The sequence below is a fragment of the Martes martes genome, assembly GCF_963455335.1.
Source record: "Martes martes genome assembly, chromosome: 7".
Lineage (NCBI taxonomy): Eukaryota > Metazoa > Chordata > Mammalia > Carnivora > Mustelidae > Martes > Martes martes.
Genome location: NC_137894.1, coordinates 40423982 through 40496070, shown reverse-complemented (window position 1 = coordinate 40496070; position 72089 = coordinate 40423982). Strand labels below are relative to the sequence as shown.

Here is a 72089-nt window from a genome sequence, read left to right as displayed (position 1 = left end):
GGAGTGATCACCTACACAATTACATTCATAAATTAATATTTTTACTTTGCAGTTATTTACACACAGGAAGAAACAGTACAAATAATTTTAAGGCTGTGTCTACACTTACATAATGAAGTGGTTAATTAAAGTAATGAGCTAGTTAATGACAGGCCTAGAAATTTTTCATGAAATATCCATATAAGGGAGGAAGAAATGTCTTTGCCTGAATAATTCTCCTAATTGCCTCAACATTTGATTTCACTTTCTACGCACAGAGACAAGCCCTAAATGACACTTTGGTTATGAATCTGAATTATCCTTTGATTTCTCGTGGGCGGTGTAGATGCCGAGGCTACCTGCCAGGGTAACGGGACTAAACCAGAGGTGCCCCCAGAAAAGGGCCCCACCCAGGAGCTTTGAACCCAGGCTGATGCAGGCAAGCACATGGTGTCCTGGATGTTCAGAAACGGAAGCGTAGGGGTGCCTGCGTGGCTCAGTGGGTTAAAGCCTCTGCCTTCGGCTCAGGTCACGATCCCAGGGTCCTGCGATCGAGCCCTGCATCGGGCTCTCTGCTCAGCGGGGAGCCTGCTTCCTCCTTCCTCTCTCTCTGCCTGCCTCTCTGCCTGTCAAATAAATAAATAAATAAAAATAAAATAAATAAAATCTTTAAAACAAAAACGAAACGGAAGCGTAGGCTGGGTCTAGAGGAAATCAGTCCTCAACTATCAATACCAAGGGATCACTTTATCACTCCCAACCCAGCGTGAGCCACTCCAATGTTAGAGGGACCCATCCTTACTTGGGAGCTCTGATCCTTTGGTCCAGTAGACCTCTAACCTCAGGACTTGGATATGATTAACAGAAAATACTCTGTATGGCACCACAAGGAATAACTAAGCTGTAAATTTCATCTGTTTGCCAAATGAGAAACACCTTTTCTTAAAAAAAAAAAAAAAAGAAAAAAGAAACCTAACCTCATTACTGGAGGCTAAATTACCACTGAATGCTTGCTTCACATGTGCAGTTCGGTGCCTGCAACAAACCCTAATGACCTGGGTTTGGACAAGTGCCTCACTCCCTGGGAAAAAGAGGTAGCTTTTCTCCACTTGAGTGAACGGCAGCCCATCCACCCAGCTGCTCAAGCAGAACTCTAGCAGTCATCCTTGATTCTCTGCTTTTCCTCCTGGTGATCTAAGCCACCATCATCTCTGACTTGGGTCAGTACAGCAGCCTCCTCACTGATCTCCTTGCCTCCCTCTGCTTCCCTTGGCTGCACCACGATCACCAAAGCCTATTCCCAAAGCAGCAGTGAGAATGGTTCTCTAGAATGTACATTGAATCATGTCAGTCCTCTGCTCAAAACCTTGCAATGACGAGAGCTTACACTACGGAGGGCACTCTGGGTCTGAAAGCATATAGAAGAGCTCAGTAGTTCGGCTTCTATGGAATACCAAAGAGTAAAGTACCCAAGAAGAAGTGGGGGACTGGAGCCCTTCTCACTGTGTGAAACCATGACTGGGGTGGATCTCCTCCCCACTCCTCAAGCTCAAGAAGGCGTTGGCCCAGGGATATAATTTAGAGGAAAATGAGACTCTAGGAAGGAGAAAGGACACAGACAAAATTTCTCTACCTAAACCTAATCCAATATTGTAATTTGTTAGTATTCCCCTTCCCTGGTGTATACACCTTGTCTAATAATTCCTACACTTGAGTGTTGATGGGATATCACAATCATAATTAGGTTTTGTTTTATGGAAGAGTTTCCTCTAAGAAAAGTGGGTTATTTTGGGTGGACATGACCTAATCTGGTAGACCCTTAAATGGGATTGGGCTCTGTTTAGAAAGAAAGATTTGAGACAATGAGAAGGATTTGATGACAGGGAGACTTTCCATTGTTGCATTTGAAGATGAAAAGGCCACCTGTCAAGGAATGAGAGTGGCCCTGAGGAACTGAAAACATCTCCCAGTTGACAGCCAGTAAGAAATGGAAACCTGAGTCCTACAGCCACAAGGAATTGAACTGTGCCACATAAGCTCGGAAGAAGGCCCCAGATGGGAAAGCAGCTCAGCCAAAACCTTGATTTTCACTTTGTGAGACCCTAAGCTGAGAACCCAATCATACTGTGTCTAGACTCCTGACCTACAGAACTGTCTGCTAATAAGAGAGTATTGTTTTAAGCCACTAAATTTGTGGTAATTTGTTATGTAACAACAGAATACTGTTTTATGTAGATTAGTTTAATGGCCATAAGTAGGTCTGATCGTAGTAGAAAGAATCCAGAGGACACCACACCAGTTAGAAATTGCTACAGTAATCTAGGATGAGATGATAAGGCCTGGACTGAAGTGTTCACAGTCAAAATGAGGAAGAAGAAACTAGTAACAGATTGTGAAGGAAGAGTCCAGTAGACCTGGTATCCACAAAAAACATCCAGGAATGGTAAACTGCTATATCAATGATTAGCTGAGTAATTCATTGGAAATCAATCATGAATCTCCTTCTGATATCTTGTGACTCTGTTGGATTACTATTGAAGTATTCCATTTGATTTGTGTGTGTGTTTGTATTAGGTTTTCAACTAGGAGACAGGATCCTTGTGGACAGAATCATTTGAACTTCACTGAACTGACCCATAGGATCCAATGTTAAAAATAAGAAAAGATTTCATTAAATTATAAGGCACTTCACTGCATACCTGTCAGATTGGCTCAAATCAGAGCAGACTGACAGTACCAAGAAGGGTGCAGAGCAACTGTAACTGACATGCATCGCAGGGGGAATGAAAGGTGGTGTAGCTACTTTGGAAAACAGCTTGGCAGTTTCTCATAAAGTTAAAAATAGACTTACCATACAACCCAGAAACCATTCTTGGGTATTTAACTCCTCCAAAATAAAGACATATATACACACAAAGCCCTGTACTTAAATGTTAGTAGCAGCTTTATTCAAAATCACCAAAAAATGGAAACAACTCAAGTACCCATCAATTAATGGGTAAATTATCGTATATCCATACAATGGAATACTACTCAGCAATAAAATAGAACCAACTACTGATACATACAACAACATGGGTAGATCTCAAAAAGCATTGTGCTAGAAGAAAGAAGCCATACTCGAAAGACAACATGCTGTCTGCTACCATTTATATGACATTCTCAAATGGCAAAACTGTTGGGACAAGATGTAGTAGGTCAGTGGTTGCCAGGTGGTAGGGTAAGGTCAGGGAAAAGGGAACTTCTCAGGATAATACAAATATTCTATGTCTTGTTTGTGGTGGTATTTTGTTTTTCTTTCTTTCTTTTCTTTCTTTTTTTAAAGATGTATGTATTTATTTTAGGGGCAGGGGGCAGAGAGAGGGAGAGAGAGAATCCCAAGCAGACTTGCCACTGAGTGCAGAGTCCAATGTGGGGCTCAATCTCATGACCCTGAGATCATGACCAGACACTTAACTAACTGCACCACCCAGGTGCCCCTGTGGTGGTATTTTCAAGTCTATATACATTTTTCGAAATGTATGGATCTATACATCTAAATGGGGTAAATTCTAATATATGTAAGTTATACCTTGATAAGTCTGACTTAAGGGAAAAAAGCAAGTGAAAATTACAATACACCAACAAGCACTCTATAATAGCTTTATTATCTGTCTCCTGAAATAGGACCAGAGCTTTAGAGCAATTTAAGGTCAGAGGCAAGGCACAGTATGTAATATCCTTTCTCTGAACTCTCACCCCCAAATTTAGCAAGAAATGCATATCTATTAAATTAAGAAAAATAAGTGATTTGTACACAAAAATCTGACCAAAACAGCAACAATGGTGGTACTACTGAGGAAAATAAGAGAATAAAATACTTCAACAGCCCATGTTCTGTAAGGGCCTACTTAGCCAGAGCAATTTCATCTTGGTTAAACAGTAATTTTGTTGTTCATGCAGTAAAACTTAAGCTGACCCTGTCCCCCCCACCCCCAGAGGAACTTACTTAAAAGCAAGTCTGGGAAACCAGTAAAATATGGTTGACCAGTCCCTGATAACAGAGCTCAGAATACAAGGACGAGTGAGGCCAGGTGGAGACATCCAATCGGTAAACTGTACACACTATCTCCCTAACTACCAAAGAATGTGGGCCCCGCCTTTTGGGCGCCTTTTGGGCACCCATTCTGACCAAGGTGATAGTTCAAATAGCTACTATGCGGTGAATTGTAATTCAGTTGGCCACCCGTGTGTGACCTAGCATGACTATGCAACTTTCTCTGTGTGTTACAATCTCATTGGCCACCTGTGTGTAGCCAGGCTCAACCACATGGCCGTTGCTCTATAAAAGTGAGTCTGTGAGGCTGGGAGGGGTCGCTCTCTCCATAAGGGACGGCCCCGACCGGTCAGTTTGATTCTCGGTGCTGACAAGAAATAAAGCTTTGCTTGACCTTCGCTTTGTATCAGTCTCGCTCCTTTGATCACGGACCCTAACAGTTCAGGCTGATAAAGAGGTCTACAAACAAGGAGGACCTGCCAAACCCAGAGAGCATATTTATGCAAATGTACACCAGGGCTTCCAATCTGTTTTTAGCACCAACTGGTAGCATTCCTCCCTCCTCTACTCTCCCTGGTGCCATGTAGCAACAGCTGCTTAAACCCAGAAAGAGTTCAGGACTACTCCAAATACAGGACCCTGGGCGATGTTACCTCAACTTTCCATAACTCAGAGAGGTTTCTTTCTGCCTATAGGCATACACGGGTATCTGTGACAGGTCAAGTCTTAGGAAGGTCCGTGTAGCTTTCCCATGTTCATACTCCTACTGATGTAAATGCAAACACAACTGGTAATTTCCTATCTTATTTGCCCTGACTTGAATGTAATTTCTGTATAAAGAGAGAGAGTGGACTATTCTAAAGTTTGTCTCTAATCTTAGGGAAAAGAAGGACGATTTACCTTGTTCTCTTCTTAACATTTCATACTCAAGCACACAAAACTTCTCCAGGTACCCAAGTGACACAGTGGAGGAAAGCATGTCAAATGAGATTGGGGTCAGGTTGGAGCAGAAAGGAACAATAGTACTAGTCTTAGCAAAAACATCAAAGCTAACAGGTTATTAGAAATGAAAGCAGGGGAGCCTGGCTGCTTCTCGGTAGAACATGTGACCCTTGATCTTGGGGTTGTGAGTTTGAGCCCCTACGCTGGGTGTAGAGACGACTTTAAAAATATGTATTTTTTAAGAAAATAAAAGCAAGGGGCACCTGGGTGGCTCAGTGGGTTAAAACCTCTGCCTTCGGTGCAGGTCATGATCCCAGGGTCCTGGGATTGAGCCCCGCATAGGGCTCCCTGCTCAGCGGGGAGCCTGCTTCCCCCTCTCTCTCTCTCTGCCTCCCTCTCTGCCTAATTGTGATCTCTGTCTGTCAAATAAATAAATAAATAAAATTTTAAAAAATCAAAAAGAAAGAAAATAAAAGCAAAAGAGTTCTATTTGAACATGTGGCAACTTACATGTTCAGAGAGAGGCAGGCATTTCCCTTCTGCTACGTTGGTTGTCTTGGGTTTCATCTTTAAATTTAAGACAGGGGTATAATTTTTTTAAATGATTATACACTGTTCCCTTTGAGAATAAGAAATTTGAATTTAAAATTAACAATATTTCCAATACGTTAAAAATTAACTACTTCCCATGTTCAATATTTTCTTAAATAACGATTGTATATAACAGGCCATTCTGAAGTGTAATAAACGATGTCTTCTAAATTCTACTAATGGCACGCATTACTTATGACCCTTTCTGTAGCAATAGCCAATAAAAAAGATCATATTTTCAGTATATACATATCATTTTGAAGACTCTAACATTCAGAAGTGAGTCAATTTATTTAATTTATGGGAAGATGAAAACCATTCTAGGAATAACATTTTATGAGTCTACTCTCATCAATATCTGATACTTTAAATTTTCTTTTTAAACATCTCCATTTCCATTGTCATGTTTGAATTACTTTTATTATTGTATTTTACCTATTTCAGTGTCTACTTCTTTTCTTCTATAAATGAATTCACCAGTTGAAGTCAAAATGAGCTTAGAAACCCTTGAGATTTAGAATACCCTTGAATTACCATAAATCATGCCATTAAGAAAAATCAGATACTGCTCTCTCTGGTAAGAATTATGGTTACATTTTTCTCATCATTATATTTGACTTACTAAAAATAATCTTTTAACAGCAATAAAAATGGAAGTAACATACTAAAAATGGGCTATTCTTATTTTATCAATTAAAAATTTCTAAACAATTTGAATGCTGGTGCGACTGTATTTCCACCATTCCCTCTGCTTGTTTTGCTTGAGAAAAAATATGCCCATTGGAAATATACATGGAACAGAATCTATACATAAATATATATAAAATGAAAATATATACATATATGCATATCAGCAGGCAGAACTGTAAAATGACTCTGTAAGACTTATAGTACTGGAGATGCTTCAAATACCAGTGATTAGAAATTTACCAGAGTTTTTTTTTTTTAATTTAGAGAACAGCGTAATTAATTTCAGATAAGTCTTTATCTGAAGGCTGGTCAATTAGTCTGGTCAATTAGTCCATGAAAACTTTCTTCTGGTTTTTCATTCATCAGTTATGCTGCCCCTTTTGGCATTTTATAACAAATTAGAAGAATAAATCCCATTTGTTATGATCCAAGCATTGTATTTACAGTGTCTGATTTAAACCCCAGATTGAAAGACCCACACATTTGCCTTCTATTTGAATGGATGTTGAGAAAAAATGAGAGAGAAAAAGAAATATGACTTTGTTTCATAAAAACTAAATATCATCTAAAAAGTTAGTTTATTATCTATGGTTAAGTATTTGACCCTTGTAAAGAAATTTCATGATATGCTTTTGAATCACTTTATATCATTAATTGCATTAAACCTTCAAGCTTTCACTCTCATAATTCTTTTCAATTCCCACTCATCCCTTCAATGAATTTTTCCCTTTAACTAGTTCAGTTTAATTATCATGTTCACTTTTCCCAAACTGAATTGTGTATTCTTCATTATAAATTTTGTATTTCCATAGAATAAATAAAATTATTCTTGCCCTAATAACCTAAATATGTTACAAGAGTAGATATTAAATGTGTTGCAGAATTTTTAGGATTAGATATCAAAGACAGAAATTGATACCAAGTTTTAAGAATTTTATGGTAAAGTTTTGTGACGCTATACTCTGGTCCCAATTCATAGCTGAGAAACTTAGAGCAAAATAACCCGATATACAGATCAACAAATAAGTAACCAAGCCTGACATAAATGCCTTGTTTCTTATGAACATGTCTCACCTCATCTATAAGATGATCAGCTTTTCTGGGACAGAGCCAAATTAACTCGCCCCACATCTAGCATATACCTAGTAAATATTAGGGAATAAATGTTTGAGTTGGTTTTTTAAAACCAATGAATCTGGGGCGCCTGGGTGGCTCAGTGGGTTAAGCCACTGCCTTCGGCTCAGGTCATGGTCTCTGGGTCCTGGGATCGAGTCCCGCATCCGGCTCTCTGCTCGGCGGGGAGCCTGCTTCCCTCTCTCTCTCTCTGCCTGCCTGTCTACTTGTGATCTCTCTCTGTCAAATAAATAAATAAAATCTTTAAAAAAAACAAAACAAAACAAAAAAAAAAACCAATGAATCTTTGCCACATATGTTTATTTAGCCCAGAATGTAGTGCTCTGCCATTAAAGATGTACCCCTACTAAGTTATGTGCACATCTTATGACTTCTCCACAAGTCTCACTAATCAATTAACTTCAGGGGTGCCTCATTGGCTCAGTTGGTAGGGCATATGACTCTTGATCTTGGGGTCATGGGTTTGAGCCCCATGGTGGGGATAGAGCCTATTTTAAAAAATCAAAAAATAAAATCTTTAAAAACAAACCAATTAATTTCATTTTCTATTAAGCCCCTGAGTTTGTTTTTTTTCAATATACCTATCATGGGGGACTGGGAATGCTTTTGCTGCCCTTTTCTTAGATTTTATGTCAATCTTCACAATACAGTACAAAACAGAACATTTCTTTTAGAAAAATTTTGTGCCTGACTTACTCTTTTTGCTTTGACACGAAATTTCACGTTTTGTGCTAGTAGAAAGAAATAAAAATTATTTTAAATGTGCGAATGAAATGAAGACCAACAAAAACTGTTCTCTGCATTGGATAATAGAGTTTTAATGTATTTCTCCTGTCGGTTTGGTGTATTTGTGTGATAATTTTATGTGACAGTGTAATTAAATTGTAAAACAATTCCCATTTCCTATGTATTTTATCTATTTATCATCATTTATTTCTTTACCTTCTTTTTCTGCAATAAATATTATTGTAAGGAGAGTTAAATAAGTTAAACCAATGCAATTACTTTTACAGATTGAAATTAACTTCATATATCAATTTGTACACATTTATACAAAGTACCTACAACTTGCCCGATATAAATAAATGTGTTTATTGCAGTATATTTATGATGTCACTGTGGTTTCCATGTTTGCCTTCCTTTTGAGTGATGATCTATATGTTTAAACTTGACATTTTAACAGTATTTTCAAACAATTTCATTCATTATCAAATAACCATTTATTACACTATGGCAATTTCATACAATTTACTGAACCCTTTAGACACTCCTAAACAATGATTTATCAACCAATATACAGATTTTAATGCTTATCACAGCAAATATAGAAAGTAACATTAAGTAGTGACTTGACAAGAGGTAACTAAATTATCTTTTTAAAAAAATCTTGATGAGTCATGTTTAGTAATAGCCTGTATGCTTTTATAACTATACTAGAAATTAAGAGAGGTATATTAGACTGTTCTATTCTTCATGCAGTAAGATGGTTAATTATAAAACCTGTATAGATGTCAATCATACAACTTCATATGTTGATTTTAAAGGCAAGAAAGAAGGATATTTTAGATATTTTGGTTGCTGACCTGGCTGGTAACTTCCTATATCTGGGCTTCTCCATAGAAGGGATAACATTGCTGCTCAGAAAAGGGGCCTCTGGGTGACAAATCTGGGATGATCCAGATGGATTTTGTGTGAAACGAGGGGTTACTTAAAATAATCCCATCCGCCTGCTACACACAAAACGTATCCAGATCAGTCTCGTGAGTTCTGACCAGATCATCCTCCCTGGAGCAATCCCAAAGAAGTTATATTGTAAAATGTATTGATGGAAAAATTCAATTTCTCCACCCAAAGGAGCCAAGTAGGGGGCAGAATGTTATCTTTGTAGGATCATGTAATTGATTCCATGAAGGCTACAGTCCTCAAAGAAGCCAAGAGAAATTTAGGTTTAAAAACAATTAACAAGGACAGAAGGGGAGGAAAGAGAAACAAGACAAGCTTCCTTTCAAGTAGGATCATTTACATGAAACATTAAACCTGATAAAGGTTTCTGTCAGTATGTGGGAGGGTCTGTATTTCTTTAGTTATCCACATCCAGAATGAATTAATTTGACACTAATTGCAGAAGGATTAAATTTATTCAATCTCTATAGACTCCTCCTTGACTATTAAAATTAAATGAAGATAAAAGTGAATTATTCTTTCCTAGATCAAAAATTAAACACCAAATCAATTTACGAGGATGTGGGGGACAATGGGCAATGAAGACCACAACCTGTGACTTTTTGTTCTGAAATAAATTGAAATGAGAAGATTATTTTTTGATAGATTTATTAATTTAACAAAAAGATCCCTTATTTCCAAGGCCCCTGGGACACCTTTGGAAAACATACTCTACCTATAAGAACCTATCCGTTTCTACTAATACTTTTTAAAAATATATAGCTGTGCCAAGAAATTGGCTTGCAAATTGCTTGACTATTTTTAATAGTCAAACACAAAAACAATTATTACAATGAAAAGAAGGAACAAGCTTCAAGTTGTCCCCAGACAACTTCAAGACACCGGATGTCTGTCCCTCCACATCAGGTAAGAACTGAAGCAGAAACTATTAGGAGGAGACAGTCTCATAAACTAAACTGAAGGAACTCCTCATTTTCAGAATGCTCCTTAAACAAAAATGATCACCTCAGGGCAATGCCTGAGATTCCCTGAGACTATCATCTCTTTCTTCATCTGCCCTTGTCTCTCCCAGTATTAGAAAAAACATAGAGCCTACAAGGTATGGCAGGGAATCCTCAATGGTGTCAGGTTGGAATTGTAAAGGCAATTTGCTGACTCTGAACTCTTGAGTTCAGGGTGCTATCTATTGTATTTTGCAAACCTGCAAACTATAAATACCCATTTCCCTGGTAAATATTCCGATTCTTTAAAGTATCTTTCCTATCACCTGGCATGGATTTGATGTATGCATTTGGATTGGGGGGTTTTATGTCATTTTTTTTTTTTAAGGCAAGACAATAATACGAAAGGTGTGTCATTTTCCTATGTTTGTACTTAAACATCCAGGTGACATTTGAATGAATTTCTAAAATGTAAGGAGAGGATAAACCCAGCTTTTGGCAAAATGCTCAAACCGCGGTCAAATGAGTCTTTGGTGTACTATATGAACAAAGAAATTGAAGATTTGAGGAAGATAGGGAACTTGCCCAAGGTCACAGAGACTGTAGCTGACTAAGGACTAGAATGCTGCGCCTAATCCTAGCCCAGTCCCTGGCCTTCCATTGTAGTGTAAAGTTTATATGTTAAACCTTCTATGAAAAATAATTGCATTTTAACGTGAATCAGTGTTGTAAGCTAATTAAGGAAAGACTAATGATGTAATTTCAGGCATTAGTCATCTTATTAATTCAGATTCGCCCCATACTCTCTCCTATTCCAAACCACACACAAAGCATACCGGATACAAATTTTAAAATAGTGTTTGTCAGATGGAATAGCATCTCACATTTATATATATGGAAAGTCGCTCATATTAATGGGTGACCTGCTGAAGAGTTAGTACTCCAAAAAAAAAAAAATCTAGAATTTTAGAGATTAAAGACCTTATAAAGATGATAATTCATGGTAAACTTCTGTCATTTCATGTCTCCCCATACCATAAATACCTGAAACTGAAAAGCGTCCTTTTTCTCAGTAACTGTAATTTGGTGCTTTAGCAATTATACAGGGAAAAAAAGTGTTTGCCTTTAAGCATCATAAGGGAGCCATGTAAATGAAAAATAATGTTACAGTATTAATATTTTCTCCTCAGTGGTACAGCCATTCATTAAAAAGAATTGGGGGGGTGGTGAGCCTGGGTGGCTCAGTGGGTTGAGCCTCTGCCTTCAGCTCAGGTCATGATCTCATGGTCCTGGGATCGAGCCCTGCATCGGGCTCTTTCCTCAGCGGGGAGCCTGCTTCCCCTCTCTCTCTGCCTGCCTCTCTGCCTGCTTGTGATCTCTGTCAAATAAATAAAATCTTTAAAAAAAAAAAAGAATTGGGTTAGTACATTTTACCTGCATTTTTACCCGTGCCATTTTAAAATATAAATAATGATCTAGATTCTCTCACTTGAGGTAGTTACTTTTAGGAGTAAAATATTTTTGGAAATATATTTGTAGAACATTTAGCCTATTGCCATAGCGAATTAGATAACATCACCTTTTAATTTTTATATTTGTATTAAATTAAAGTGCATACATAGAGCATTGTTAGCACTTGTTAAATAAAAATGCCTTATATAGAACCATGTTAGCACTTGGCTTTGTTAATTAGAATGTAATTCCCCAGTGACCCAACATTGTTTGTGTATATTGAAATACACCCATTTTTTGTTTTTGTTTTTGTTTTTGTTTTAAAGATTTTATTTATTTATTTGACAGACAGATCACAAATAGGCAGAGAGGCAGGCAGAGAGAGAGAGAGGAGGAAGCAGGCTCCCCGAAGAGCAGAGAGTCCGATGTGAGGCTGGATCCCAGGACCCTGGGATCATGACCTGAGCCGAAGGCAGAGGCTTTAACCCACTGAGCCACCCAGGTGCCCCTGGTTGTGTTTTTTTTTTTTTTTTTTTTAAGATTTATTTATTTATTTGTCAGAGAGAGAGAGAGGGAGGGAGGGAGAGCATGAACAGGAGGAGCAGCAGGCCGAGGGAGAAGCAGGTTCCCCACTAAGCAAGGAGCCCAATGCGGGACTCGGTCCCAGGACCCTGGGATCATGACCTGAGCTGAAGACAGATACTTAACCGACTGAGCCTCCCAAGTGTCCCTGAAATACACCTATTTTCTTGAAACAAAAGATTGTACTTTGACTTTAGAAATGCAGAAGAAGGGGCACCTGGGTGGCTCAGTGGGTTAAGCCTCTGTCTTCAGCTCAGGTCATGATCCCAGGGTTCTGGGATAGAGCCCCGCATGGGGGGGGGGGGGTCTCTGCTCAGCAGGGAGCCTGCTTCCCTTCCTCTCTCTCTGCCTGCCTCTCTGCCTACTTGTGATCTCTGTCTGTCAAATAAATAAATAAAAATCTAAAAAAAAAAAAATGCAGAAGAAGGGGTGCCTGGGTGGCTCAGTGGGTTAAAGCCTCTGCCTTCAGCTCAGGTCATGATCCCAGGGTCCTGGGATCCAGCCCCGCATCGGACTCTGCTCAGCAGGGAGCTTGCTTCACCCTCTTTCTCTGCCTACCTTTCCACCTACTTGTGATCTCTGTCAAATAAATAAATAAAATCTTTAAAAAAAATGCAGAAGAAATGGTAACTGCTTTGGTGAATGACAGTATTATTATCTAATTTTGTATTAATCTGGTTGCAGGTCTTATAACTGACTACAGAACAGTTCACCTTAGTTAGTAAATTCTCACTTTTATTTACCCAGCTCAGGAAGAATTTCAGAAGCATTATCTCCGGTAAAAATCATCATCATCATCATCAGTAGTCAGTCAAACTGCTTTTTTCTAATTGGAGGCTATCACTTATTTGTATGTTTCTAAATATAGATGTCATACGAGAGAAAGAAGAGTGAAATCTACTTCCCCCTTCAAAATTATCTCTATTTTAGTAATAAACCAAGCATGGGATACTATGTCTCAAGTACTTTTGCAAGAGTATTAATTAAGAAAGGGAGCGGGTTTTTGTTGTTTTTTTTGGAATGACTCCTATTCAGTGTCAATGGGTCTCTGCCATCTTCATTCGAAATGTCAGCCATGATCTCCAATTTATTGTTGCTATGATATGGCCAAATTTTGGTTTTTTATATGACAAAGTATATACCCTCAGATACTTTTAAAATCATATTTGTTATTCCTTTTATGACATTGCAGAAACAGCTTCACAGAAGACTTGAATATGGACTCTAAGATTTGTTCACATTATTAGTTTTAATGAGTAATCTAAGGTAGGTCTAGACTCTTCTAACTTATGTTGAATAAAATGCACATCCTCTCTCATCTTCAACAAACATGGCTCACTCCAGATCTGAGCTCTTGCTCTCACATGATTTCAACCCATAACCTATTTCCCTGAATGAGGCGAATACTTAAAGTCCCATGGACAAAAATTCTCTGGCAAATTAGCCTAGTTTTCCTCTTGAATGGCCATAATCTAATTCTGCATGTGGAAATATTTCTTAAAAATGTGTGCTGCTGTTTCCCTCTATGTGCTCTGTGAAATGTGGAAGCATCTTGCAACAGTGATGTGTAATATATGTGTGCAATCCAATTTGATTTTCTGAAATGAAGCACAAATTCTCTCTGGAATAATTTCTTTTACTGGTTCATTGTCGAAAAGAAACTTGTCACCAAGCCAAAGATAAAACTGCTGCTGGGTTTAGTTTCAAATTTTATAAAGTGAATAAGTGAAAAATATATATACATGCATTTCAGACTCGAGTTATGAATAATTAAATGAATATATAATTGTATCCAGTTTTACCCTCAAGCTCAACCAGCAAAGAAGACATCTTCAGTCCATGTAAAAAGGATAATTCACATTTTTTTCAAAAATTATGAGCGAGCTGCCAAACAACACTGAATTTATATGCTCATAAGCAAGAATAACAATCTGTCTATAAAATTATACAGTGGGGAGTCCAGCATTATTCAAGAGTTTTGTTTAATGTACATTCTGCCTTCTAAAATTTGAATTTACACAAGCATTTTCTTAGTGTTGTCTGAAATGTCTTCTTTATCATCTCTCACCCTACCTCACTGATCCAAGGTTGTAGTGGGGGTGAGAAGCAGATAGACTCAGCACTCTCTAAGTCTGTTTTGGCTGAGTGCTTTTGTTTTGATGTATGAAGTGTGGCAAAGTAACATGAATGATTTTAACACACATACCAAAGTATATATTCAAATGAGTGTTGCCTCTTTCAAAGTGGTTCTCTCAGAACTTGTCCTAATAATGCCATTATTGTGAGGGACATCTTTCAATCTCTTCTTTTGAAGCAGTTATGAACAAATAATTGATTGCTTTTCCATGTTGTTCATTATATTGGCTCTGAATAAATTCTTAGCATTAAAAAAATGCCTCCCCCTTTCATGTGGTCAGCTTATTTTTGATACTGGCCATTCACACCCATTTATCCTCCTACTGCTGGGGCTCTAGTCATGGAGAAGAAGGGGCAGTTCCTAGAAGCCTCTGTGCATTTGCATATGCCATTCCCTCTGGCTGGAAGATCTTCCTTGTATTACTAAGCCAGAGATCACCTCCTTTAGAAAGTCTTCCTTGACAGGCCCCACTTCCCACTGCTCCCCTGCCAGCTGTTTAGCTCCCTTCTATTTAGCTGCACTTTGGAAATTCAAATGTCACCTCAGTCCACCAAAGGGTTCTACCATGTTCCTTTGCCCTTCTCCTGACCTAGTCTGAGAGTCCCTTGCAAACAGACACTCTGTCTTTATTATCTGTACCCTTGGGGCCCAATAGCGTTGACTCATAATATGTTCATTGCAAGTTTGTTCACTGATGGTTTGTGAAGGAATACAAATGTTTGTGAATGGATACTTGAATAACATCGGCCACCTGAGATGACCTCTTTGAAAGTAAACTTTCATTTGATTGAGTCCTCGTCAAGTTTAGGAATTACTGGATTATTCAGTGAATGATGGTAGGCGAACTAGTTTGTCAGTTTGGCAAAATCAGATTCCCTACCTCATATCATAAGCAGATAGACAAAATTCCGATCGGATTTAATGTTACTGTTTTTTGAAAAAATGAAACTATATTTGCTGGGTGGCCTGGGTGGCTCAGTCGTTAAGCATCTGCCTTTGGCTCAAGTCATGATCCCCGGGTCCTGGGCTCCCTGTTCAGCGGGAAGCCTGCTTCTCCCTCTCCCTCCCTCTCCCACTTGTGTTCCCTCTCTCACAATGTCTCTCTCTACCAAATAAAAAAATAAAATCTTAAATTAAAAAAAAAAAAAGATGAAACTCTTAAGCAACTGTAACTACTTGTCTAATTTTAGGGTGAGGAGGGACTATTTAAACATAACGCTAAAGCCCAAAACCACAAGGAAGAGGTTGATGGTGGTTCTGAGCAAATGTATCACTTTATAGATGGTATGTTCTAAAGGCATATTTTTTCCTCTGAATTATTTTCCAACTTTTAAGATTCTGAATGTATACCTATCCAAGGAGTCACACAGAAGAAAACAAGTGATTGTAAAAATATACTGAAGATTGTCCAAAAAATTTGTAAACACAGGGAAAACTTTTTTTTATTATCCTTTTTAAATTTTTTTAAAAAGATTTTATTTATTTATATTAGAGAGAGTGAAAGAGAACATGAGAGGGGAGAAGGTCAGAGGGAGAAGCAGACTCCCTGTAGAGCCAGGAGCCCGAAGTGGGACTCGATCCCAAAACTCTGGAATCATGACCTGAGCCAAAGGCAGTTGCCTAAACAACTGAGCCACCCAGGCGCTCTAATTTTTTTTATTATACTTTTTTCAGGCTAACAAATGCATCCATTGCTTACAGGTATTTCACCTAAAAGCTGAAAGAAAATATATGGAGCATATTATTTGAAAATATAACTAGTATGTTGTTTGAAAAATCAGTCTTAGGTTTCTGACTTTTTGGTTTGTAAGTATGGTTTTTAACTATTAAAAAATGGAGGAACCTTAATGTTCAATAAGGAATTGTTAATACATAAATTATCCATAATAAAAATGATGGTGTTGAGGAGTTCAGGATATATTTTTACTGACCTGAAAAGGAGTTCAGGATATATTTCTATTTTTTTATTTTTTATTTTATTGTATTTTAAGTAGGCTCCACACACAGCACGGAGCCCAAGGCAGTGCTTGAATTCATGACCCTGAGATTAGACCTGAGTTGAGATCAAGAGTGGTAGGTTTAACTGAGCCACCCAGGCACGCCCACAATATATTTTTAAATGAAAAAAAAAAAAAAAAGATTATAAACTTTTAGGTACATTATTTCATTTTTATAAAAACATGCGTTATTTATATTGTTACATGTATACGAAAATCTGAAAGGATATACATAAGCATATTAGTAGTTACTATCTTTTTTGCCTCATCTATAGTTTCAAATGTTTCAACAATAAATATGGATAATTCATGAGATGGGGATAAAAAGACAAATCATAGAATGGATTATTCATAACCAAAGCAAACACTGACCAAACTTATTAAACAATAAAGTTTCTGAGATGAAAAAGAAACTAAAGATCGCAAGGAAAAAAAAAAAAAAAAAAAGACAACTATATATGATTTCAAATGATTTGCTGCCACCTTGTGAGAAATGCTCCTCATTGCAGGACCGAAACAAGCAAAATATGGAACGATGAAAATTCTGTAACTGAAGATGAAATCGCTTACATATGCATGATCCAAGAAGTTGCTTACCTAAAGCTCTGTTTATCAGTCGACCCGTTTTGTTTTCTCTGCCAGCTATTTAACAAAACTGCTAGAACACGTGGAAAATAATATCAAACATACATGATTATAATGTGTCAAGCACACGTCTAGCAGATAGCGCTTTATCTCACAAAAATCCTAGGAAATAGATATTATCTTTACCTGTTTTTATAGAGGAGACAGAGAGTTTAACCCCCTACCAACATTAGTCAATGTTGCCAAAACGGTGTAAACCCGGGAGCTGCATTTCGGGTCAATGATTTGAATTTTTGAGCTTTCAGTTCCCCCTCAAGCACCACCCCCCCCCCCCCCATTCTCAAATGCATTGCGCAGAGTTGACTGCTGCCTTTGTCGGGATCAGTGAATAAGAATTCCTAGGAATTCCGAGAGGGATTATTATGTTCTCCAAACTAATCTTAGTTCCTTAAAGCTGGGGAGCAGCATTGCTACTCCAAGTACGATTCACAGAGCTGGGTCCTTCAGTTACCAGTCCACTGCCAGGCAGGAACAGAAGTTTAGAGTAAGCATTTGGAAAACTTTTTGGTAATTTTACAGGTAATATATAGCTGTTGACTCTAATAAAAAAAGTTTCTAACATTTTTATCTTATCTTACCAGAGCATGGACCACAAATAACTGGTAATTCAAAAAATTAATCTGATCGCTCCCTACATATAGTCTGGGCAGCACTGTTGTATTCACCCTGGAGAATTTTACAAAATTCTAAGGATTCTTCTGAGGTTTAGTTTCCCAAAATGAGGCTTCGGATATTTTCGCCTCCCGTATCTTCACCCATTTTATCCTACAAAATTGTTTTAATAATCACTAAGGCCAACATAAATCATGTAAAAATATCTCTGAGTCTCAAGGGCCGAGTACCAAGGTAGAGAGGTACCCAGGGACCAAGCTACCCAGGTGGGATGCGGGGTTGCCCCCAGGCGCGTGCGCGGACGCGAGTCCGCGACGGTCAAGGGGGCGGGGCAGAGGCTAGGCGGCTTCGAGAAGCCACGCCTCCAATTCCGCGGGCCGCCGCGCCTGAAGAAGGCCGGGATACTGTCACTTCCGTCGGGGCCGCACTCTGCATCCGGGTCAGCTGCTGCCGGAGCAGCTGTAGACGGGGGACTGGGTCCGGGTCTCCGCTGCTGTCCGAGGGGAGCGGGCTCCTCTCGGCGCTATCTCCTGCGCCCTGGCCGTCAGTCCCACGTCGCCGGCCTGGAGGGGCGAAGAAGACGAGGGAGCCAAGGCTTCCTCCGGGGTGAGTGCGGCGGGGGAAGGCTGGGCACGGCGGGTCTGGGATGAGAGCAGGCCTGGGGCGGACGTCGGAGGGGTGAGTGCCCCCCGGACAGCCTGAGAGAGGAAGCTCAGAGGGTTATCCGACGTAGGGGGCGCCCGGGAACCTGCTCGCGAGGCGCTTCCCGGATCCCCGCCCAGTTTAGGCCCCCGCCCTTGGCTCGGCTCCTGTTTGCCTTTGCTACCCTTGTCCGCCCCCCGGCCACCCCTTTTTCGTTTGTGCTGTTGTGCTCGGGATGGAATTTGCCCCTCTCTCGGCCCCGCTGCACACACCCTGGTCTGGGTGCGGTGACCGGCCACTTTGGTCGCGAATGTAAAACCAGCGTCAGTTCTGGTACAGAACAAAGAAACTCGGACGTCTGATGTGCCCTGTACCCTCGGGGAATAGACACGGAAGCGACATTTGTAATGAAGGCTTTAGTAGACTTTTCCTACGTATAAAAGCCGAATTCCCGCGTGGATTCAGACATAACTTTTTGCTTAATGGTTTGGGTTTTTGGGGTGTATCTGATGCAACTGGAGATGTACTAGATCAGCTCCTGTTAACTTTATTCGCGTCTACAACGTTGCTTTGAAACTTCCCTTGTCTGCCTGTTGCGGGAGCCCTTTGAGAGCACGGCTTTTGCCGTGTTCATCCCGGTAGTCACAGTGCCTTCCTTACAATTAATTGAATGAAGTGTGTGATTGCATTTTAGAGTTGCTTTTTTTCCAACCTCACCTTTTTGATTAGGATCTCTATTTCTTTTAATGCCTAGTTTCTTAACTTTTTCAATGAAACATACTCTTTTTCTAAAATTTTGTAAGAATTTCTGCAACTTGTAAATAAGATAACGTTGATAACTGAAATTACCCAATTTAGTTACCTCCTATACTATCTTCTTGATGAACTCTCACATCTTTTGCTTAGTTCTTGTCATTTTACGTTTCTTCTAAACTATTCTCGTTCTTCATAATCTCTTCTATTGCAGCCTAACATTGTTGGGCTTATACAGGAAGTATGACCGATCCACTTCTGCAAACACGAATCTTGAACTAGATCATAAGTCAGTGCCTTTGTGGTCTTTAAGTGTTAGAGGACCTTTGAAGTTAAATGTAACCAAATCTGGCATTACAGGCTTAGTCTGTATAAAGTTCCCAGTGAACTGGAAACAGTGTGCTGTATTAGAAACAGTCTACATTTAATCTAGGAACCAAGAAGTAATGTTATTTGCCTCATATGTAAAACCGGGATAATAACACCAGTGTTTTTATTGGAAAAACATTGTTTTTGATGTTTTATTGATTAGAACATATAGGGATGATGAATGTACAAGTGGTTAGTAAATGTAAAAAGGAAAGTGGTTCCCTTCATGGCCTCTGCAGCAAAGCCTGTAGGAGCAGCAATGGAGGAGGGCATCTAAAAAAGGAAGTATATATAGCCAGTTCTGAAAAATTAACCGTGGCTGACAGTGGATTGAAAATTATCTTAAGCTTACATTGTATAAAGCAGAATACTAGTACAATATGATGATAGTAGTATTCCACAATTACAATTTTATACTACAACAAATATGTATAACTACAATAAAGTGTCAGAGATCAATATTAGACTTTAATCTTCTTAAAGGTCTTAGAGCTTCTCCAGTATGTTCTGCATACTGATCATAAAAGTACTGTTTGTAGGTGGCATAATTATCCTTTGCTTTATTTTCACAATTTTGAGAAAAGTCAGCAGCATTGTAATTTTTCTCGAATTTTGTGTTAACGTTTCAGGTAGAGTATCTCATTTTGTTCTTTTTTTTAAATTGAAGTACAACTGGCATATAACATTATATTGGTTTCAGGTGTACATACAATAATGATTCGATATTTTTATATATTGGGAAATGATCACCACAGTGAATGTATTTAACATTCATTGCCGCACATTAAAATTTTTTTGTGATGAAAACTTTTAAGAATTATTTTCTTAGCACCTTTCAGATATGTAACACAGTATTAGCTATGATCACCATGCTGTACATTACATCCTTAGAATTTATTTTATAACTGGTAGTTTGTCCCTTTTGACCCCCTTCACCCATTCGTCCAACCCCATCCCCTCTGGCAACCACCAGTCTGTTTTCTGCATCTTTGAACTTGGTGTGTGCATGTGTGTGTGTTTTAAGATGCCACATATAAGTGAGACCATGTAATATTTGTCTTTCTCTGTCTGACTTAAGATCTGTCTGTCTGCCCTCAAGATCTATATCCATGTTGTCCCAACTGGCAAGATTTCATTCTTTTTATGGCTGAACAATATTCCATTGTGTGTATATACCACGATTTCTTTATCCATTCATTTATCAATAGAAACAGGTTGCCTTCATATCTTGGCTATTGTAAATAATGCTGCAGTGAATATGGGGCTGCATGTATCTTTTTGAGATAGTAATTTCTTTTCCTTTAGATAAATACCCAGAAGTGGAATTGCTGGATCATATGGTATTTCTATTTTTAATTTTTTGAGGAACCTCCATACTGTTTTCTGCAGTGGCTTTACCAATTTACATTCTTGTCAACAGTTCACAGGGGCTCCTTTTTCTCCACACCCCTGCCTACATTTGCTCTTCCTTGTTTATTCAAGAATGGTCATTCTAACAGATGTAAGGTGACATCACATTGTATCATTTCATTCTTAAAAACCTACATGACCCTGCTCTCAAGGAAGCAGTGACAAATGTATAAGATTTTTCTGGACGTGTTTTGGTCATCTTTGTAAACATATAGACTGGCCTAAAGTATTTTCCTATAGCACTACCAGTGTTGCCAGCCTCAGAGAGAAGCGAACATAAATATTTACAATGAAGCCCTTTTGTTTAAATGGAGAAGTGAAAGACTTGCCTGGGCATTTCCTTCTGCCAATAGTAAGTGATTTCAGCATAGATGGTGGTTATTAGCACCTATTCCGGCTGCACTATTAAACTACATAATAGTAAAGTTGCATGTAAGATTACAATTTATAATTTAGACCATTGTAAATATGGTTTTAATGTTTAATTTTTGCTTATATTGCTGAGTTGCAGAGGGAAATCCTCTTCTTTGTCTTGGTTGAATTTACCACCACATCTCCCTACTGACACAAGCTGTGTCAGTAGGTACTCCATTTTTCTTGATTATTAACCTCACTGAAGGGTCAGCAAGTGTTCTGAATTTATCTAAAGGACTTCTAGTAGTTAATTGGCGTAAATAATCATGTGGTCTCAGAACCACAAGTATGTTGAGAAATCAAGTAATTCCTGTTGCATTAGGTTATTTTAACAAATGGCATCTTAAAGTGTTATTTCCCCATTCTAATTGACCAAATTTATGAACAAAAAATGGGAAACAGCCACAGTTAACTTGTGAGTCAGCATTGTCCTGATTTCCTTCTCAGTGGTTGTGCTTATATTGCTCCTTTCTTGTTTGTTTCCTGTTCTTACAGCTGCTGATGATTAAGCCCTTCCAAGAACAATACTCTCTCAATTGTTTGAACTTTTTGTCTACCTAGTGTATTTTTTGCCCTACAGTCTGTGCTGAGATGGTCAAGAGTGAATCTATCTGTATCTCTCCTAGGTTCTGTTTAACTAGCTTAAATAATTATCCCTGAACTAAATATCCATGTCCATGTGCTTTGTGTATTAAAATCACATGCTTCAATACGATTTTGAAGTAAAAGTTTAATAAATCAGCTGAGAGACCTGAAGGACTCCGGCTTTCTATGTTTAGAGGAGTTTTCAAGTGATAGACTTATTCGAGTGGTAGGGGAACTAAAGGACATGGTTTGTCTTATAGAATTTCATAAGTTACATAATTTCTCTTACAAATAACGAATGATTTTACCAACAGAAATTGATAATTGCATGTGTTTGGGTTGCCCTAAATATTTTCATTACACTTTTTGAGGGTAAAATAACAGGAAGCCTATTGAATAATGTAGTTGAATAAGAAAAATAAGCCTAAGGGGTAGAGCAAAACAAAGCCTGCTATCCAGTGCCCTACCTTACAATATTCAGATAACTAACATTTACAGGCTTATGTGCCAGACACCATGCGAGGTGTTAGGAATATAGTGATAGCAACTTTCAGCCTCTGCTTTTAATTTTGAGATACTGAATATTTTTCTGAGTATGGGGGGTATTTTATTTTTTATTTTTTTAAAAGATTTTATTTATTTATTTGACAGAGACAAGAGATCACAAGTAGGCAGAGAGGCAGGCAGGGAGAGAGGAGGAAGCAGGCTCCCTGCTGAGCAGAGAGCCCGATTCGGGGCTAGATCTCAGGACCCTGGGATCATGACCTGAGCCGAAGGCAGAGGCGTTAACCCACTGAGCCACCCCAGGTGCCTGGGGTATTTTATTTTATTTTTTTTTAATTTTTTTAAAAATATTTTATTTATTTATTTAACAGAGATCACAAGTACATAGAGAGGCAGGCAGGGGATGGGGAGCAGGCTCCCCGCTGAGCAGAGAGCCTGACGCGGGGCTAGATCCCAGGACCCCAGAGATTGTGACCTGAGCAGAAGGCAGAGGCTTAACCCACTGAGCCACCCAGGTGCCCCCACCTGGGGTATTTTAAACAGACAACAAGAACATCCAATATTTTTCTAACACCTGCAAAAAGGTGAGACAAAATAACAGAAACTTTTTCTGATTATTGAATTTAGGAAGTATATTAGTTTATTTTAGAGTGATTATAAAAGACTTAAGAAAAAAATTGAGAAGTACTGTGAATTAAAAATTTGGAAGAGACAGTATTAAATATTTAGTAATAGAGTGTTTCAGTCTCACATGAGCATTAATTTCTAAGGGAATAAGCATTAAGTATTTGGGTTTGTTGGCCACAATTTGGGGATCTTTATACTAGTTCTGTGTCCAAAATATAAGAGATTGGTAAAATAGGTATCTCTTTTTTGTTTATTTTCTTCTCTACAGAAGTTGCCATCAGAGAACAATCAATGAAGTGATCAGTGAAGACTGTGTTGAGGTGTAGACTGTGTATTAGAAACAGAGAATGTGGTAAATTAAGTTAAGATCACTGTAATTTAGGTTTGTTTTCCAGTAATTTCTCAACATTTCCTGGTTCAGTGTTTTCCCAGAGAATTAAAAATGACTTTCTCACATATATAAATACTGAGTTTTCCAAGCAAATATATTGGTGAGGAATAGAGCATTGGCCATTTTTTCTGTCCTTGAAAGTGGGTCCTCGAAAATTTAAACCTTTTGAGAATGTGTGAAACCGTTCCTTGAGTATAAGTAAGAATTCAAACTGAGAAGAGAGCTTCCCAGTCTTGGCAGAGACATAAATTTAGTTTACCATGTAAAAATCTAACACTTTAGAAAATTATCAGTGTAATTGTTTGTTGTTGTTCTAAGCATAATGCTTTTTCTGTACAGCTTTGTACCTCTTTTGAGCATTGTAATGGCAGCAGATAAAGCAACTGTAAATCATAACCACATCTTTGTCTTATTTTTTAATTTTTTTATTCCAGTATAATTAACAGTGTTGTATTAGTTTCAGGTGTACCGTGTAATGATTCAGCAATTCTGTGTGTTACTCAGTGCTCATGATGAGAAGTGTACTCTTGGGCACCTGGGTGGCTCAGTGGGTTAAGCCTCTGCCTTTGGCTCAGGTCATGATCTCAGGGTCCTGGGATCGAGTCCCACGTCGGGCTTTCAGCTCAGCGGGGAGCCTGCTTCCCCTCTCTCTCTTTGTACTTGTGATCTCTCTCCTTCTCTGTCAAATAAATAAAAATATTAAAAAAAAAAGAAGTGTACACTTAACCTTCCTCACTCTTCCATTCATTTCCCACCCGCCTCCCCACCAGTTTGTTCTATGTATTTAAGTCTGTTTTTGTTTATCTCTTTCTATTTTGTTCATTTGTTTTGTTTCTTAAATTCCACATATGTGTGAAATCATACAGTATTTGTCTTTCTCTGATTTTTTTCACTTAGCATTATAGCCTCGAGATCAATCCATGTTGTTGCAAATGGCAAGATTTCATTCTTTTTTATGGCTGAGTAATACTCCAGTGTGTGGAGGCATCATGTCTTTGTTTTATAAAACTAATTGAAGTGAATGGCTGGCACCATTTGTGTTATTTGAAAAGTATTTTTAAAGTTATATATACATGGTTTTAAATGTCAGATAGGTTAGGATTTACTATGAAAAGTATCAGTCATTCTCCCCATCTCACTTTCTTTCTTCTTCCACTGGAACCAATCACTTCTTGCTTTGTTTTTAATACTTGTAGTGTTACTTTTTATCTCTTAAGAAACACATGTTCTACTGCCTTAAAAAAAAAAAAAAAACAACTTCAGTCATCTATTGATTTGCTCTAATGCAACTGAACTAAATATTAACTCATTTGTACCTCTTGTGCCCTAAAGTTGTCACAGTTTTTGTGACATTAACCCGCTGATCTTTATGACTTCTTAAATGATATACTTAAACTTCCAGGTCTTATTCCATCAACCAAACCAATCTCTTCATTCTTCACTTTGTAAAGTGAGAATGTAGGGACCAACACCCTTCCTTGGACAGACTGAAACTAAAACCGAATGGCCTAGGTGAACATGTGTAATTGCATGAACAGAAATAGTCACTAAGTCTAGTGTCTGAAAACTTATGCTGAACTACATGGGAAAAGTTTAGTGTAGATACAAAGCAAATAAAAAATGTAGCGTTCATTTACTGGGTAGTTACTGAATAGCCTTTTTTCAGTGGCTCTGGAATGATGGAATTGAAACTACAGAAATGGAAGTATAGAAAACAGTGCACATATTAATTATGCTTCAGTTTAAAAGTGTTAATTATAGGGGCACCTGGGTGGCTCAGTGGGTTAAGCCTCCGTCTTTGGCTCAGGTCATGGTCCTAGGGTTCTGTGATCAGGCCCCACATCAGGCTCCCTGCTCACCAGGAAGCCTGCTTCTCCCTCTCTCTCTGCCTTTTCCCCTGCTTGTGCTCGCTCTCTCTCTGTGTCAAATAAATAAATAATATCTTTAAAAATGTTAATTATAGGGCACCTGGGTGGCTCAATTGGTTAACCAACTGCCTTCGGCTCAGGTCATGATCGTGGAGTCCTAGGATCCAGTTCCATCCACATCAGGCTTTCTGGTTGGTAGGGAGTCTGCTTCTACCTCTGATCTCTCCCCTCTGATGCTCGTTCTCTCTATCTCAAATAAATAAATAAAATCTTCAAAAAAAATATTAATTATATGTCAATTTTTAAAAGATGCAGCACACATACCACTTGGCTTTACTGAATCATGAATGTAAATGCAATTTGCTAGTGTTTAATTTCTAGGATCAGCTTCTATCCAGAGGACAGAAAACTTAATTATGGGTCCAGAGTAGAGAATATATTTACTTTTATTCCTTGTGCCTCCCCCCCCCTACCTCAGATTCTTTCTACATAATTCACAAAACTTAGTAAAATTTAAATCACAACCTGGGACACACATGCATATACATAACTGAAAACAAATATTTTCACTACGCAATTACCCTTACTACAAATAGTACTTACTTTACTAGAATATATATACGCTGATTTTCATTCTAATTCTTTTTTTTTTTTTTTTTTAATGGTAGTTGCAACCCAATAAATTGATTCCTTGACCAGGGTGGAAATGTGAATGAACTAAGGTATAGGATTATTGCACCTTTTTAGCAAATAAAAAGGAACATAGGAAACATGTTGTCACAAATTTTCCTCTTTTCCCAGGGCATTGGCTCTCCGGATTATCAGGAGTTTGTAGTTGATATTGAATCTAAGCTGAGGATGGAAGGTGTGGAACTTAAAGAAGAATGGCAAGATGAAGATTTTCCAATGTGAGCAATGCAGATTTAAAACAAAACTTCAAAATGTCTTTACTAAGATGTCACTTATTAAGTGACTATTGAGCTTCTTACAGAAACCCAGTGTCAAAAGGTGTTCATTTGATACTAGAAAATGGAAGTTCCTTTCCAGCAGTTAGATTTTCCAGTATCTTATTTTCCACCAAATATATATGTGATCTTCCCATAATCTTTATTTTTGTTTTCAACATTTAAATGTAAAACGTTTGCTGTTGTAAAAAATGCTTAAATGTGGTATTTCTTAAATGAGTCTGAGGGGTTCCTGGGAGAAGGGAGTCTTTAGATGTCTGTAAGAATTGTTAAATTTTATGCTTCTATTTTAAAAGAAAGCTCACTAAATAAGGGTTTTTTAGATTATCTGGCCAGCTACTTTGACACGTTTGCATTTGTAGTTGTAGTTGTATGCACACCGCTAGGTTAAGAGAAAAACGGCAAAGGCAGACCATATTAAAATTGTGCTTTCAGACCATCTTGGTCAGGAGACCATCTCAGGGCATAGGAAGGTCCCTTAACAGTGGGAATATGGACAGCTGGTGGAAGTACCAAGTCACTACATAGCACTTGGGGATAATAGGAATAATGTAGAAATGCTGAGCTCAAAAGAATTGTAGCCATCGTTGCCATCCTCTCACGTGAGGGACCGTTTACCTTCACCACACATTGTATTGTGTTTCATGTTAAGCTCATGCATTTGAGTTAAATTTTTTTTAGGTTGTTTGTAATTTTTAGGTTTGTTTTGTAGTTCTATTTAAGAGCAGTTACATAAGGAAGTTATATCTACTTTTATGTGTTACTTACATGAATATGTAAATCATCTGACAGTCTGAAAATTTTGCCTTTAAAAGTCGTTTGTAAATTACTGAAGCTTAAGAAACCACTTTATTCAGTTTTCCACATAATTGGTTCTATGAGATATTTTTAATAGCTCTTTGAACTACAAAAAAGTTCTTTTAATTCGTGAATTAAAAATTTTGTCTGTATTTTCTAGACCTTTACCAGAGGATGATAGTATGGAAGCAGATGTATTAGCTGTAAGTGGACCAGAGAGCCAGCCTGGTAAGAACTTGGCACTTGAGTTTCAATGAAATGGTAGACTTTGTGCTATTTAACACATTCTTTGTCAAGGAAAAAAGTATATTCACTTTTTATTCTATTATATGGAGCCAAAGAGTAAGTGAATGTTTAAGAAAGCATTTTTTGAATGCTTTGGAAATTTAACATTGCAAAAACATACCCTTGGGCTTGGGAAATTTCTATAGTAAAAGGTTGAAAGGAGATCATTTTTAGTGGTAAGCTGACTATAATGTTTGCCTCTATTACTTAAAAAGATATATCCTTGCTGGAATGTGTTGTCTTTCCATGATGTAGAAGCAATAATGATCAAAATCCATGGTTTGTAAATTAATGCTTTGGGATTATGTTTGATTCATGTTATTTTTCTCAAGAATGAAGTGATTAGAATTTTTCTCTTATTCAGGGCACCTGGGTGGCTCAGTCAGTTAAGCATCCTACTCTTGATTTTGGCCCAGGTCATGATCTCAAGGTCATGAGATCAAACCACGGGTTGGGCTCTGTATGGGGTGGGGGGGGTGCCTAAGATTCTCCCTTTCTCTCTGCCCCTCCCCCTGCTCACATGCTCACACTCTCACTCTCTCAAAAAAATAAATATATTTTTAAGATTTTTATTTATTTACTTGAGAGAGAGGCAAAGAGTGTGAAAAGAGAGAGAGAGGGGGAGAGAGAGCACATGAGCAGGGAAAGGGACAGAGGATGGGGGAGAAGCAGACTCCTCACTGAGCAGGGACCCTGATTCACGGCTGGATCCCAGGACCCTGAGATCATGACCTGAGCCAAAGGCAACTGCTTAACCGACTGAGCCACCCAGATGCCCTAAAAAAAAAAAATATTTTTAAAAATGTTTTCTCCTATTCAACTTGAGCAAGTAAACATTCCTTCTAATCTGTTTTTCACTTTTTTTTTTTTTAACCCATTCCATGCTCGCTAGAAGTTAATGGAAATAAAGTAAGAAAGAAACTCATGGCTCCAGATATTAGCCTGACCCTGGATCCTAGCGATGGCTCTGTGCTGTCAGATGATTTGGATGAAAGTGGGGAGATTGACTTAGATGGCTTAGACACGCCATCAGAAAACAGTAATGAATTTGAGTGGGAAGGTAAATGTTTCAGTGTTTTATCTGACCTTTATTAATGAATGTTTGTCTCTCTATACATATGTGTTTTTTGAATAGTAGTCTCATATTAGGATAATTGAAAAACTTAAAACTTGATCTTGAACCTAAAATCAATGATTAAGGGATTTTGTTGACATACGAAGTTACTCTTTTTTTTAAAGTTCCTGCTATATTTTGTTACTAAGATGGGAAATTCTGCTGGCACTGAATATTCTCATGGCTTTCAAAACTGTTTTTAGTAGATTACATGGGTGGCTTTATTTTCTATCTTAATTGCCCAGTATTGTGAAGTTATGTTTTTTCACGCTGTTCCCAAAATATTGCTTGATCATTATGGCATGTTCTTTTATTTAGTCAATCAGCTAAGAAAAAAAGCTTTGAAGAGACATGTAACATAGGGAATATGCTAAAAGTAGTTAGGGGTTTGCAGAGAGGGAGCTTTGAAGGGAGTTTTTTTAGGGTGATTTTTTAATTAGGTTTGCCTGATAGTACTGCACTATGTAAACAACCATCTTGAATTAATGTATACTCTTAGTCCCCAAACTTTATATTCCTTATTATTAGTTATTTAGAATTCAAAGGAATTGGCATCTGTTTTGCTTTGCATGTTTTCTTTAATTAGATAATTTCTGTGTATAGTATCTTTATATAGTTGTTTGTATATTCCATCTTTAAAATGATTTTTACTTGAAAGCAGTGTTTAGCCCTATGTGTCTTATTGCAGTAAAGAGTAAGATCCTTGATATACTGTATCTTTGTTCCTTTTCTCTTCCCCATTTTACTGGTTCAATAAGCAGTCCAGTAATAAGCAATATTTTAAAAAGATACTGAAATAGTTTTCTGCCTATGTGTTTTGTCTCTTCTTTCTTTAATGCTGCTGTAGTCATTTCCTGGAAGGATATTTTCCGTTAACAGCTTTATCTTGGAAACAAACAACTAACATGCCGTAGGTTCCCCTCCCCCCATCTTTTGGTAAGGACTACGATACTAAAATTTTGAAAATCATTACTTCATTTAAAATCCGCTAAAGTGCAATCTTGAACTATAAATTACACCTAATCATTGGTGCTTCTGCTTTGGCTAATGTCAATTTAAAATAGACGTTTGCATGTACACATCAGAATATTATCAGTAAATTTCTGCTCAATAAACCTGATCAAATGAGAAATAATCATCAACTGGTTAACCACTTTCTATCTGGTATTACAGTGTTTGGGGAGTAATTTATGTGCTCAAGAACAAAAAACCAATTTGCTCTCAGTTACTTTAAATAACTCATAGAGGTAACTACCAAGAACAGTGTTGTAAATAGAATCTGAACAGCATTGTAAGGCCAATGTACTAAGATTCTGATGGCTGTATGAATTATCTTTTTTGAACTTATGCACATACATTGCACTGTGAATTGCTTTCTGAATTAGCCAATACAAAAAAAAGTTAACCATGATTTCCAAAAACATAAAATGGCTTCATTATCAATAACAAGCCTTTTCCTCTGTTACAGAAGACATACTTAAAATTCCACGGAAGGTATAATGAAATATTCTCTGAACAATCTAATTAGATAGTAAAGTGGTTAACATGTAATTTGATTTTTACTGTACAAATAACAATTTGTGATTCAAAAACCTTTTATTTTGACAGATGATCTTCCGAAACCTAAAACTACTGAAGTTATTAGGAAAGGCTCAATTACTGAGTACACAACAGCAGAGGAAAAAGAAGATGGACGACGCTGGCGTATGTTCCGAATTGGAGAACAGGACCACAGGGTTGATATGAAGGCAATTGAACCCTATAAGAAAGTTATCAGCCATGGAGGTAAGAGCTTTCAAAGAGCATATTTTTTAGTGCAATATCAGAAACTCTATCTTGAGTAAAAAATGTATATATAGTAAACATTTATCATGTCATTTTAGAAACAGGTTTGAAGTAAAAGGATAAAACTAAAGTTAAAAATCATTAGTACAGGGGCGCCTGGGTGGCTCAGTGGGTTAAGCCTCTGCCTTCAACTCAGGTCATGATCTCAGGGTCCTGGGATCGAGCCCCGCATTGGGCTCTCTGCTCGGCAGGGAGCCTGCTTCCCCCTCTCTCTCTGCCTGCCTCTCCGCCTACTTGTGACCTCTCTCTGCCAAATAAATAAAATCCTTTAAAAAAAAAAATCATTAGTACATGCACACAGTATATTCAAAAGGTATAAGAATATACAGTGAAAACTGTTTTCCACCTGACCTCTAGACAACCCGCAACTGGGACTTTCTCTCCTTTTTTATGCATTTATAATTTATATGTAGTGAAATGCTATAATCCTTTTTTGTAGCATTTGCAATTTTTCCCCAGCTTCATGAGATATATTTGATATATTGTTAAGTTTAAGATTAAAACGTGTTGATCTGATACAATACATATTGCATAATAATTACCATTTCTTTTTTGTGGTGAGAACATTTAGGATCTATTCTCTTAGCAACTTTACATAATACAGTATTACTGTATATAGTCACTATGCTGTGCATTAGATCCCTACAACTTATTCATCATATAACTGTAAGTTTGTACCCTTTGACCCAACATATCTTCTTTCCCCCTAGACCCTGGTAAACACCATTTTAGTCTCTGTTTCTAAGTTTGGCATTTTTAGATTCTGCGTATAAGTGATACCATACAGTATTTGTTTTTCTTCTTTCTGACTTTTTCACTTCGAATCTGAAAGGTAGGATTCAGTGAGTTTTGACAGATGCCCATATAACCATATCACCTACAGCTAGACATGTAAAACATTTTCATTGTCCCCCAAAATTCTCTCAGACTCCTTCCCAATGAATACCCCTCTCCAGTAACCACTATTCTGATGTCCGCCCCCATGATTACTTTTGCTTGTTCTAGAATTTCGTTTAACTGGAATCATATACTATACCCTCTTTTGTTGACTTTTTTTTGCTCAGCATGTTTTTGACATTTATCCATGTTGTTGCTTGTGTCTGTTGTTCATTCCTTTTCATTACTAAGTAGTATTTCATTGTATGGATAAACCACAATTGGCTTATTCATTTTTCTTTTGATGGACTTATGAGTTGTTTCCTATTTGGGCCGTTATGATTAAAACTGCTTTGAATATTCTTGTACTTGTCTTTTTGTGTATATAAGTAAAACCTGGCATTTTAAACTATAACTCTTATTTTACATTAAAACCCTGAATAGGGATGCCTGGGTGATTCAGCTGGTTAAGTGTCTGCCTTCTGCCTTTGGCCCAGGTCATGATCCAGGTGTCCTGGGATCTTGCCCCACATTGGGCTCCCTGCTCAGCAGGGAGCCTGCTGCTCCCCCTGCTTGTGCTCTCTTTCTCTGGCAAATAAATAAATAAAATCTTCAAAAAAAAAATCAAATAATAAAACCCCTAATAATATATCATTTAGTTTTACCATAAAGTATAGAACTAGTCCATTCCACATTTCTATGGAGCACAGCTTTGCATATTTGTAGGATATCCAAAAATACAAGGCTTCATTTCGTAAATCACAAGTCAAATAGGAAAAGCTATGGGAGTATGATTATAACTTCTAACCATCCTGACTGTGCCATGTATAGAAGTTTGCCTAGACACTGTAAATAGCGTCAGCACGTTAATGGTAGTCAAAATGCAAGACACTCTCTAGAATATTTCTTTCTTTCTTTTTTTTTTTTTAAAGATTTTATTTATTTATTTATTTGACAGAGATCACAAGTAGGCAGAGAGAGAGGAGGAAGCAGGCTCCTTGCTGAGTAGAGAGCCCAATGCAGGGCTCGATCCCAGGACCCTGGGATCATGACCTGAGCCGAAGGCAGAGGCTTTAACCCACTGAGCCACCTGGGAGCCCCTCTAGAACATTTCTTATTACCTGAAATCCTAATGCAAGAAACGGGACCACATAGGTTAAACAGATTGGTTTTTTTTTTTTTTTTTTTTTGTAGAGTCCTTTCTACTTAAATTTACTTTCTGCCAACTGCCTTCCCGTCTGTATTTCTATAGTCTTCATTCATCTGAAAGCAAATCACTTGAATGTTTGCATTTACATTATTCCGCCTAATTTAATCCTATTCAGATGAAGAAAACAGGATAATCTGGATCAGGAAGTTCACAGTCTTGCATTAATTCAGCCAGTTCATAGGAAACTAGTTGTGAGACCTGCCTCATGGTTTAAACCTAGTATCTTTCAAAAAGAGCGCTTTATTTATATTAGGGGGAAATAATTAGGACCATTTTATGCTATTGAATTATCACAATGTGTTTTGTGACTAAGAGATTGAGATAGATGCTAATGTACTTGAAGTGTTTAAACCTTTTCAGTGCATGTTTGTAAACAATGGAAATGAAAGTTAAAACAATGTTACGAGATACTAGAGATTATAATAAACATACACATTTTAACACTTTTTCTTCAGTTAAAATTGTCAGAGATGTAATTGAGTTTTCATTATTCTAGAATCTACAAAATACTAGGCATTGTTGAGTGTATAAGTATTTTTTCAGAAGCACCCACTTTAACCATAACTTGCATAAGAGTGTTGCAGATGTTTTCGTAATATGCCTGCTTGGATTATATCACTTCTTTTGTCTATTTACTAAAATAATACTGGCTTTCTGATTATGCTACTTTAAATGGGTTTCTGGTTTTTATGCCCACTATTTCCTCTTCAGATTTTATTCTCATTTTGAGAAGAGGAGATTTAAAGATCTATAAGGCTCTTTAAGGTTAAAAACGAAACCATGTTTTTTGATCAAAAAATTTGTGGAACATGAACCACTATAATCTGTCAGCTGTACAGATTTCCTCTGGAAAAGTAAAATCATGCTGGTGATTTTATCTTTGACTTAATTTTCAGGATATTACGGGGATGGATTAAATGCCATTGTTGTATTTGCTGTCTGTTTTATGCCCGAAAGTGGTCAGCCTAACTATAGATACCTGATGGACAATCTCTTTAAGTAAGTATACCTTCACAGAAAAATGTGGACAGAATTCTGGGTTAATTAGATCTCCAGTTTAAGGAAGTGAACTTTGCCTGGGAGAAGATTATAATTATACCCATTCCAGTTAAGTCCTTATTCTTTGGCATTATAAAAGTATGCATTTTCCTCAACAGGAAAATTGTCAGTTTAAAACTGGAATGGATATTTCAGATTATCTGTTCTAACTTCTTTATTTTACATTAAATGTAAAGAAATTATTTTTATCTCAAAATCATATGGCTAAATACATTTACTCCCAAAAAGCCAAATGTAACTGAACTGACTCAATTCTATTTCCATAGAGTCATTCTATTTCTTAAGTTAGTGGTGTTTTAAAAAAAACTTACTGGGAAAATTTCAAACTTATATGAAGGTAAAAGAAGTGTATTGAATATTTGTGTATGAATCAAACACTTCCACAGTTAATAGGTTTATACTTCATTCTCAAAATGTATACTCTTCCATTGTATAACTTTGAAGCAAGTCCCAGAAATCATGTCAGTTCATCCATAGACTTTTAAACGTGTATTTCTAGAAGGTAACTCTTTTAGAGTTACATATTCATAATACCAACTAATACAGTTCTGAAATTTTAATTGGTTTTGCTGTCATTGAAGGGAAGGAAGAGCATTATATAATTTGGATAATTTTTTTGGTTCTGCAAAGCAGTATTTAAGGCTTAAACTTAATTTGTCTTTATAGGTATGTTATTGGCACTTTGGAGCTATTAGTAGCAGAAAACTACATGATAGTTTATTTAAATGGTGCTACAACTCGAAGGAAAATGCCCAGTCTGGGATGGCTCAGGAAATGCTATCAGCAAATTGATAGAAGGTATTGTAAATACACATTGAAAGCTAGTCTGAATAATTTTTATAATAGCTTTATTCAATTTTATTTCCTGTGGTCACTTAAGGGCACTATAAATTATATTTGTAAATTTTATAACACGTTTCTGTTTTCTCAGTTCAGTATTTTAGAATATCATGAAGGAAATTAGTTTTGATCTGTTTAATAAAGAATAATTCCTTAAAACAAAACTATAAAATAGTCCTTTTTTTCTCCTTATTTGTACCACATTAAACATTTCCCTATAACTTGTGTTTTGGGAAAGAATGGAGAACTTAATGCATTTCCTATTTTATTACGTTGTGAATTTTGCCTAACTCATAGTGCCTAGCATATTTTATGGTTTTTAAGATGCTTAGCCATAATCTTACTTTGGAATGAGCTCTAGGGAGTGTATTCTCAGAGTTAATGCTAGTGGAAGGAACTTCGAATCTCCAGTTGGTTTGATTTAAGCTATAGCTAACTTGAACTAGTTTAATGAACTCAGATTCATTAATAGGTTTCTCTAAATACCTAAACATGGCATGGGCTAGTTCTTACGATTTAAAAAAAATCCTTAATGGTCACTTTACTTAAGTGTGGAATATGCGTAATAAAACAGCAGGGGTTTTTTGGTCATTTTAAGTCATTCAGGGTAATACCGGTAATTTTTATTCAGAATTTTAGACTCCATAAGAATGTGTTAGATCTGATTTACATTTCCTGTTCTTGTGGCATAGTGCCTTTCATGGTGTTGAAGAAATGAGTACCAGTTCCCCTCTCATCCTGAATTTCGTATTTGGTATTGTCCTCTACCCCTGGTTGACAGAATTCTAAAGACAAGTGAATATATCTAGGAGACATTTAACGACAGGCTATACTGTGGACATAAATTTAGCCAAGTGCAGTAAAGCTCATCTCGTAGCAGTAGAAAAGACCATCAGAATTCAAGAGTGTATTTCCTTGTCTTTAGGAATATCACATCTAAATGAATTTCTGGATGAGGAGTGTGTGTGTGTGTCTGTGTGTAAAGTTGCACATACTTAATGATGCCTTACCTTTTTTCCTAGCATTAGAATTTATAGAGCTTTAAAATTTTTGTTTCCTTTCCTTTTCTTTTTTTTTTTTTTAACTCCAGGTTACGGAAAAACCTAAAATCACTAATCATTGTACATCCCTCATGGTTTATCAGAACACTTCTAGCTGTCACAAGACCCTTTATTAGGTAATTTTCTGAGAGTCATTGACTTTAAAAAAAAAAAAAAAAGAAACAAAAACACCAGCTCCTTATGTGAATTTCTTGTCAGTTCTGTTGGTCAGAATATTGAGGTAATTATCTTTATTTTCTTCCATAGCTCAAAATTCAGCCAAAAAATTAGATACGTCTTTAATTTGGCAGAACTAGCGGAACTTGTCCCCATGGAATATGTTGGCATACCAGAATGCATAAAACAGTATGTTTTGTTTTATTTCTTTAATTGTATTGGATCTTTATATATTGATGTGCAAGAGGTAAATATTTTTCAATACTCATCCTTTTCACTTCCTGTATGATAAATATTTTGTAACTGCTCTTGGTTTTGTAACTAAGGAAAAGGGAAAGAAGCCATTTTCCAGCACCTTCCCCATACTGTTTTCTTCAGGCCATCACCTGAGGAAGCAGGAAGGATTATTTCTGGTTGTAGTTAATTTTTATTTTTAAAGACTATTTCTTTTTAAAGACTATTTACAATCTTAAGAGGTGATTTCCTGATCAGTCAGTACTTAAGAACATTCTCCAAACTTGAACATGCTGTTCTCCAAATTTGAGTAAATTCATCCATGCGCTGAATAATCCTGTTACTGGCGAAATATATTATTTATATCAGCCTAACCTTGGTTCATTCCAGTGGCTGGAATATGTTCTGTTTACTGAATTCACCTCCCATCTAATTTTTTAAAAGGACTTGGTAGAAGGCTGTTAACATAAATCCTTGAATATCACTCTGCTATAATGTCGAAAAAGTTTTTTGGTTTACTGATCTGAGGATTAGTCTGTTGAATGTGTCAAAGTGAGATTTCTTAGATCAATTTTGACTTTCTACATAGTGTGTTAAATAGTTTTGGTTTTGCCTGCAGACTTATATGAGTTTATTGTTAGTGCCTTTTTTTCAAGTTTTGTTTATCTTCATAACATGTATATTTACTGAAATAACTCTTCCCTACCAAGGTATGAAGAAGAAAAGTTTAAAAAGAAACAAAAAAGGTATATGCACACCTTGACTGGGTTGCATCTAGACTAGTCCATTTGCATTGCACAGACTAACTCTTCCTTATTGGTTGGTTAGCTTGTAGACAAAGATAACAGCATTTGTAAATATAAACATACCCCAGAATTCAAATATAGAGTGAATCTGAAGTTCCTGATGCTGAATATGGCTTGGATTCACCCTGTTCTAACATGTATTAATGCCCTTTAGGAATTAAAGGTCATAGCCCCTCCTCCTCCTTCATGTTATATGTACTGATCGCAAAACCAAAGAAACTGCTAAGAAAACTATTTGGAAAACCAATTACCTCTAAGACTTTTTTATCTGTTTCACCATACTACTTAAATGTCTAACTAGTGCTTTTGATAAATATATATGTACTCTTCTAAAGAAACAGTTTATTTCCCTGGGGTTTATGAGTATATTTGCAATGCACATATTCTTTGGCTAACCAACATTGATTTCCCTATACGCTTAAACGGCCTGCTAACCAGTCAAATTCTACATATGATAAAATACCTAAAATTCAGTAATATACCGTTAAATAGTTAAACACTCTGCTTTCCATCTTTAATTTTGAATACTTCTGCTTTGAGCATAACAAACTATTAGCTATTAATATCTCGGCATAGAAGATGAAAGGCAAGGTATAAAATAGTTACCATTTTAAATAGCAATTTAGAACAATGTAGGATTTGGAGCTGAGTTGTTAATGGATTTTTTTTTTTAAAATAATGACAAATTAGCAAAACAGTTTTAGTACAGTCTTTCTTAAGGTGAGAGATTTGTATGTAGTTATTACCATTTTGACCATTCTAAGGAAACAATTACAAGGAACTAATTCTTTGAACACATTTTTGACTGTGTTGATGAGCAAGAATTCAGTTGACCATGTGATGGAACCATAGGTTTACATTTTTATAGGACACTTAACAGTTTAATGAACGTTTTTTTTTTTTTTTTTTTTTTAAGATTTTATTTATTTATTTGACACAGAGAGAGAGATCACAAGTAGGCAGAGAGGCAGGCAGAGAAAGAGGGGGAAGCAGGCTCCCCGCTGAGCAGAGAGCCCGATGCGGGGCTCGATCCCAGGACCCTGGGATCATGACCCGAGCCGAAGGCAGAGGCCCAACCCACTGAGCCACCCAGGCGCCCCTTTAATGAACGTTTTAACATAGAGATGTGGATGGTAATTTTAGATATTGCTGGTTTTTTTTTTCCTTTCTAGGCACTGGTGTACACTTTGCCAGACAGATAACTGAAATTAAAAATACAATCTGTAATTGTACAATGAAGCCAACTGCTTCATGGATTTCAAAATGAATTGCCTTTGTTGATAAAATCCGCTGTATTGTGCCTTTTTACAAAGTTCTTAGTATTTAGTTACCTGGAATTTAGGCATCAGAAAAATAGTGTAACTATACTTTTTATTTAATATATTGTTTGATACCTACCGATACTATTTTATCTTGAGTTTTTCTTTTTTTTTTTTCTTTTTGTCTTGTTTAACTGTAATAGAATCACTGTGTATATCTTTCAGACACTTGCTGGTTTTGGCATGGTTTGTTAGTCTTAAAAAAAATAATAAATCCTTGTCAGCTTGAAGATGGTAACATTCAAGTTTTAAAAATAAAGGAGCATTTTTTTTTTTTAAAGAATCATATTTTTAAAAATGTAACAGAGGCTCTGTGTGGAGGAGCTTACTTAAGGTGACATCTCTATGATGAGTACCGGGCATAAGGAGGATTCAGAACTCCATGTGCACACACGGTAGTGTCAAATGTTGTAACTGTTTCTTTCAAACGACTCAGTGCAAGTGTGGCCGGAGAGATTGCAGCTGTTAAAGTGTTTGAATGTAGTTGAAAAATCAAGTAATTGTGAAAATAGTTCGTAAGAACTAATTTAACAGATTTCATATGTTGAAAAGATCAGATGTATATCACATGCCTTATCGAGACTATATACCTCTTATATTTTTGATACCAGCATAAAAAATGTTTTTAAATGTTATTAATTTGACTTTACCACAGACCAAGACTTTTAGGTCTTATTCACTAATGTTCAGGTGCTCCTAGTAATGGGTGGTGATGATCATAGTAATGGAAACAAGTGTGAAGAGTATCTTCATATATTGTACCAAGTTGTTTTAAACTCCCCTCCATCAGTAATTCAGACTAGTACAAAGAGTAATAGACTTGTACATTATCTTTAAAGTGTTGTTTATAGTTGTGTTGTAATTACATAATTCTTCTAATCCCCACTTGCCTAAATTTTGATAGGTCTCTATGCAACCCACTCTAATTCAGTTCGATTTTTAACCACATCTAGATATTTCCAATTATTTGATGGCTTCTTACTATCAAAATAAGTGAAAAGCATTTATATTCTACGTATACTAATAAAGAATTTTGGAGAATCGTTTCTGTAAATATGCATTTTTATCACTGAATTTAAAAACATGGATCATTTGGTGGCATTAGTTAACAAAATCATTTTTGAGGGAGTTGTTTTTCCTGCCACTCTAGTCAGTTAGATCCCAGCCATGCCTCAGTTTAAGATTTTAATATACCTGTTACAATTTAACTTTTAATAAAACTCCGAGCATTTGTATGTACAGTATTCAGTAATCTTCAAAGAAACAACAAGCACATTTCTTGCCAGTGTCCTCTTGTCTTTAAAAATTATCTTTCCTGGTTGGGGAAATGTTTGGTAACCTTTTTACTATGTCTGCTTCTTTGCAAAGCTTTGTTTTTAACAGAATAATATTCTATGCTAAAAGTAGTCACAATTTTTAGAAAGAAGATTGTTTAGTTGCTAGTGTCGTATTATCTCTATTGTTTTTCATTAAACAGAGTTGATCAAGAACTTAATGGAAAACAAGATGAACCGAAAAGTGAACAGTAAGTTTGGTGTCTAGTCCAAACAAGACTGAAGAATGTGCTGATGAAGCAGTGCTCTTTTTTGCATTTATAATGCATTTATTGGCCCTGATTTTTATGTAACCTGTTACAAAATTGACTCTTCCTTACTGGACTTTTGTATAAGGGACTGTTCACTGCTGTATTGGTTTGCAAATCTCTTGAATTTAGCTCTTTATTAGCTAATTATATTGTAATCAATTTGTATTTTATATTGCTAAATAGCAGAGAACCACACTTTATATAAAGCAGTTTTTGCATTTGTTTGTTGAATGATGCATCATCTTCAGTAAACTATTTATATGCCTAAATGGTAAAGGAAAGAGATAATATATATTTTTGTTTCTGAGCAATATTTTTTAATGTATACCTGTCTTGTGGAAGAATATGCAGGTAAATAAGACCATGATTTGTAAAGTGCATGTTTGAATTTTTGTTTTTGTAAATGGTTAGATACATTTCCTGGGTAACTTAGAAAACAGAGTTGATCATAAGGTGAGGGACAGTTAAACTGGTTCTCATGAATACCCAAAGGTCATGTACATAATCTAAGTAGATTAATAACTATCCTAAGCTTTTTTCCCCTCATTTATTACTGTTTCTTAATTCAGAAGCGCAGATACAAATGTATTGCACACATTTTCCTTTTTAAACTTTAAAGACAAGTCAAAAAGCCATTTTTAGAACTACACAATTTAAGAGGCTAAGAAGTGGGGTTTGTATATATGTATATATGGGACGTTTTATCTTCTGGCCAAAAGTCAGAACTTTATAAAAATTTTAGGTCTGTTCACTAATGTGAAATAAGCTTGTGTGTCCAGGGTATCACTCTCCAGAATTGTGAGTGCAGTATAGTGTTCAGAGAATGTGATGAGTTACTCACTGTCACTATTTTTCTGTAGAAAATAGGGGCTGCTTTTTAACTGCTCTCACTGTGGGCACTTTACCAAAATACTTCTGTATCGGTTACTGAAACTTGATAGCAGAGGTAGGTGTTTGACCTTGTGGAATCATGTTGACAGTACTGTAAATTTAAGTTATTTTGTAAGTCTTAGAGCATCATTACATTATGCTGTTTTGGACAATATGGGATATAAGCATATAAACTTTTCGTTTAATTTGGTAAGTACCTTGACTCTACATTGAAATACATTGTACTGAGGTGCCCAAACAGAACTTAATAACCCACAAAATCATCCTAAAACAAAGGATTGATCTAATAGTATCATTTGCTTGTGTGACTCATACACATGTGGAAAAATTAGTATCCTCCAAGTTTAAGGGTACTACCACACCCCAGCCCTTCCTATAAAGTAATTTATAAAAGAATGTGCTAGAATAGCAAAATGAAGCAGATGAGAGCTAAGCTTTTAGGATATATTCTATCCCAGACTGAACACACATGTGGCTTTTACCATTGCCATTTTTCATATAAAGTTTCTACTAAAAAAAAGAATTTTCCTTTACTTTTTGTCCTCTTTAGTTACAGACTTGGCATGCTAAACTAAGGCCAATTATGGGAGATGCTGGAGGATTCCCAGGATGAGGTGTTCCTCAGCAGTCTTCTGACTTAACTTGGATCCAGCAGCCGTAGGCAGATCCTAAACTGATGTTATTATATCAAATAAAGCCTAAACCATTATTGCTTGCTCAAACCTTAGAGAAAGTTTGTGTTGAAAAAGCAAACTAACAATAACAACTTAGGCATTCCTTCTGAATTTACCATGTGAGAACTTTGAATAAAGGATCAATGAGTTTGATTGTGATTAGAGTCTATATTCATACAGCTCTTTAAGCAGCCTTTTCTCTATATGTATTTATCCTGTTCAAAATTTGCTGAACTTCTTACATAGGTGGTTTTCCTCCACATAAAGTACACAGTTCTTCAGGGTCAACAGTTTATTGCATTTATTCACTTTTGCTTTTGCAAGCATTGTCCCTAACTATAGATACAACTTATTGCAAAAGTGGTGCATGTTCTTAAGTATTTTTTTAAAGTACAAGTAACCTTTAATCTGTTAGAACATGAAAATTCAGAGGGAACAGTGGTAACACTTGGGATATAATGAAAGGCATGTGTTGTGAATCAGTGGATTAAAAGACACCTGTTCTACCTGACACTTTAATGGAATCTGGTATAGGGACATGCCTATAATAAATGTTTCATAACTGTAAGTTTTAGGATCATAACTAGTAGGTTAGAGGAAAAGCACTTAGGAAGTTTGTTATTTGTAATTTATCACTATGTGACATTCCTCCCATAGCATTCAATTTTAATTTTCCATTGCTGATTGAAATGAAAGTACATAAAATTATATTATTTTATCTGTCTACTGGGGTCATGGATCTAACTTAACTGGTTTAATTTTATTTTTGCCACTATATTTTGTTATACTTGGGCTCAAGTGTCTCTTTTTAATCCAAAGTTTCTCATACATATAATTTGCTTTTGTTCTGCTTGGTTATATTCCTAAGTAGCACCAAGAAAAATGCTACATTGGCCTCCTACTTGAAGCTTAATAGCCTTTATAACTCAGTTGATGGTGTGGAGAGGATAGGATCCTAAGGAGGGCCTAGTGGGGTAGTTTGAAAGGAAGATAACAAGGAAGTAAGAGAAAGAACTTTAGAGTGGCTGTTATCTCAGATGGCACTGAATGTGTCCCTGTTAAGGGCAGTACCGTGTATGGCAGCTCTTTGCACCATCTAACAGGCTTTCTTGTGTCCAACAGGAAAACCTGCAGGCCTCACATAGAGTATGTGAAATAAGACTGGAGTGAAGAGTGCAAAGGCTGACAATACCTCTAATGAGAATTTATATTTTCTCTGCTTTGTCTCTTCATACAGAAGCAAATTTGAACAGAGAGGGTCAACAATTACAGTGCTCAGATTAAAGTTTAGGGCTAGATTATTTTTCATATTTTATGAAACATAAACATTAACATAGTCTTCCAAAATGAATAGCACTATTTGGTAACTGCACTGAATACTGAAATTTGCTGATTGTATATCAGTAGCTAGAATTTCTTCAACTACAACTTCAGAATTTAAAAAAGTCAAGGATCTGCTTTTTGATAGAAACTTGTTGTAGATGATTATAGTGTTACTATTTGGCTGTTTTTATGTGAGTGCTCAGGGAATTTGGAAGTGTTTGATTTTAGTGCAGAAGTGGCTTTTTTAGATTTCTTCAATTGAGAGGTAAATTAGCATTAGGGTGTTATTGGTTAGAACAGGCCAGTTTCTTGTTGAGATTAGTAAAGGTGTGTGTATAAGGTGACAGTAGCTTCATTCTTTTCCCTGTGTTATATGTGGAAATGGCTAACATTGCTCAGTCAGAAGAGAGAAGATAGGTTGAAAATAGAAATTTGCTAATCCATTCCATCATGTTTTCTTGCGTTTTTTTTTTCTCAAATATTTAGATATTTAAGAAATGGATCACAAACTTCAAAAGGAAGGAATAGAGGAGAGTTAATATGCTTATTAGTTAGACCAGCTATTCTGTTAGAGTTTATCCTTGTCACAGGGAACAGGAATTGTGTGATTGGAGTCACTGGGAGGAACCCTGAAGAATTTGGACTCGCCTGAGAAAGTCAGCTGGTAAGGGAAGTGGGAAATTTTCTACTCAGTGTTCTAATAGTACAGAAGAATTACCTGGGATCCTTTCACTCACCTCTACCCCGGTCACAAGATTCTGAATGGATAAGAATCAGATCAGTTTCTTTTGAAGTTCTAAATGGTACTTGAAAATAAGTAGTGTGTTGAACATGAGGAGTGACACTAAAATTTGAATATAGCTGTTACTTTGTTGCAACTGTATATGATAGATCTATTTAATTTCTTACGTTTTGAGAATTACTTTTAAGGATGCTATGAAAAGTTTGCATAAAGCACTTAAACACCTGATGAAAATCAAGGGTTTAATTAAGGTTTCAGATTGATAAAGAATAATATTGAGCTGTTTGCTTCATATAGCTGTCTGATTCTATCTTGTAAGACCTTCTACAGGAGATTAAAACATTTACATTTTGGAATCTTTGTGCTTTCACAATCAGTGTGGCTAAGGAGGAACTTGGAAAATAATACCAATTAGCTATTCCACTGCACTTGTTATATACGAGCTTTCTAAAGTTACGTCCCTTAAACCATTTATTTACATAAACCTAGCTAGCAAATGTTGGAGGTGTGTTCAGGGCCACTGACTTGCACAGTCCATAGGACACTATTCACATAGAACACAATTCAGAGTGAGTTAGACACCTACACACTTGGATACAGATTTCAAAAATTCAAGTATCTTTTTAAATATAAGTTCACGTGCTGCCGTTTAGACAGAGTGTGCTGTGATCATCTCACTACTATTCTGTTGATGTTGCCTAGCCTGGTGCTGTCATTTTACAGTGTGAGAAATTCAGTTCTGATGACTGTGTGTGCAAGATGTTGATGTGATCCCTGTAAGAAATAACAGGGTTGGTCGTGATTTACTAAGGAGATGTAATATTTTATTTTCCTTTGACTTGTTAGGAATATGGTAACTTGTGTCCTGATTTGTTGCACATCATATTTTTGCAACATTAATGAATTTAAATAAATTAATTGGAAAGTTTGTTTTTGACTCATTTTTATCACCTTTTTTTTTTTTTTGGTCTTCTGTTAGGCTACTATATGTTTACACTGAACTATCTCATAAGCCTTTCAAATAGTTTAAGACTTTTTGTTTCTCTTTCTGTAGTCTGGGTGCTACTTCCTATTCTTCAAGGGCATGAAGTATTCATCCTGTTTTAATTTTAAACATTACTTTAATTATCACACTTTGTATTTTATAATTTAGAATCATTTTAGTAGTGGGTAATCCAACAATAAAAGTTCAATAAGTGGCTGAAAACATATCATAAATGAGACTTGGTTCTGCTTATAGGCCTGCTCAGAGAGTGAGTCTACTTGGTAACACTTATGTATTTACTCCTTAATCACTGTTCAGCTACTTAATGGCAAACAGCTGTACACATATTGCTGCCTTGAATCACATTTAGGATACCATTTGGATTTTTATAAACCCAATATATGTTGAAGTGTTTGTCTTCCATTAGGTACAAATTTTAAATACAAATTCTCCCACATTAAAATTCTTCAGGAATCACAAGCGCTTGCTGGGCTAAGTGAATTGCAGCCCTGTTTTGAATGGTAAGTCTTGCTCTAATCTTCACAATTTGTCTTCAATTTAGTATTGCCACGTCTTCATCAGTATTACCTAGAACATACTTAAGGCATAAAGTGTGACTGCCCTAACATTCCTAATTGTGTGTCTAACAGTGGATAAGATTAATCTCTCAAAGTTAGAATTCCCTTATGCATGATTTAGCAAACCTGGTGAATTATTCGGAAAGGAAGCAAGTTCACCTGTCTGGGGCTTGAAAGCCGCCGGCCCCACGCCCCTCCTCCCTCCACACCCCGCCTTCCCCAGGCAAATCTGGAGTGGCGCGTCGGAGCGGGACTGGGCGGGGCCTCCCGGCCCACTCGCGGGCTGTCACTTCCAGGTTCAGCGAGCACTTCCGGGTCGTCAGCAGAGCTCTGCGGCTCCTGCGGCGGCCGAAGAGGTGGTCGGGAAGTGGGTTCTTCCTGCTGGACTGCTGGCTGCTCCGCTTCAGTCCGCTCCGCGGCGGGAAGCGCCTTCCCCGCAGGTACTTGGTGAGCCGGTCCCGCGCTCCCTGCGGTCCCCGAGAGGTGGGGCTGCGGTTGGTTGGGTCTTGGAGGGCTGCGCGGAGGGCAGGGGCCCAAGGTGGGCCCATTACTGACTTCGCTGTCGGGTGGCCCCCGCGGCCGGTACCCGCGAATGAAAAGTGCGGGAGGTGGCGGGAGGCGGTGGCGGGAGGCGGTGGCGTCCTCTGCCGGGAGGTTTGTTGTCGTCGGGGCGCCAGCCGAGCGGTCCTGGGGAAGGTCCTCAGCCCAAAACGGGATTTTTAGCCAGGTGAATGTCTTTACGCATCTAGGGTTGTGTTGTGTTGTTTTTGTCAAATATCAGGAGAGCGCATTCCGTGAGTGTCTCATTCCTATGCTGCTTCGCTTATTTGAAGTCTGCCTTAAACTTCAAGCCAGCTCCCTCAGGGTAATGAATTTAAACAGGACTAGGACTACAGAGTTAATTCCGAACGTGGAGCCCTTGTAATTTTCTCAACTGCAGAATGAAGGAGCACGAAATTGATGTGGCGGATACCAGATCTAACAGATTTGAATATTGCATAAGAAATTTTTAAGAATCTAAGATCATTAAAGCAAGTAACTTTAACAAATGTATAAATAACTTAGAGCTTTTTAAGTTAATATTTATCGGGGTATAATTGACACATTAATTTCAGGTTCGTGTTTTCGTTTTCGTCAAATAAATAGAAGCGGAATTGCTGGATCATTTGGTAGTTTTATTTTTAATTTTTGAGGAACCTCCATACTGTTTTCCACAGTGTTTGCAGCAGTTTGCATTCCCGCCAACAGTGCACAAGGGTCTCATTTTCTCTACCTTCTCGCCAGCACTTATTTCCTGTCTTGTTAATAATAGCCATTATAATAGGTGTGAGGTGATATCTCATTGTGGTTTTAATTTGCATTTTCCTGAGGATGCGTGGTCTTAAACATCTTTTCATATGTCTGTTGTTGACCTGTATGTGTTCTTTGGGAAAATGTCTGTTTGGATCTTTTCTGCCCGTTTTTTAATCGGCGAGTTTGCTGTTGAGTTGTATGAGTTCTTTATATATTTTGGATATTAGCTTCTTACTACATACATGATTTGCAGATAGTTTCTCCCATTCAGTATGTTGCCTTTTTTTTTTAAATGTACAGTTATGTTTATTTAGTATTACTTTGAACCTCTTTATTTGGCTGTATGCCTTGTGTTCAAAATTCCAGTTTCACTTGTCCTCTCTCTTTAATATTTAACTCTTACATTGTGTATGTAGCATATATATAAAAGTCAATATTTTGAATGATTCAAACCTTTTATGTCTGTTTTACATCGGCTCCCTCTACTATATTGTGTCCCCAGCCTTGCAACTACCAATCTGTTCTCTGAATCTACGTGCTTTTTTTTTTCCCCTTTCTGGTTTTCGATTCCACATGTATCCAGTATCATACGTATTTGCCTTTCTCTGTCTCACTTAACTTCATTTAATGATAACGCCCATGATATCGATTCCTGCTATAAATGGCAAGATTTCATTCTTTTTATGGCAGAATAATATTCCATTGTGATATATTCCCCACAGTTTCTTTACCCATTGATGTACACTTAGGTTGCTCCTATAGCTTGGCTATTATAATGTTGCAGTGAACATATATATTTCTTTTCAAGTTAGTGTTTTCATTTTGGGGGGCTAAATACTCAGTAGCGGAATTGCTGTATCATATGGTGGTCATGTTTTTAATTTTCTGAAGAACATCCACACTGTTTTCCATAGTGGCTTTACCAATTTACATTCCCACCAGTAGTGCACAGGGGTTCCCTTTTCTCCGTATCCTCACCAACGCTTGTTATTTCTTGTCTTTTTGATAGTAGCCATTCTGACAGATGTGAGGTCATACCTCATTATGGTTTTGATTTGCATTTCCCTGATGATTAGTGATGTGGAGCATCTTTTCATGTGTCTGTTGGCCATCTGTATGTCTTCTTTGGAAAAATGTCTATTCATATCTTCTGCCAATTTTTAAATTGAGTTACTTGTTCTTTTGCTCTTGAGTTGTATGAATTATATATTTGGGATATTAATTTCTTACATGCTTTGCAAATTTTTTTTTCATTCAGTAGGTTGCCTTTTTGTTTTGTTGGTTTCCTTTGCTGTGCAGAAGCTTTTTAGTATGAGGTAGTCCTACGTTTGTTATTTTTGCTTTTTTTAATTTTGCTTCTGGTGTCAAATTTAAAAAATCATAGCACCAGTGTCGGGGAACTTACTGTAACTGTATTTTCTCCTAGGAGTTTTATAGTTTCAGGTTTTACATTCAAGTCTTTAATCCGTTTTGAGTTGATTATGGTTCATTATGGGCTATTAGGTTCTGTTGATGTGCGTGTCTGTTTTGTGCAAGTACTATACTGTTTTGATTATTATAGCTTTCTAATATTGTGGGATCAGGGAGAATGATTCCTCCAGCTTTGTTCTTTCTCAAGATTGCTTTGGCTATTGAGGGTTTGGTGGTTCCATACAAATTTTAGGATTGTTCTGTCTCTTTGAAAAATACCGTTGGCATTTTGATAGGGATTGCATTGAATCTGTAAATTGCTTTGGGTAATAATAATATCTTATTAATATTAATTCTTCTAACCCATGAGCATGGAATGTCTTTCCATTTATTTTGTCATCTTCAGTTTCTCTTATTAATGTATTGTAGTTTTCAACATACAGATATTTTCTCTCCTGGTTAGATTTATTTCTAGGTATTTTGTTCCTTTTGATGCAGTTGCAAATGTGATTTTTTTATTTCTCTGGTAGTTTTGTTATTTTACCTTTTCCTTTCCAGTTTGGATGGCTTTTATTCCTATTTCTTGCCTAATTGCTCTGGAAGGACTTCCAGTACTTTGTCAAATATAATAATTGGGCAGGAATCTTGTCTCATGATCTCAGAGGCAAGGCTTTCAGCTTATCGCTATTGACTGTGATGTTAGCTATGGGCTTGTCCTGTGTGGCCTTTATTATGTTGAGGTATGTTCCCTCTAAATCCACTGTGTTAAGAGTTACCATAAATGGATGCTGAATTTTGTCAGATGCTTTTTCTGCATGTATTGAGATGGTCATAGGATTTTTATCCTTTATTTTGTTAATATGGTTTATCACATTGGCAGATTTGATGCCGTTGAACCATTTTTCTACCCTCGAATAAATCCCTCTTGATCATGGTGTATGGTCCTTTTAATGTATTGTTGAATTCGGTTTGCTAATATTGGGGATTTTTGCATGTATATTCATCAAGGAGGTTGGCCTGCAATTTTTTTTTCTTGTGGCATCCTTGTCTGGTTTTGGTTTCAGGGTAATAATTGCACTCTTCAAATGCATTTGGAAGAGTTTTCCTTTTCTATTCTTTTTAAATAATTTATGTATTTATTTGAGAGAGGGAGAGAGCACGTGACTTAGCACCCAAGTTGGGGGAGGTGCAGAGGGAAAGAATCTTCATTCAAGTAGACTCTCCACTGAGTAGGGAGCCCAATGTAGGGCTCAATCCCATGACCCTCCTCTTCTATTTTTTGAAAGAGTTTGAGAAGGATTGGTGCTAATTCTTCTTTGAATGTTAGGTAGGATTTATCAGTGAAGCCATCTGATCCTGGACTTGCGTTTGTTGAGAAGTTTTTGTTTACTGGTTAATCTCCTTACAAGTGATTGGTATATTCAGATTCTCTATTTCATCGTTCATTTCTGTGCTTTAAGGAATTAATTTCTTGTAGGTTGTCCGGTTTATTAGCATATAATTGTTCATAGCAGTCTTTTAAGATCCTATTTCTGTGATGTCAGTTGTAACATGTTTTTCATTTCTGATTTTATTTATTTGACTTTTTTCCAGGTGAATTTTACTAGAGCCTTGTCAGTTTTATCTTTCCAAAGAGCCAGCTCTTTTTTTCATTTGGAATTGCTAGTTCTTTTAAATCTCTATTTCACCTCTTTTTTTCTTCCTTCTGCTAATTTTGGGCTTCATTTATTTTGTGTGTGTTTTTAGTTCTTAAGGTGTAAAGTTAGGTTGTTCGTGAGACTTTTCTTATTTCTCAAGGTAGACATTTATCAATATGAATTTCCCTCTTACAGCTGCTTTTGATGTAGCCAACAAACTTTTCTTATGTCTCAAGGCATTTTTTATTTCTCTTTGATTTCTCCTTTGACCCATCGGTTAATTTAGTAACATGTTGCATAATCTTCACACATTGTAAATTTTCTAGGTCTCTTCGTGTAATTTCTAGTTTCGTGCCATTGTGGTCGTGTAAGATGTTTGACATGATTTCAGTCCACCTAAATTCATTGGCTTGTTTTGTGGCCTAACCTTTGATCTATCCTGGAGAGTGTTGCGAGTGCACTTGAAAAGAATGTGTATTCTATTGCTTTTGGATGGAAGGTTCTGTGTATATATATGTTAAGTTCATCTGGTCTGACATGTTCTAAGACTGATGTCTCCTTACTAATTCTCTGTCTGGATGATCTGTGCACTGATGTAAATGGAATATTGAAATCTACTATTATTGTATTGCTATTTATCCCTTTAGGTCAGTTAATACTTTTTTTTATATGTCTAGGTGTTCCTATGCTGAGTGCACAAGTATTTCCAAATATTCTTTTCTGTGTTGGATGGACCCCTTCAAATCATTATGTGACACACATCTTGTCTTATTAGTCTTTATGTTTAAGTCTGTTTTTTCTGATACAAGTATAGTGGCATTAGTTTTCTTTTGGTTTCCATTTTCATGGAATATCTTTTTCCATCTCTTCACTTTCCATCTGTATATGTTCTTACATGTAAAGTGAATCTCTTGTAGGCAGCATATAGATGAGCCTTGTTTTTTTTTAATCCATTCAGCCATTCTCTGTCTTTTGATTGGAGAATGTAGTGCATTTACAGCTAAAATAACTATTGATTGGTATGTACTTATAGCCATTTGTTAATCGTTTGCTGACTGTTTTTGTACTTCTTTTCTTGTTCTCTTCCTTTGTGGTTTGATGACTTTAGTGGTATCCTTTGTTTTGTTTTTACTATAGGTTTCTGCTCTGTGATCACCATAGGCTTACATATAACAACTTATGTCTATAATAGTCCATTCTTTTTAAGTGTAAGTAACATACAGTGTTAGTTTCAGGCATACAGCATATCAGTTTGATAGTTTTATACATTACTGAGTCACCACAATAAGTGTAGTCACTGTCACCATACTGATGTTATTACAGTATTGTTGACTTTTTTATGCCGTACTTTTTTTTTTTTAAATAAAGATTTTATTTCTTTATTTGACATAGATCACAAGTAGGCAGAGAGGCAAGCAGAGAGAGAGAGGGGAGGAAGCAGGCTCCCCGCTGAGCAGAGAGCCCAATGCGGGGCTCCATCCCAGGACCCTGGGATCATGACCTGAGCCGAAGGCAGAGGCTTTAACCCACTGAGCCACCCAGGCGCCCCTATGCTGTACTTTTTTATGCTGACTTTTCTATGTTGACTTTTTTATGCTGTACTTTTCATCTCTGACTTATTTTATAACTGGGAGTTTATACCATTTACTCCCCTTTATCTATTTTGCCCATTCCTGCCACTGGCCTCCCTTCTGGCAACCACTAGTTCTCTGTATTAAAGAGTCTGTCTTGTTTTGTTTTTTTTAGAACCCACCTGTAGGTGAAATCATATGGTATTTGTCTTTCTCTGTCTGACTTATTTCACTTCCCATAATACCCTCTGGGTTCATCAGTGTTGTCACAAATGACAAGGTATTCTTTTTTATGGCTGAGTAATATTTGTTTATATATACCACAGTTCTGTAGGGAGTTTTGAGTTATGATTGACACACACAATGTTACATTAGTTTCAGATGTACAGCTAGTGATTAGGCAAGTTGATACACCTTATGTTCACAAGGGTAGCTACCATCTATCCTGTTACATTGCTTTTCAATATCATTGACTGTATTCCTTATGCTGTACCTTTTATTCTCATGACTTACTCATTCCATAACTAGAAGCCTGTATCTCCCTCTCCCCTTCACCCATTTTATCCAACTCCTCATCCCTCTTCCCTCTGCCAACCATCAGTCTCTGCTTACCCATCTGAGTTTGCTTTTTGTTTATCCATTTGTTTGGTTGTGTGTGCGTGGGTGTTTTTTAAAATCTTTTGTTTCCACTTGTGAGTAGAATCATATGGTATTTATCTTTCTCAGTCTGACTTATTTCTCTTATTATAAGACACTCTACCTCATCCATGTTGTCTTAAATGGCATGATGCCATCCTTTTTTATGGCTGAGTACTAGTCCATTGTGTGTATATATACCACATTTTCCTTATCTATTTTTCTCCAGATGGACACCTGGGTTGCTTCCATATCTTGGCTATTATAAATAATGCAGCAACAAACATAGGGGTGCATATATTTTTTCAAATCAGTGTTTTCAATTTTGGGGGTTAATACCTACTACTGAAATTACTGGATTATATGGTATTTCTATTTTTTTTTTTTGAGACCCCTCCATATTGTTTTCCACAGTGGCTGCCCCAGTTTACATTCCTGCCAACAGTGCAAGAGGGTTCCCTTTTCTCCACATCCTCTCTAACACTTGACATTTCTTGTGTTTTTGATACTAGCCATTCTCATAGATGTGAAGTGAGATCTCAGGGTTTTGATTTGCCTTCCCTGACGATTAGTGATGTTGAGTATCTTTTCATGTGTCTATTAGCCACTTACTTGTATGTCTTCTTTGGGAAGAGGTCTATTCAAGTCTGCCTAATTTTTAACCAGATTACTTGATGATTTGGTGTTGAGTTCTATAAGTTCTTCATATATTTTGGATATTAACCCCTTATCAGATATATCCTTTGCAGAAATCCTCTCCCCCTCACAAGGTTGCCTTTGGTTTTATTGATGATTTCCTCTGTTGTGTAAAAGCTCTTTATTTTGGTGTAGTCCAGTAGTTTAGTTTTTGCTTTTGTTCCCTATGCCTGAGGAGACCTATGCATAAATAAGCTAGTAAGGGTAATGTCCAAGAGATTACTGCCTATGTTTTTCTTCCAGGAGTTTTATGATTTCAGGCCTTCCATTTAGGTCTTTAATCCATTTTCTGTTTATTTTGTGTATGGTGTAAGAAAATGGTCCACCACCATTTATTGAAGATTTACTCTTTTGCCCATTGTATATTCTTGCCTCTTTTGTGATAAGTTAATGGACTGTAAAAATATGGGTTTATTTCTGGGCTCTGTATTCTGTTCCATTCACTTGTCTGTTTTTATGCCAATACCATACTGTTTTAATTACTTTAACTTTGTAGTGTAGATTGAAATCAGGAAGCATGTTGCCTCCAGCTTTGTCCTTTGTCGGGATTGCTTTGGCTATGTGGGTTTGTGTTGTTCCGTATAAATTTTAGGATTGTTTGTTGTAGTTCTGTGGAAAATGAGAGTGGAATTTTGATATGGATTGCACTGAACATGTAGATTGCTTTGGGTAATATGGGCATTTTAACAGTATCCTTCCAACTCATGAGCATGGTTTCAGTTTCTTCAGTTTCTTTCTTCAGTATTTTATACTTTTTGGTGTATGGGGCTTTCACCTTGCTTAAATTTATTTTTAGGTATTTTATTCATTTTGATGCAATTGTAAATGGGATTGTTTTAATTTCTGATAGTTCATTGCTAACTTACAGCTATTGTCTAAATAACTCTTAGACTGTTGTCAAAAGAGTATGACACAAGATTTGGTAATCCTACGTTGTCAGGTGTATATCTCCATTGGGACCTCTCCTTGTGCTTTTTAACTCTCCCCCCACCCACCCACCCACATACTCAGTTTTTTGCCCTCATTAATTTACTGAACAGATATTTATTTGGCTTCCGTTATGAGTCAGTTACAGGTACTTGCTTTACTAAGTGAACAAAACAGACAAAAGTCCCTGTTGGAGGATGTAGAAAGTAATAACATAATGTGTTAGGTGATGGTGCCATCAAAAAAGGAAAAGGGGGATTGGGAAGTTCCAGAGTGGAGCTGGAAGTTGGTATTTTAAGTACGGGCCATCAGAGTGTAAGCTTCATTAAGTACATATTATACTTGAAGGAATTAAAAGAACCAAGTGGATGCCTGGAGGAAGAGTATCCAGGTAGAAAGAGCCGCCTTTGCAAAGGCTTACATAGGGAGGTACAGGTCCGTCATGTTCTAAAAATAACATGGAAGGGGTGCCTGGGTGGCTCAGTGGGTTAAAGCCTCTGCCTTCGGCTCAGGTCATGGTCCCAGGGTCCTGGGATCGAGCCCCGCATTGGGCTCTCTGCTTCCTCCTCTCTCTCTGCCTACTTGTGATCTCTGTCTGTCAAATAAATAAAATCTTAAAAAAAAAAAAAACACGGAAGACAGTGTGTCTGTAGAAGGGTGAGAGCAAGGGAGAGATCCTAGGTAGCCAGATTTTTGTAAGGATTGAGTAAAATGGAAGCCATGGGAGGTTTGGAGCTGAAAAGAGATATGGGCTCCTAGGTTGGGATTAAAGTGTAGGGACAGTGTGGAAGCAGGGCAACCTAGTAGGAAGCTGTTTCAGTAATCCAGTTGCAGATGACCATAGCACAGACCAGGGTGATAACAATGAAAATGATGAGAAATGGATGGATTTTGAATGCATTTCGAAGATAGAGTTTACAGGATTTTCTCGGGATTGGATGTAAAGGTGAGATGAGGGGAGTAGGGGAGAACTTCAAAGGTTTTTGCATAAGCCCATAGAAGTATGGAGTTACATCACCTGAAATAGAAAAGACAAAAAGTAAAGATGTTGAGTAGGCAGTTGGACCCAGGAGTTCAAGGGCAAGGTATAGAAAAAGGATTAATCTGTGAGCTTAAGAGAACAACCAGACAACAACCAGAAAGTGTCGTGTCCCAGAAGCTAAGCCAAGATCCTTTATCAAAGAGGAGGGAGTAATTAGCTGTGTCAAATGATTAAGTCTGGAGAGGACTGAGAATTTTGGGTTAGCTTTATTAGTGCCATTGGTGACCTTCACCATCTGTTTATTTTGAATGTTGGAGGCAAAAGCCTGTAAGGAGTGAGTCTATGATGAGTGAGTAGAAGAGAAAATGAGAGAAAAGGAATGAGAAGGCACTGAGTACAGACAACTCTTAGGAGCATTGCTGCACAGAGAAATATAGTGTAGCCAGTGAGGAAAGGGGGTTGAGACTTTATTTATTTATTTAGGAAGATGGGAGAAGTAGCTACCTGTTTGCTGATGGCAATAATCCATAAAGATGGGAAATTTGACGGTAAGGGAGAGGAGGACTGATTATATTGTTGGAACGATATTCTTGAGTGTACTAGAGAGAATAGGCTTGATGCAGAGATAGAAAAGATTGTATTTGCATAACAGCATGGGTAGTTTGGCTATAGTGACTGGCAGGCAGGCAGAGTATGTGGTTACAGATACTGGTAGATGGTTCGATGCCATTTTGAGAGTCTGGAAGTTTTCATTGCTTCATTTTCTTCAGTAAAGTAGAAAACTTTGTACTAGACAAATTTATAATATTTGATAATAGCATTTAGACATAGCACCAAGTGACTTACTAACAAATACTTATTGAATACATACTATCTACTAGGCATTGTTCTAGATGGTAAATATATAACTGAACAAAGTCCCCATCCTTATGGAACATCTCTTTTAGTGGATGGAAACAATAAGCATGTATATGTCAGCTTCAGTGAATGGTATGAATGAAAATAAAGTAGTGTAAGGGGTAAGAGAGGTAGTTCCTTTTTATAGGTTGGCCACAGAAGTTTTTTCTGATGAAGTGACATTTGAGCAGAGGTCTGAATTAAATCAGGGAGTGAACCATGAAGGGATCTGGTAAGAACACATGAACCAAAAAGGACAGACAGTGCAAAGACCCTAGTGCAAGACTATATTGCCATATTGAAAACCAGCAAGGGACCAGTTTGATTGCAGCAGAGGGAATGAAGGAATAAGTGGCAGAAGGTTAGTTCATTGAGGTAATGGAGGACCCCAATCATGTTTTTTACTCTGAAACAGGATGCTGCTATTGGAGGTTTTGAATAAAGGGGGATTGGGGTAATTTGTTTTGATTTATGTTTTAAAAGGCTCAGTGTGGCAGCTCTAGGGGCAGGGGTGTTACTGGCCATAGTAGAAACCCGGAGACCTCTTATGGGGCTATCATAGTAATCTTGCTGGTAGATGATGGGGACTTGATGGTGTAGTACTGGAGATGGTAAAAGTTGTCAGCTTCTGGCTATACTTAGAAGAGCTGAAAAGACTGACATATTAGATGGAGAGTGAGAGAGAAGCTAATGTCGAATGTAAAATTGGGGGGTGGGTCTTACCCTGGACTAGATTTACTGTTTACTAAGGTGGGCAAGGTGAGGGTAGAAAGGGTTTGGAGGGACAGTACCAGGAATTCAGTTTTTGATACATTTCATTTGGGCTACCTAATTGGTATTTCCATTCATTGGCAAGGAGGCAGCTTTATATAGGGCAACAAGGGGAGAAGGACTGGAGATAGACATTTGGGAGTCATCAGCAGATAGCCTAATACTAAGGGAGTTAAAGCATCTAGAGAAGACCTGAGAAGCCTTAGGGCGCTCAAGTAGAAGTCAGGTACCTGCAGAGGGATGGGCCAAAGAAAACAAATACAGTAGTATCCAGTGAGTTAGGAGGAGAGAACAAAGTGTGGGGCCCCAAAAGCCAAAGAAAAGGTTTCAAGAAAGCAGAAATGATCTCATATCAAGTGTTCACAGGTATATAATGTGAAGACTGATAACCAGTCATTATTTTTGCTGAGTTTTGCCCGATAACTCCCTGTATATGTCTCCTGTCCATCTCTAAGCTGAAAGTGCCATGAGGTCAGGGATCTTGTGTATGACTTGTAGCTCAGTATTTGTTGAATCTCTACTACTGTCCCCCTATTCAAGCCCTCATCTTCCAGTACATTCACCCTGGCATCCCTCCCGTTGGAACAAATACATTCATGCCATCTTCTGCATACTTAGACCTTAATACTGTGGGACAACTTACAGTTCTCTCTACAAACTGTACCATTTTCATACCTTTCAGCCTACGATGATCTTCTGCTTTTGCTTGGCCAAAGTCTAGCTTGAAGAATCAGGAAGCTTTTGTTAACAAGTTCACTCAGTCCACATACACTGTGTACATCTATCATGGTGCTTATTCTCTACTGAGTTAATTACTGTTTTGTATATCTGTTACCCTTTTTAGAGTATAAGGTTTTTCGAGTCCAGGAGCATATTCTATCCATCTTCGTCTCCCTCCTGCCTAGCACAGTGCTGTCTTCTTGGTAGGCACTCTATAAATACCAAATGTTAAGGAATAAAGAAAATGAAGTGGAGGGCATTCACATGTGAGCCAAACGTTGTCTGGATCACTGACTGACGGTAAGGAGAAAGGAATAGTAGTACACAGTAAATTGATTCTAGATTAGGTCCAAAGGCAGACTTTTAAAAGAAATGGTAAAGATGTACCTTTTAATAAATATATCTATGCTTTGTATAAAGGAGTATAAATGCCCATGTCAAAATAACAAAAAAAAAATCATTTTTAATGTTGTCTTAATTATATAGCAGTTTGCAATTATTAAGAGTTATAATAGCATATATTAGGATGTATTAAGTAGACTATATTACCTTCATGGTTTATAATATTTAATACTTTCATATTAAATTTTTAGGACATCAATGCAAGCCTGAATAAGAAAAACAATTTCTTCCTCCTAAGCCATGGCATATCAATTATACAGAAATACAACTTTGGGAAACAGTCTCCAGGAGAGCCTTGATGAGCTCATACAGGTGGGAGACTAAAAACCAACTTTTTACTTAGATGAGTCTGTAATAAGTTTTGTTAGAGCCCTACTCTTAGGCAAAGAGATGAGGTTAAGTATCTTAGAATCTTTGACCCAACAAGTCAGTATGTATCCCATCCTGACTACAGGGCATAAAATATAATGAAGATCAAATGACATAGTTTAACATGCCTAAATTTTCAAGGATTTTTGTTAAACATAAAAATTGAGATTATTGGTTTTCTCTTACTTATAAAGCATAATCTCTGTAGCTTTAAGATAGTTTTAGACCATTTGATAGTCTTTGAGATTTAAATTTGAATTTATATTTCAGTTTTAGGAGAAGTAACCTTTTAAAATAAACTCATCTAAGAACATAATAAGTATTTCCATTTGTTTTCATACATTTAATGAGTTTTGATGAGATTAGGTTTTTAAGAAATTAGATTACTGGGCCTGCTTTTTTTTTTTTTTTTTTTAAATAAAGAAACTGCATTCCTTCAATCGATCAAATGCCTCTTTCCAGATACTGTAAAAGAGTGATAGTCTTGTCCTGGGAGTGCAACATCACTGCATGTTTTCTTCTCCAAATTATGTTTGTGTTACGATAGTGCAAGAAAATATCGTCAGGCTTTTACTTCTTAATTATCAGTATGTTAAAGAATAAGGGAGTCTAGTTTAAGAGTCTCTGGCTAACCTCAGTTAAATTTTAGATGATAATTCATACATATTTTGTCTTTAATGTCCTTCCCTAAAAGGATTTATGACCTTTACTTTTTCTCAGTCTCAACAGATCACCCCCCAACTTGCCCTTCAAGTTCTACTTCAGTTTGATAAAGCTATAAATTCAGCATTGGCGCAGAGGGTCAGGAACAGAGTCAATTTCAGGGTAAGGATATTTTACTAAATCTAAAAGCTTGCACCGGTGGTTGTTAACAACAGTGCTTTTAAGGACCCCTTTATATTTATGAATCATAAAAGGAAGCGATGGTTTAATTATACTTTACTTTTAAATGACCTCCATACTAAGTTTATCCACTTAATGTGAGACAGTTGTTTTTAGATCTTTATTCCATTGTTTCACAAATAAGCTTATGTATGTTTGGCTGCTTTCCCTGAAGAGTTACTGAGATTTCAAGCGCCAGAACCATTACCTGCAGGATTGAAGGTAAGTGACAAAGTACTCCCTAGAGCTCACTTCCGTTTTTCAAACTCTGATCTTCACCCATTCCATGGAAGTGGTTCATGTTGCCGCCCACCGACTCTTACGAAGACCTGAACTGGTAGTAGATCATGGTCTCTTCTGATAGCTTGATCTCATTTGAACAGTAATCCCAAACTGAACAAAATTGTCTTTCTCAACTTGATGGTAAAATCAAACTAAAAGCCCACTGAAAGTATCATGGTGAAAGAAGTAATTTTACCACATTGATACTGATATTGGTGGAGTCAGATATATAACAGTGTACAATTATATTTAGTTATATATAATATTTATGCTTATGTTGTTTTAAGGGATACCATACAGTAGAAATTAAAAGGTTACACTATATGAAAAGAACAGAGGTTAATTTGCTTTTAAGAGAACCATAGCGTTTGGGGGTTTTCTTAAAGTTTTGAACTAAAAATTTATTCAGCAAACACTTCAGTGCCTGTTACATACCAGGCATTGTGGATATTCGGTTGGCAGAGAACAAATTTAGTGAAGGGATAAAGCATGCATGTTATAGAATGTTTCACATGCTTAAAAGTTATCTGTAGTAAAATGTATCTCTATAAAATGTTATCAATAGGTTCTTGAATTTTTAACAGTAACGATTTTGGCAAAAGTAGGTTGCTGTCTTATACAACCATGTGTACAAATCTGCCAAGATGCTTTAATTTGAAATCAATCCATGTTGATACCTGAGTTTTCTAGTTGTATTATTGTCACTCTCCAGTTCCTTTTAGCTAAAGTTCAGCATAATTAGACATTTATATTTCTCTTGCATAATGTTTGGTAAGTTTGTGTATTTTCAAAAAATTAGCTTTGAGCAGATCTGACTTTACCATTCTTGTTTTTTCTTTTCCTACTGTTCTAAGCTCAGGCTTTGGTTACCTACCTCTCCCATTATAGTAGCTTGATCAATTTTATGTCCAGAAAGTTTGCAAATAATCTGTTTTGCTTGGTGGGACATATGACAAAGGCAGAAGAGATCACACATTGGTCATTTCTAATTTTCAAACGCATTTGGCTAGATCACATTGAAATCTACATTGTTGTAGTGAATTTTACTGACCCGAGGGCTCATTGAAACAATACTCTTAGATAAAGTGGTAAATTTTTTTTTGTTTTAAATCCTCAAAGGAATTTCATATAACTGAGATCATGTAGTAGAATGTTACAGGGGGGAAAAATCTCCTTGAGTATGAGAATTAAGATTTTAATAATTTCTAATTTTTAGGGAGAACATTTCTTTTAAAGAGTCAACGTATGCTTTTGATAGAATGTATGCTGGAAGGTGAGAGTTATAATTACTTAAACTTCTGATAGTAAACATTAAAAGATTTAATGGTCAAGAAAAATCACCCTCTAAATTCCCTGTCTGTTCCATTTTCTACAATAAACAAGATATTTTAACTGTAAGAATGTTGCCCAGTTGTAGATTAATGTTTAAAAAAGAAACATGTATTTATTAAAGGTGCATTCAAGATACTGTTTGCCAGATCAATTACTGTGGAAATCAGTTACTTTACCAAAGCCCAATATCAGAATTATTTAATATTTAAAAAGTTCCTTCCAAAACATTTTTTATTTTAAAGTGTGGATTCTTGAGTTCCTATACTTGATTATGACTTTCTCATGAAGACAGTGAATAAGATATTTAAATAACTAAACAAATTGTAGTAAAGATTTTATATTTATTAGGGATTCTAGCTCACTAAACAATTCTAAAGAGAGGTGTGACTCGTCAGTTAATTGTCTGTGTTCAGTGTCCTGGGATTGAGCCTTGCCTGGGGCTTCCTGCTCAGCAGGGAGCCTGCTTGTCCCTCTTTCTCTGCCTCAACCCTCACTTGTTCTAGTGCATTCACTCTCACACACACAAAAACAAACAAAAACCTTAAAATATATCATCTTGTGTTCACATTTTATTAAGCTTTTGTTGGCTCAAAAGCTATCTAGCCAATGAGCTCTCTTAATTAGGTTATCTATTTTAAATATTAGCATTTAATATAGCAATAAAATAAGTAAAACATTTATATAACAGAATTTCAATACATATTTGAGAGTGAATTGTCACACACTAGGCATAAGTCCCAATAACATGGCCTTGTTCAGATAATTGGCATAGCTCTCCCTAATTAGATATGACAGTAACATTACACACAAGTTCAGGGATGCTAGAAATGAACATTAAAATTGGCATTTGGCTGTGTAGCCTTCCAAAGACTCAGACTATAGCTAAGGAGATTTTTTTTTTTTTTAAATAATTCTTTGTTAACCTAATAGTATGTCTTATGTGGTTTTCCATGCGTTAATCTTACCACTCCACTGAAACTCTTCTTGCCATGCCATTGCTAAACCTCATGCATAATTTGTGATATTATTGATTAGTCCTGGCTTCCATTCTCTGACTCCTCTCTCAGACCCTTTGTAGTTTAATTATTGGTATTCCTTAGGTTTAGCTAGGGCTCCACATTGTCTCTGAATGAATGCTTCCAACCCTGTGGCTCTAAAGTCAACAGGCTCATGCGCCTAGGCTTTCTTCTACACACCAGCTGCTTATTGCACATGGTGATTTGGAGTGCACTGTTACCGGAGCCAGAATCTTGAGGGGTAACAAATTTTGTCTCCCCACCATAGCCAATTGGTTGAAGATTTATTTTTTTTTTTTTTAAGATTTTACTTATTTATTTTAGAGAGGGTGGGAGAGGAGCAGAAGGACGGGATAAGCAGACTCCGTGTTGAACACAGAGCCCAACAAGGGGCTCAGTTTCATGACCCTGAGATCATAACCTGAGCAGAAATCAAGAGTCAGATGCTCAACCAGCTGGGCCACCCATGTGCCGCTCTCTCCACTTCTGTTGACCTCTTTGCTGCCGTAATAACGCCACTCTCACCTCTCTCATTCAGGCATCAGCTGCCTCTGCCTCCAGTCCAGTCTGCCTCCAATCAACTCTTCCTGTTATCAGGAGAAATGCAAATCTGCTGTTACTACTTTGCTCAAAATCTTCATTGACCTAAGACCTTTAGGATAGAGCAAAAGCTTTCCAAGGTTCTCCAGAATCATCTTCCCCTTGGGACTTCCTGACACATTTAGTTTTCTGGAACTTATTGTTCCCTTTATATATGTGTTTTCCTTTCCACTGTCCCACCTCTCCCTTGACTTTTACTCATTTTTCAAAACTTAAACTTCAGTTTGTGGGAGAAGCCTTCTGTGCCCCATGTGTTCCATACCCTTGGGTGCCCCTAGCTTATTACTCCTTCATGATACTGGTATACTATATATTTTCTTACTTTAATACTCTCCCCTGCTACCCGAAGCTTGTTGATGACAGGAATCATATTTGTATGCTCAGGGCCTAGCATAGTCCAACAAATAGTAATTACTCATATTTTTAAAATTTCATTAAGTCATTCATAGCCATTATAGTTTCCCTGATCCTTCTCACTTGATAGAACACTAGACAGACTGTAGTTTTTACTATTATGGGTACCACTGCAGAGAATGTTTTTCTGAATTGAAGGTTTGGGGCATATTAATCTTACCAATATTAAATTTCCTTTGTGAAGATTCCATGTGTATGTATGTCTCAAGTTTTGATTGTATTCAGTTGGTGTCTGTCCTTGCACTTTCACCCCATTCTTCAAAAATTTCCTTTTAATGTTTAAGCACATATTCCTGCTCCTTAAAAAAAAAAAAAAAAAAAAAATTTGCCTAGGACAGTAATGTTGTAGTTTCTGGGGCTAATAAAGTAATTCATCTGAGTGAAGCACAGGTTTAAAATTGAATGTTTCTGGGTAGTCCCTACTTCTGTGCAAGTTCGGAGTTAACACATACAATAAAATGCAGTAGACCCTTGAACAACATGGGTTTGAACTGCATGGATCCACTTAGATACAGATTTTCTCAATAAATACAGTACTGTAAAGGTGTTTTCTCATTATTTTCTTAACTTTCTTTTCTGTAGCTTTACTGTAAAAATACAGAATATAATGCACAGAATGTTACAAAATGCGTTAATTGAGTATGTTATTGGTAAGGCTTCTGGTCCACAGTCATTAAATTTGGGTGGAATCTGAAGTGGTGTGTGGATTTTCTACTGCGAGAGCAGTGAACTTTTGTCATGTTGCCACAAGAGGGCAGTAGAAGTACAAATTTAAATTTCCTTTCAACTTTTCCCTGTTTCAGGTAAGTTGCAGACTCTTAACAGTGCTGAAAATAGTCTGCTAACTACAGTATATAACTCCTAGGAAAGTTACATAGGGTGGTTTTTTTAAATGATGGGGTGAAGATCTTAAGGTAAACATTAAATTGCCCTGCTCTTTTAAGAGTTAGGTAGTTGGTAGCTGAGTTCTCAAATTGCTTTGGGGGGAAAAATGACTTCATGGTATGTCTAAATGTTTTGTTTTAAAGGGCTCTCTAAATACATACAGATTCTGCGATAACGTGTGGACTTTTGTATTGAATGATGTTGAATTCAGAGAGGTGACAGAACTTATTAAAGTGGATAAAGTGAAAATTGTAGCCTGTGATGGTAAAAGTAAGTGTTTACCTAATTACTGTGAAAGCAAAGCTGCTTGAAATCTTGTTCTTGTGACTCTTTAAAAAATCTTTGCCTGAAATTATGGGGGAAAATGGCTTCCATCTCAGCTAGATTCTGAAATCCTGATCTCAATTCTCAAACAGTCCTCTCAATGACTTTAGGTGTGAACATTTCATAGGACACGTAGACTGCCTCCGCAGGTTAAGGGATTTTTCCCCCCATGTCAGTTGCAAATTTGAAGTGTTTAATTTTTGCAATTTATCCTAGTTTCTGTGTTGCTGGATGCCTATACATTTTATATTTTTAAAGTAATGATTTAAAGATTTTAAAATAACCATAAGAACCTTATCAGGTATAATTGTAAATAACCATTCCTGATCTGTCTGTGCAGATATATTTTCTGTGGCAGATCCAGGACCTTGTTTAAGTCAAATGTTTCAAAACCTATACATCTTTCTCTTCCATGATTAGTTATTTCCTTTTTGCTAATTATATTTTAAATATATTTTTACTTTATGATCTGAACCATTTGTGTCTACACAGCTGTTCTGAAATACAGAAGTGTAACTCTCTAAGAAGGGGAGTTTTGAAAAGCAAAAGAAACTGTAGAAATACCTTAATTTCTCAGGTTTTGTTTTATGTTTCAAAAGAAATAAGCTAACCAATGAAAAACTATAAAGAAGGTAGAAAAGCATAATTTATAACACCATCTGTAGATATCATCACTTAATATTTAACTTTCTAGTCTTATGTATCTGTTTTCATGGTAATATACATCCACATGTATACACGTTTGCCAGTACATCATTTTTCAGGGCTGTATAAAATTATACTTTTGCCCCCCCCCTTTTTTTCCCAAAGAAATAGTCTCTTTTGGATATCAGAAAGTGTCCAAAACTTAGCAACATTTCAATGACTTGCACTTTTCAGAAAGTTAGCTAGGAGTAATCATTCTAAGAACTTTAAGCAAAGATGACTTTTTAATATAGTTATCAAATACTTTCCTTGCTATAATGACAGAAAAGATGTAATTTTATAGTTCTGGATTACAAGATGTTAACATTTCTGCATGTCAAATAATGTATACTTGTTTCGTATTAAGTTTTTACCACACTCTGGAATTTGGGCATTAATTTATAACTTCTGTATCTCTGTCAAAAGACCAGTAGTATTCAGTAAAACTTGTACCTATGGAAATGTTCTCTGTCTGTACTTTCCAGTAGCCACATATGGCTCTTAAGCATTTGAAATGTGTTAGGGCAACTAAGAAATTTAATGTTTTATTTTTTATTTAATTTTATCAGTTAACTAATAGCCACACAGAACTAGGCAGTGGCTACCATGTTGGACATTACAGATACTCTTACCTAAAGATGCAAGATTAGCTGTTTTTCAAAATTCAGTAGATGAAAAGTAGCAAATCAGCCTTACCTATTGCTATAGCTTCTGAGAAGTTTGCCCCACTTCCAGCACATGGTATTAACTGGTCTTGAAGAAAAAACTGTTGAGTGTTCAGGAAGAGCTTCAGTTGTGTTCCATGTATGCTGTCAGCAGAAAAAAAGTACAATCTTAGAATGTTTTCTTTCCAAAAGTAAAATATAAAAAGTTTGGCATGTAAAAGTAGAAGTTCAAGTAACAGAGAAACTACCATTCCTTAGTGACCAGATAAATGAGTGCTACTATGAAGTAAGCCCATTTTTTCTAAAAGTCAGCTTTCTGAAATCGGAAGAGTGATAGTGGCTGGAATTTTGGTATGTGCCTCACCGGGAATTAAAATACAATTTTCTTCTGATTATGTATGTTATGGTCCTTTGTGGTTTAAAATTTGAGGATAGTAGAGGAACTGATAGGAAAAAATGGTCATGTAATAGCCCTAGGAACCAAACCAGTATAACTTACATAATGAACCCAGTAATACAATTTGGTTTTTCAGTAGCATAACTATGGAGAATTAAGAATTATCCTCTTACCTATGCCTTAAATAACTTTCAGGTTCTCAGGGCAGTTCTTTGATCAGCTTCCCTCAGGTTCTTTCCTTCCCCACCCCTCACACCACCATTAGTTCCTATTTTTTTTAAGAGATTCTCAAAGTATTTAAATTTTAAATTGCCTTGAATTTACTCTCTCTCTCCTCTGTTTCCTAGATACTGGCTCCAATACTACAGAATGAATAGAAAAAAATGGCTTTTTTATGCCATCTTCTGTTGTTATTCATCACTTTTTGAAGAGAAGCATAGAAGAGACTTTTTTTATTTATTCTAGCATCGCAGAAATGACTACACTGTGCTATATATACTACCAGAATTCCAATAGAAAGAAGCTTATAACTATAGCCTCTTACATTACTTTTTCAGCATGAAGAAACAGAAGTTTTTTTTAACAACAAACATTGTTGCCTTCCTAAGAACATTCTTGAATAAACTCATTTTAAAACTCACTGTGAGTAATAAGTGGTACAGCTATTAAGCTAGCAATATGAGGATATTAGATAAGCATTTTGAAAGAGCACCATCTGCCTTACAAATGAAATTAGGAAATGCATTCTCTTCACTGAAGGGAAGTGAGTTTCATCAGTAGCGCAAAACCCAATTCTGGATTGGGATAGGTCTTTTTTAAAAATATAAAACCGAAGTACAATTCAGTTAGGAAAAGTTAGACAATCTTTACACAGCTTCCATAACCAAAACAAAACTAAAAAAAACCTAGCAACATGAAATAGTCTCTACATGACATGTAAATAATTTGTTAAGCTGGCCATATTGGTCATATTTCATACATTTTAAAATTATCTACATGTTAACAGTTACAACAGTTACTAGACTTCCAATAAAAAGTCCTACCAAATATATGCCATATCTTTGTGTACTCAAAAGAAGTTTCTTTGTCAGTCAGTCTAGGTATATATAATGAAGAATGTGGCTTTTCTAAAGTAGCAGAGGGAGAATATCAGGCACCGGGTAGGTTAAGTAACTGAAATTCAGCAGCTGACTATAGATGAGTCAAGACCAGCTACTTTTAATAAGGAGCTGACACTGTTTATCGTTTAGTGGGGCAGGCTCTCAAGGGTCCCATCCTGTGGTCACCTGCAGTTAGTGTGCCAAAGCCACACTGGGATGAAAAATGACCTTTTTCTCTCTCTCTGAAAGTTAATGCTGCTGAGAGATAATAGAGTTGGGGGTAAGCTTCAGGAAAATAGCTTTTTACAAACCTATTAAAATGTTGAATAGGTTTTTGTATTACACATAGTCCCCCTTTTTTCATTTGTAGAAGCACATTTTATAACAAGTGTCATTTTTTAAGCAACCACTACTCAAGTGTGATCACTTTAGCACCACAGACTTTGTAAGATAATAGCAAGCATAACTGACTATTACAAGTGAGACTAAGTGCTATATGTGTGACCTAGATTTTCCTGGATGAGCGTCACAACAACCCAGAAGACCTTTGTTCCCTTTTTACAAATTAAGAAACCAACTCAACCTCTCTGTACTACCAAAGGGTACATAATTAGGACTTTCCTCAATTGCAATTAATCACAACCAAAGCCTTTTTACTTTGGAGGTTCGACATAATGCTTAAGGGATAGGTGTGTTGATAGTAAACAGTAGTGGTAGAAATTTCTCGTTCTTAAAGAGTAAGTCATGATTTAAACTTTTTTTTTTCCTAGTAATAGTCACTGAGATCTTACAGAAGAAAGAACAGGGCTGGAGTTGTACACTTGTTTGGGAATTTAAAATCCTGTAAATGGTTATCAGTAGATTGTGTTTCTGAGAAATGGAGAAGCATTTCTCCTCCCCAGGTGAGGACTTTGGTGTAAGATGTGGCTGACTGACCTGACCTACTAACTAGAGATAATGACATAGGCCATGTTCTGGGTGCTTCTGTAGTATTTCCTCAGCATGTTAGTGTAATCCTTGACTCCCACATGACCATTTAACAGTTATCTTTGCAGCCCATTCTAGTCATCAGTTCCAGGGTTCTTTCCTAGTGTTCCCTACCACCCAGCATATAACCTGCTCCAGTCAAGTCTGGTTATGTTGGTTATTTCTTGCGGCTTTCCTTCTACAAATCTGTATCCTACCAAGCCTTCAAAACTTACACACAGAGACAAATACTGATCTCCTCTTACAAAGGAGTCCTTTAAATACGTGAAAAGACACAAGTGACTGGAAGAACGAGGTCTGTTTCACTAGTCACTCAGGTGCTGCTCAATCCAGGTAACTTCATTGGAACTTCATTCCATCAACTGAAGGCTGTTCTTGTGCTTAGGTTAGTCACCATAACCTTTTGCCTGGGCAGGGGTGCAGTAACGCTAGCTCATGTTTCCTCCTGTCCGTTCTCATTACTTGCATACACCTCACACAGCTGACATTTTTATTGTAGTAGGTGTTCTGATGGTCCCACACTTTACTGGGATTGCAAAAGGGTCACAGCAAGAACTCACTCCACTTTGTGCTTTCCCAGCTGGCCACAGGCTGCAATGATAGTAAGTTTACTTGCCTGTTAATGTGGAAGAAGAAAAAATCCATTAGTTTTTCTACTGTTAGGACTAAGTAAAAGCTGGGCTTTTGTGGTAATGTAGAATCAGTCCACTATAGATGCATTACTAATGCTACTTTAACACCCAAATAGTGGGCAAAAAGTATTCTCTTTGAGTTTAATGGGTTGGTCATTGTTTGACTTGTTTATTTTGATCTATCTTAAGCTAATTTTGAAAAAGACAAATAATTTCTCTCTTGGTAGACGTCAATTACAATGTGAAGGTAGGTTACCTTCAGTCTTAATTAGTCAAATTATTTTCAATTAGTAGGAATTAGATTCCTACTAATAGTAAAATTTTGAAAATTTACATACATGTGTTATGAATATATATATTTTTTCAACTGGAGAGGTCATTATTTGTACCGTAGTTATGAAATTCGGACTCAATAAAAGAGAGCACAGGGTAAGGGGAAGTAGAAGATAGAGTTGACATGAGAATGAGAGCACAATACCAGAGGTTGTGAAAGCTGGACAGGGGGATTCTTAGACAGCCTTGAATGGTCTTTGGGGAGACACATGAAGCAAAGCTGAAATAATGCAGGAAGATAGGAGCATCCACTCAAGAGTTAAAATTTGGCCTAGAGAAATACTTGTGGGAATACAAGACCTCCAGATCAGGGAAATTTCACCCAAAAAAGTCAACAGAGCTGAGAGTTCAGGGTGTTAACAATTATATGGACATCCGTCTAGACCTGCTGGCCACAACATGATGAGGTTCACAGATCAGAGACGTCAAAGCTGATGGAAGCTCAAAGATCAACCAGTGAATCCAGCCTCATTCAGTGCATTATGAAGTTAAGATCCAGAGGGGGTCTGCTTCTCCAAGCCCAAAAAGCCAGTCAGGAGAGCTAAGTATAAAACCCCAAGAGCTATAAAACTAGGGTACATGAAAATACTAGGTGTCCTTTACAGCATCTCTTATTATTTAAACATCTTTAAGTCCTTGCTGATGGATAAATAAGATGTGGTGTGTATTTCTACAATGGACTATTACACAGCCATCAAAAAACCTGAAGTCCTGCCATTTGTATTGACGTGATTGGAACTAGAGGGTATTATGCTAAACGAAATAAGTCAATCAGAGAAAGACCATTATCAGGATCTCACTCGTGGAATATAAGAAACAAAACAGGATCATAGAGGAAGGGAAGGAAAAATAAGATGAAATCAGGGCACATAGGTGGCTTAGTCATTTAAGCATCTGCCTTCGGCTCAGGTCATGATCCTGGAGTTCTGGAATTGGGCCTCACATTGGGCTCCCTGCTCAGCAGGGAATCAGCTTCTCCCTCTGACCCTGCCCCTCTCATCCTCTCTCTCTTTCTCTCTCTCTAAAATACATTTAAAAATGGGGCGCCTGCGTGGCTCAGTTGGTTGAGCAACTGCCTTCGGCTCAGGTCATGATCCCAGACTTCCAAGATCTCGTCCCTCATCGGGCTCCCAGCTCCTTGGGGAATCCACTTCTCCCTCTGACCTTCTTCTCTCTCATGCTCTCTCTCACTCATTCTCTCTCAAATAAATAAAATCTTTTAAAAAATAAAATACATTAAAAAAAATAAAATCCTAAAAAAAGAAAGAAAGAAATCAGAGGGAGATAAGCCATAAGAGACTCTTACTCATAGGAAACAAACAGGGTTGCTGGAGGGGTTTAGGGCGAGAGGGGGATGACAACTGGGTGATGGACATTAAAGAGGGCACGGGATATAATGAGCACTGGGTGTTAGAGAAGACTGATGAGTCACTGAACTCTGTCTCTGAAACTAATAATATACTATATGTTAATTAGTTGAATTTAAATTTTAAAAATATATTTTTAAAAAGTCCCTGCTGCTATTCATGTAGGAGCATATTACATGGAATTGTCCAAGTGAGAATCTAGTCAATCAAAATTCATGCTTGCTACTAAATATTTTTGAAATTATATGATGCCTGGCATTTCAAAAACAAATGAGGGAAGTGATGGGTGTGAGGGGGATATTAATAAAATTAACCATGCAGGGCGCCTGGGTGGCTCAGTGGGTTAAAGCCTCTGCCTTCAGCTCAGGTCATGATCCCAGGGTCCTGGGATCGAGTCCCACATCAGGCTCTCTGTTCAGCAGGAAGCCTGCTCCCTCCTCTCTCTCTGCCTGCCTCTCTGCCTACTTGTGATCTCTGTCAAGTAAATAAATAAAATCTTTTTTAAAAAAATTAACCATGCATTGATAGTTGTTAAAATTCAGTAATAGGTAAATGGGATTCATTATACTCATCTATTTGAATATAGTTTGAAAATTTCTTCCCCCCCCCACCAAAGTCAATGCTTTTACTGTGTAGCATTAGACCTAAAATATATTTAGGGCTTGTTTTTTAACCCTTGTTTGCTGTGTCCACATCTTACCATCATGGTATACGGAACCCACATAGCAATCTAATAACTCACTTTCAGCTTCTCTAGACAATAATTGCCGTCTGCCTTCCAGGACCCTCCAGTAGATTTTAGAGCCTTTGTCAAACCATTCTAAAAACACTCTCTAATTTGGTGAAAATTCACCCAGCTATTTTGTTTTTTTACATGCCATGATAGTAAAAGGATCTTAATTTCCTAGTACATAGGTAGATAGGATTTGCATGGGGTTTGGGACAAAGCATTTCACTTTATAATAGGTACAGGAATGTGGCAACGTGCAGCAAAGAATTTCATTCAGTTAGTTCAACAGCACTGTGCAGAAAGACTCAATAGTATTCTGTCTCGAATGTCCCAATTCTTACTTTCTGATTCTGTGAGCCTCTGAAAGTTCTGTTCCAGATGAAATTGGTTCTTTTGCAGAGATTGGAGATTGTGCTTTCCACTTCTGGAAATGCATGAGCAAGTAATCAAAACTTTGCCTAAGTTAAGGGGGTGGACACACATGCTCTATGCTTTTTTTCCCTGTGACTTTACTCATTCTGTTTTCTAAGATGAAGTACCACAAAACACTCCAAATAGCCAAAGCATTCTTAAGAACAAAGCTAGAGGCATTATGTTCCCTTATTTAAAACTATATTAACAAAAATACAGTAATCAAAATAGTATGGCATTGAAATAAAAATGCACACATGGATCAGTAGAGCAGAGAGCCCCAAAATAAACCCATGCAAATACATTTAGCTTATGACCAAAGAGCCAAGAATATACGCATGGAGAAAGGATAGTTTCTTTAATCTATGGTGTTGAGGAAACTGAATAGCCACATGCAAAAAAATGAAGCGCAACCACACCACTATCTTCTACCATACACAAAAATGAGCTCAGGGGCACCTGGCTGGCTCAGTCAGTAAAGCACGCAACTCTGGATCACAGGACTGTGCGTTCAAGCCCCACATTGAGTGTGGGGATTACTTAAAATCTTAAAAAACCTCAAAATGAATTAAAGACTCAAATGTGAGACCTGAAACCATGAAACTCACAGAAGAAGAACTATCAAAGAGACTCAGAAATGACTCAGGAGACAACTTAAAAAGTCCCCCACCAGCTAAAGAGAAGAGAATATGATCATATAAGAAGAATAAATGAAATACATTGTAACACACATTATATGTTTAATTAGAGTTCATAATGACAATAACAATTTTAAAAAGCTAATTATATCACTGTTGGGGAATACTAGTAAGCCAAGAATTTATCTTCTATTTCTTATATAAACATTATCACTATACTATTGAGTCTTTCTGCACTCATCAAGACTTGACATCAGTCTTGGCAGTGATTATTTTGGATCTAACTCCAAAAGCAAAGGTAACAGGAACACCTGGATGACTCAGTTGGTTAAGCATCCATCTCTTGGTTTTGGCTCAGGTCATGATCTCAGGGTCATGAAATCAAGCCCCATCCATGTTGGGCTTTGTGATCGGCGTGGAGTCTGCTTAAGATTCTGTCCCTCCCTCTGTTCCTCCTCTGCCCCTTTTCTCTCTCTCTCTAATAAATACATAAATAAAATCTTTTAAAACAAAAGCAAAGGCAACATAAAGCAAAAACAAGTGGCCTTATGCAAACCAAAAATCTTCAACAGAAACCAACTAAACAACAAGGCAACCTACTGAATGGGAGAAAATATTTTCAAGTCATGTATCTGATACGGTGTTACGACTCAAAATATGGAAGAACTTGTAAAACTAACAGAACGCAGTCCAATTTTTTAAAATGGGGATTTAGAATAGACATGAAAGACATACAAATAGTTGACAGGTACGTGAAAAGGTACTCAGTATTACTAATATCAGGGAAATGCGAATCAAAATGACAATGAGATAGCCTACCCCATACCTGTTAGAATGGCTTTTATCAAAAAAATAAGTGTTAGGATGTGAAGAACTTCTGTGCACCATTAGTGATAATGTAAATTGGTATAGCCATTATGGAAAACTATGTGGAAATTCCTCAAAATATTAAAAATACAACTCCCTGGGACACCTGGGTGGCTCAGTTGGTTAAGCAGCTGCCTTCGGCTCAGGTCATGATCCCAGCGTCCTGGGATCGAGTCCCACATCGGGCTCCTTGCCCCGCAGGGAGCCTGCTTCTCCCTCTGCCACTCTGTCTGCCTATGCTCGCTCGTGCTCTCTCTCTCTCTGACAAATAAATAAATAAAATCTTTAAAAAAAAAAAAAATACAACTCCCATATGACCCAGTTATTCCACTTGTGGTTATTTACCCCATGTTCATTGCAGCATTATTTAAATATTTGAGACACAGAAATAGCCTAAGTGTCTGTTAATGCATGAATAGAGAAAATGTAATATATATGTGTGTGTATATATATACATATGTATACACACACACACACACACACAATGGAATATTCAGGCATAAAAAAAGGAAATCTGCCATTTGTGGCAAGACGGATAGATGGATTTTGAGAGTTACACTGAGTGAAAAAAAATTCTTTATGATTTTACTTGTATGTGGAATCTAAAAAACAAATTCATAGATACAGAGACTAGATCACAGGAATTAGGTATAGGTGGGCAAAATGTTCAAAGATGGTCAAAAGGTACAAACATCCAGTTATAAGTAAGTCCTAGGAATGTAATGTACAAGATGGTGACCATAGTTGATAACACTATTGAATATTCGAAAGTTGCTAAAAGAAAAATCATAAAAGTTCTCATCACAAGAACATAAATGCGTAACTGTGTGGTGATAGTAGAGATTGGGGTTTAGATTGGGAGTTAGATATTAACTTCTAATTACTCAGGTAATTAGAAGTTA

The 72089-nt window shown here is 36.9% G+C and overlaps 2 protein-coding genes across 4 annotated transcripts; both read left to right on the top strand.

Moving 5' to 3' along the window:
* The first annotated feature begins 17836 nt into the window (after positions 1-17836).
* On the top strand, positions 17837-40860 carry BNIP2 (BCL2 interacting protein 2). 2 transcript variants are annotated; one of them, XM_080807978.1, is made up of 11 exons: positions 17837-18027; positions 25786-25892; positions 26908-26975; positions 27925-28092; positions 29755-29931; positions 32974-33076; positions 33803-33934; positions 35067-35153; positions 35284-35382; positions 36138-36173; positions 39030-40858. In XM_080807978.1, the coding sequence occupies exons 2-11, from the start codon at positions 25843-25845 to the stop codon at positions 39079-39081; spliced, it is 972 nt and encodes a 323-aa protein (XP_080664104.1). In that variant the 5' UTR covers positions 17837-18027; positions 25786-25842; the 3' UTR covers positions 39082-40858. The 2 variants fall into 2 exon arrangements, with proteins under 2 accessions (XP_080664104.1, XP_080664105.1); XM_080807979.1 differs by lacking the exon at positions 36138-36173 and having other exon boundaries at positions 39030-40860.
* Positions 40861-44633: 3773 nt separating this feature from the next.
* Positions 44634-64762, top strand: GTF2A2 (general transcription factor IIA subunit 2). 2 transcript variants are annotated; one of them, XM_080807697.1, is made up of 5 exons: positions 44634-44770; positions 56464-56584; positions 57362-57466; positions 62196-62322; positions 64470-64762. In XM_080807697.1, the coding sequence occupies exons 2-5, from the start codon at positions 56513-56515 to the stop codon at positions 64493-64495; spliced, it is 330 nt and encodes a 109-aa protein (XP_080663823.1). In that variant the 5' UTR covers positions 44634-44770; positions 56464-56512; the 3' UTR covers positions 64496-64762. The 2 variants fall into 2 exon arrangements, with proteins under 2 accessions (XP_080663823.1, XP_080663824.1); XM_080807698.1 differs by lacking the exon at positions 44634-44770 and adding an exon at positions 55995-56170.
* The last annotated feature ends 7327 nt before the right edge of the window (positions 64763-72089 follow it).

Bases quoted from the DNA above. Each gene is read 5' to 3' on its own strand.
- BNIP2 (XM_080807978.1), top strand. From the start codon at position 25,843: ATGGAAGGTGTGGAACTTAAAGAAGAATGGCAAGATGAAGATTTTCCA. The intron at 28,093-29,754 runs GTAAATGTTTCA...TTATTTTGACAG, and splicing joins TAATGAATTTGAGTGGGAAG to ATGATCTTCCGAAACCTAAA. The intron at 35,154-35,283 runs GTAATTTTCTGA...TTTCTTCCATAG, and splicing joins GTCACAAGACCCTTTATTAG to CTCAAAATTCAGCCAAAAAA.
- GTF2A2 (XM_080807697.1), top strand. From the start codon at position 56,513: ATGGCATATCAATTATACAGAAATACAACTTTGGGAAACAGTCTCCAG. The intron at 56,585-57,361 runs GTGGGAGACTAA...ACTTTTTCTCAG, and splicing joins GCCTTGATGAGCTCATACAG to TCTCAACAGATCACCCCCCA. The intron at 62,323-64,469 runs GTAAGTGTTTAC...TCTGTTTCCTAG, and splicing joins TGTAGCCTGTGATGGTAAAA to ATACTGGCTCCAATACTACA.